At 38.9% G+C, this 72,089-nt stretch overlaps 1 long non-coding RNA gene and 1 pseudogene across 2 annotated transcripts; one reads left to right on the forward strand and one right to left on the reverse strand.

The window, feature by feature from the left end:
- Positions 1-3,111: 3,111 nt before the first annotated feature.
- On the reverse strand, positions 3,112-18,106 carry LOC119231751 (uncharacterized). Of its 2 annotated transcripts, none has more exons than XR_005121942.2 (4): positions 17,435-18,106; positions 16,160-16,503; positions 3,908-4,097; positions 3,112-3,211 (listed from the first exon to the last, which is right to left on the reverse strand). It is a non-coding gene; the product is annotated as an uncharacterized LOC119231751 (long non-coding RNA). The 2 variants fall into 2 exon arrangements; XR_008549651.1 differs by having other exon boundaries at positions 3,908-4,100.
- A 19,779-nt stretch (positions 18,107-37,885) lies between these two features.
- LOC119231434 (60S ribosomal protein L34-like) lies at positions 37,886-38,236 on the forward strand (annotated as a pseudogene).
- The last annotated feature ends 33,853 nt before the right edge of the window (positions 38,237-72,089 follow it).

Consider the following 72,089-nt stretch of genomic DNA (forward strand, 5'->3'; position numbering starts at 1 on the left):
TTGGGTTGAAGAAGGACTAGCTTCCTAAGAGGGTGGAATTTTTTTTTAAGATTTATTTATTTATGCCTACAAGAGCTGGGGTACAGGCCAGAAATGCGGGGAGGAGGGAATAAGATGATTCCCCAGAGATAGAGTGGGAAGTAGAACAGGCAGACAGACTGAAAACACTGCTGAAGGGAGCAGCGGGTGAGACAGGAGAGGTCTGCTGTGCCATGTGGGTATCTCCCTGGCCAGGGATCAAACTCATGCTGCAGAGGCTGCAGATTGCTTCATAGTACTATGCTTAACCCCTTGCGCCACCAGGGAGGCCCAAGGCTAGTATATTCTTTTTTTTTTTTTTTTTTTAATACAAGCACTGGGTACAGTCCTGGGAGGGTAAGAGAATTCACCATAGCCAGAGTGGGGAACAGAACAGGAAGACCGACGAAATGCACTGCTGAGGGGAGCAGCGGGCAGCAGGAGAGGTCTGTGCGCCATGTGGGACCCTCGCCGGTGGCCGGGGAGCGAACTGGCTCTGCAGAGGCTGCAGGCAGCTTCGCAGCCCAATGCTCAACCGCTGAGCCACCGGGGAGGCCCCCAAGGGTAGTATATTCTTTACTGAACATGGATCCTGGAGCATTTTTCTAATCATGTGGGCATTTGCCCACATCAAGGAATATACAGACCATTGATTCAGTTGTCTAGATTGAACCCACAGAACTATAGAGTGCACATTGCTCCAGCAGGAAAGTCACATTGAGTCTCTCTCATTCACCTGATTTTCTAGAACTAGGATGACCTCAGAAACTACCTCTAAAAAGAGGAAGCTTTTTTTAAGCAGTTTGCATTCTGTGAAATGCAGCCAAAGAGGAGATGGGATATCTCAGGTCTTTGAGAGCACAGGTCCCAGAGCATACGCACCTGACCTTAGGCAATCTGTGAATCACTTTAGGCAACAGCTATTCATCTCTAAAATGAAGGTAAACTTCTTCAACAGGAGGCATCAATAATATGTGAAATAAAAAAATGCTAATTAGACCTGTACCTAGCAAGAGTGAGTACTCAATAAATTAATATCAATACAATTGCTACTATTGGCAGTGGAGTTTAGAATTGGGATAGAAATTTGACAACCAGATATAAAGGGTGATCCTATGCTAGTGAAGGATGTCTCCATTCAATTCACTAAAATTTCTGAACTCTTAATATTGATGAGTCATTTACAGTGGTTAGAAAGATTATTGAGGCTTTTTTTTTAATATCAGATGTACAAAATTCATGAAATGAGAAGACAATTAACAGAAATGTCTATGAGACAAAATAAAGATAATTACACCCATTACTCTTAAGAACTGTTTTGGCTATTCAGAGGAGGAAATTATTTTACCTAATGGTGAAATTCATTAAGTCAGGACAGACTTAATGAAACAGGTTTTTTACATTCTTAGAAGGAAACATGGAGTTTAGAAAAACACAGATATGAAGAAGGATAGATATTTTAGTGAGGAAGAAGGAAGTGCAAAATACTCTAGTTTATGTGTGATAAAAATGTAAGCTGAAAATTCAGACTAAGCTTACAGGGCAGAAAGTCTTAGGAAATTCTTAATTGTATAGGCTATGGAGAAGCATTCCACATCTCTCTCGAGTGGACTGGTAATTCTCTAAGGACGGAATATTTAGTTGTGTATATGAATTTTTCATGATATAATATGGCACTGACAAATGGCACTCATAATTGTTTGAGTAAACAGTGATGGATGGATGGATGGATGGACAGATGGACAAATGGACAAATAGACAAGTTAATTAAATAGTGATTGTGGAAGATATGTATCCAGCCATATCTTGTACACATCTTATTGTTCATTTATTAATTCACTCATTCAGTTTTTAGTAAATATCAAAAATTAGTATTTTGGAAACTATACTGCACACTATTTGATAGGAATTTTTCTATCTTGCCTAGGAAATCCACAGAAGATCATTTTGCCCACCCTATGGAGAGATTAACTTTCTTTGTAGTACACTTTACTGCAGGGATTTTTTTCCTTAGTCATTTTTGTTGAATCTTTGAGTTGATTTAGATAAGAAGGATGGATCTTTTGAAATTTGGACCTCCCCAATGCCAATTTTTATGCTTCCACAAGCACTGCAATTGAGGCCACTCTGCCTGGCTATTAATACTCTAATGGAACGGCATGCCCTCATACAAAAGGGAAATCAGACATTGTGCTGAGCTGATTAGAAATGATGGCATGGAGCTTCTTCCTGAGAACGGAAGTCCTGTAACCTCAAGTACCAAGGACTATAAATCTCAGCAATATATAATGGTAATTGGTTTGAAAGGCCTAATCGACACAGAGAACGGAAGCCAAGTACAGAATGCTCAGGACTGTAAGCTCCAGGCCTCCGCCTTCTTCCAGAAGGAGATGTGTCATTTTCTCCCTCAGTGCTGGGAAAAGCAATAAAGAATTTCAAAAGGAAAACTTCACTAAATGTCTAGGCCAGAAGCCCTCCCTGATGACTGGTAGGGTTTAAAAGTGAAGTACACCTGCAGCACATTAATCTGGGAAGCTGGTAAAAACATGAATTCCTAGTTACCATTTTAGACACATTGAGTCAGAATTTCCAAATTTGGGTCCAGTAATTAGTAATTTTAGGAAGTTCCAGTCAATTCTCATTCACAGTGTTGTTTGTGGACCACAGCTCCAAATATCTATCCTTCTTCTCTATAAGACCATCCTCAGCCCTCTGCCTCAATTATAAAGAAAACACCTGTGACCTTGGTTTTAGACAACCCATGTTCAAAATTCAACTCTGAGTGTCTTTAGCAAATTCCACATTCTTTCTCCAAACCCCACAGGTTGTTGTTTACTCACACCTGAGACAAATACAAATTAGCCAGTTGGGAGATATTTTTTTTTCTCCATGCAGTCTCTCTAAGGCCAAGTATGTTTCCATCTATGACTTCATCTTCAACATGTTGCTTCCAAAGTCAATGCAGAAAAGCAGGACGGCCATGGAGACAATGTCAGACTCAAGTGCCTCAACCCAGAAGAGACACACAGAACTTTTGCTCATGTTTCATTGGCCAGAGCTCCTCACATTGACCCATTCAGGAACAAGGAGGGCTTCAAAAATCCCTGGGAAGGCAGCTGCTTCCTAACAACTTTGCACTGTTGAAGGAAAGCCCAAGTCTCTCTCTCAGTCACTCTACTAACTCATGCAGTTGCTGTGAAAATTAAAGGAGAAAATGCACAGCAAATGCTTAGCACAGAGCCTAGTACACAGTACATAATCAATAAATATTAACTGGAGTCACCATTCCTAAAACCACAAGGTTAATTACATTCTTTATAAACACGAGTGGAATGGCTTATTTAAATGCCAAATTGACTTTCACAATGACCCAGCCTGATTTCAGTCTCATTTTTATGAATTCATTCAACTCATGCTTATTAAGTACCCACTAAGGCAGTACACACACAGTAAATAAACTTCCTACTTGTAGACATTACATAGAGTGGTGGGAAGACTAGACATGGATATGATTTCATAAGTGATTGTTTAAATTACAAATGTGAGGGCCTCCCCTGGTGGTGCAGCCGTTGGGCGCTGGGCTGCGAAGCTGCCTGCAGCCTCTGCAGCGCCAGTTCAATGCCCGGCTGCCAGCGAGGGTCCCGCATGGCGCGCAGACCTCTCCTGCCGTGCCCGCTGCTCCCCTCAGCAGTGTGTTTTGTCAGTCTGCCTGTTCTGTTCCCCACTCTGGCCCTGGTGAATTCTCTCACCCTCCCGTGCTTCTGACTGTACCCAGTGCTTGTATAAATAAATAAATAAATCTTAAAAAAAATAAAATAAATTACAGATGTGATAAATTATGTGAGAGAGAAGTACAGAGTAATAAAAAATATATATCTTAAAGACTGACCCAGTCTGTAGTGTTCAAGAGAGGCTTCTTTAAGACCTGAAAAATGAATGGAAATTGGCCAAATGAAAAAAGTGGGGAACATATTTCAGGCAGAGGGAACAGACGTCAGCCTCTTCTTCCAGATCTCACTCAGACCTGGGGGGTCATTCAGCTTGCACATCAGACTTCATGGAATCTTCCAAAGCATCATCTGCTTAAAAATGCAAATAAATAAAAACATCCTGGTAAATATGTCTACAAGAATCATTAGAAACTTACAAAGAACACACAACATCCAAACACTTTAGCTCCTCCAAGGAACCTGCAGATGTTCTTATCCAATTGCAAACATTCCTTTTCTCTTCTTTGAAATCTTCAATAAATCTCTCTGTACATAACTTTTCTCAGCTTGATTCAAGTCACTAAAAGTGTTTCATATCAAAACATTTCTGTCATTTGTACTGCTCTTGGGTGACTATTTGGTCTTTAAGATGCAGAAATATGATTTTATGTTAAGTAGTATAAGAAAATAATAGTGATAATAAATTAGAGGGAGGAGACTTTTAGAGATGGTAGATAGGCTCGCGGCATAAATTGTCATATTGGTTTCATTGGTACAGTGACCGCCAAACTTATTGAGCTGTGTAGGCTAATTATGTACATCTTTTTGTATGTAAACAGAAATACTTTTTCAGAGTGAAAAAAGCAGAAATCGTGTGCACATTTGGTCTCCTAAGTACACACACAACCACATACACATGCATGTGCATATTGTGTATCTACACATGTGCATGTGCACCCATAGAGTAGAGGAGTATGACTGTGAGTGATAAGTACTAAGTAGATCTAAACAGTTCAAGCCCTGGCTCTACGATTTGCTGGTTGAGTGATCCCAACTCCTTAGCATGACACTCAAAGTCCCTCATGCTTTTGAACCTACCAAAACTTTCGACCATTCTTCCCTGAAGATGCCCTTGGATACAGCCAGAGCAAGCATGTGGGCCCCTGGATTGTCCCTCATGCATCCATTATCTCATACCTCATGTGAAAATCCACTATCTGAAACTCACAGGCCTCAGTCTCTACCCTCTGCTACACATACCACTTCTCAGCTCCTACTCAGTCTGAAAATGAATTTCAGTCTCTCTAAGCTTTTTGTGATATCTTGTTAGCCTCATACACACCACACCAAGCAGACTTAGGTGTCCATTCTCTGGGGTGCTATCCTCTGCTGAACACACTGGTAACATTTGTTGTACTATTTTCTAACTATTTATATGCCTTGCTAGCATACTATGTAAATTTTTCAGCATGAGCAGAGGAGATACATATATATATATATATATGTGTGTGTGTGTGTGTGTTTGTATGTGTGTATGTGTATGTGTGTGTATATATATATGTATGTATGTATGTATGCAAATAAATATATATATATATATGTAATCCCAGCACCTAGAACAGTGCCTGATACATAATGGGCATTGAATGCATGTATGTAAATCAAATGCCTGCTCTAATCATTTATTCTCTTTGAGGGTCAGTTTTTTTCTCACCTGTGGAAATGGAAATAATACTTGCTTTACTTATTTCATCTATCATCTTATTAAATGAGAAAGTGTATCTATATTGCTTAGCGGAGTCTGCCATATGGTAAGTGTGAAAGATTGATTAAGTTAATAAATACTTGAGTGAGTACCATGTCCTGGATTATGAATGTAAAAATATTTTCCAACAACTAAGTATTCTACACATATAGTCATATATTCAATAATCATAATGGGATTGTTGTACTATTAAGACAAATATGTGTGTACACTTCTGCTTATTTAATTATAATAATGGTAATAATATAAATAATAATATAAATAACCCTGTTCATGTGCTTGAAGAATAATAAGAGTAAGGAACACAGAGTTTGCAATCATTGGAGTTTTGAGCCAAATGATAGCACTTGATGCATAACCAGTTATGAATTCCAAGGTCAGTGAATTTAATACATTTTATATCATTGTAAATGTTTGCTCTACTCCCAGAGAAGATTAAAAAAATTCCCCTGTTTGGCTCAGGAGCTTGCTTCTCTCCTGGCAGTGTGCATCAGACTAAATGTCACAAGAATATTTCAGCATATGTGGGTAAATATTTACACTCATTTTAAACAGATATTCCAAATTCCTTGTTGTTTTTCAGCAGAGGTCTAGCCCTGGTGGTAAAAGTCATGAATAGGACTTTTTTATTCTCACTAAGTGAAAAGGGGCTTCTCAAGGATTCTTGCCTCCAGGGTGCTCTATTTTTCTCCTTCCATTCTCTTTGGGTTGAGCTGTTGGAAGGGAGAACTGGCCCTCTGCCATGAACTCTCTTCTGGGCTACTTCAAGTTATTGCTCCATGGTCTCTGAAACCCAGTAGAAGATTCAGCTGTGGTCTCAGGGAAGAAAAACATATAAAGCCAAGAAAAGGGAAGAAATATAGAAGATATAATATGAAGAAATAACTCTTGTAAAAATGTGTGATGTTATGGCTTTAGGATGCAAATGGGCAGGCAGAAAGATTTACACTGAATTTCCAATTCTAAGAGCTATGGGGAATCATGGCCAGAGCAAATCAAAGGTTGTGTTTGTACGTTGGAGATAGAGGGAACACAAGGGTACAAACATGGAGAACATTGGCTGAGTCGATAGGCTGATAATACACAACACTTGGGTTATCGACATTTTTCTGTTTATCTGTCTGTATGTATTACCCTAGCAATTTCCCTACCTTTCTCTACCATCAATAGTAGAGCCCCTCCTTTGTGGAAAAGGCATAAAAACATCTGCTTATTGATGAGGGGAAGAAGCTAGCTTCAGCCTGTTCTAATGGGCTATTCTGAAGCTTCATTGATGCCACGGAGTAGCTACATCTGAAGGCAAGGGGGGGGGGCTCCAATTTTTATAACCCTATATCACTCAGTTATTGGCTGCAGGGTTGCCAAGTGGTTGGACAACAAAGGCCATCTCATGGACCTCTTGGGCTGTTTGAGTAAGGTAGCTCATCACAGAATAAGGGGGATTCTTAGACTATGAGTGCTATGAGCTGTTAACAGCCAAAAGTCACAACTGCAGTGGAAAAAAAGGGAATCTTTGTAGGTACAAAAAGAAAGTACTGAGTTGGGGGGCCTCCCCTGGTGGCGCAGCAGTTGAGTGCTGGGCTGCAATGCTGCCCACAGCCTCTACAGCGCCAGTTCCCTGGCTGCCGGTGAGGGGCCCACAAAAAAAAAAAAAAAAAAAAAAAAAAAAAAGAAATTACTGAGTTGGGGTTGTGTAGAGAGACAAGTGAGAATCATAGAGCATTATAAGTTCTAGCAGAGGAACTGATTTTTTTCATTCTGTGTTTACTGAACTTCCACTATGTTAGTAATACGACCAGGCACCAGGGAAGCAAAGACCAGAGGGAGTCTTCAGTATTCTGAATCCTAAAACGATCAAGACAAGAACTTGGTGTTAGGATCAATAAAGTGGGACAGTGAAGGCCATGGAAGACCCTGAGCACAACACGTCCATACTCTATACCTGCTAGGTGAGCAGTTCTGTGCTTTGCATTGTGAAGGCAACAAAGTTGTGTAAGCTTGTCTTCCACTTCTAGGAAGATAATGAGTGAAAAGAGTAAAGAAATAAAAATACAAGGCATGATGCAGTCTATGTCTCATAAGAAGTAGGAAGATTAAGTAGTAGGAGAGTGTCAGAAAGATCATTAAATGGAGAAAACATGGAAATGTGAGAATTGGCTTTGGTACCCACTTTTAAGGATTAGCAGAATAAGATACATCAGCAGGGAAAGGTTTCCCAAATAGAGGGAATGGCATAAGAAAAGGTAACAAGAAAAAAAAGTTTCATGTAAGTTGTCCTCCATTGTTTCCAAAAAGTGGGCTTTTACTGGCATAGCAGATGAACCCTGGAAAGCCATAAAACATGACCCTGGAGAGGAGGGCAATAGGTAGAGAAACTTCACATCTAGGAAAAAAAGGCTTTAGATGTCAAGTCGCAAAACAATGGGCAACCATGAATATATTCTGAACAGTAAAACTTCATAACTTGAGCAGTCCAGTGGGAGAGTAAATCTGGCAGTGCAGAATGCATACAAGGAAGCAAGAAAAGCTAGGCAAGACTGAAATAAGCTGCTTCACAATTCTGTGTAACATGCGAGTTACCCAACATGGAGGTTTTAAAATAGAACACACTAATGTGGGAGTGAACCCAAATATAAACTAGGGACTTTGACTAATAATAATCTATAAATATTGATTCATAAATTGCAACACATGTATAACAGAAATGCAAGATGTTGATAATAAGGGAAATTCTGAGAAGGGGGAATAAGGTGTGAAGGGGTATATTGGAACTTTCTGTTAAATTTTTGTACAGCCATAAAAACTACTCTAAAAATAATGTTTTAATCTAAAAAAATTAACATTTTCCTGCTATTTTACCTGACCTATTCCTACTCATTCTTTAGAATGTACTAAAAATAGAGCATTTCTTTCTGTTCCTCAAATGGAACCTCTTTGTTTTTAACTAACAAAAATATTTATTTATTTGTTTTATAAATTATTTTATTTTATATAATTCTTACATCATTTTTCATTTTTGCATAATGTATGCATTTTCGTTTTGGTTCTATTCCCCATACAATTCTATGGTTTTATACTACCCTGGACTTATCCTTGATTCCACTTTTACTATTGATGAGTAGGAATACTCTCATACTGTGATGTGACTGAAAAGTATTTTTTATTCCACTAAACTACTGAGATTATAGTGTTTGTTGTAAGAACTGTCACTTACCTTAATATGCATATGCATGAAATATGGAGCATCTGTGGTTCAGGATTGTGTTTGTCTTCTTCTTAATTCTCTACTACCTATAAAAAGCACCTGACTCTTAAGGAAATACTCACTAAATGTTTATTGACTGTATGTTTTCATTACAAATTATCTTATCATAGATATGTGATATTGGCCATGAATGGTGACTTGCTGGCAAGGATGTGGAGAAAGGGAACCCTTATATGTTGTTGGTAGGAATGACATTGGCGCAGCCGCTATGAAAACTGCCTGGAGGTTCCTTAAAAAATTAAATATAGCACTACCGTATGATCCAGCTACTCCACTGCTTGGAATATATCCAGAGGAAATGAAAACACTATGTTGGAGAGATATCCAAGACATGAAAACAACCTAAGTATCCATTGACAGATGAAGAGATAAAGAAGTTTGTATATATTTCAGCTCTAAAAAAAGAAGGAAATCCTGCCACTTGTGACAACAGGGATGGATGTTGAAGGCATTATGTTAGGTGAAATAAATCAGACAAAAAATAAAATACAGTTTGATTTCACATGTGAAATCTAAGAACAAACAAATAAACAAAAAAGTAACCTCATGGTGAGGGAGGGTGAATAAAACAAAGGAACTCAAAGGGTACAAACTTTCAGTTATAAGTAAATACTATGGATGTAATGTGCATGTCCCTCACCCTGCTATGTGGTGTTAATTGAAAGTTATTAGAAGAGTAGATATGAAGAGTTCTCATGATAAGGAAAACATTTTTTTTTCCATTTGGTATTTATTTGAGGTGATGAATATAAACTTACTGTGGTAATCATTTTACAATATATGTAAGTCAAATCATTATGCTTTACAAACTTAAACCAATATATTACTGTATATCAACTACCTTCCAATAAAACTTGAGTGGAAGTAGGGAGAAAATTGACTCGGAAAAAAGATAGTCCTCAGTTTAAGTTCTAACTATATCACTATGATATTATATAGTTTTTGCTTACATTTCCCAGAAATCAGAACATAGTGCAAGTACTAAATGTTAGTGGTTAATTTGGGAAGGTGCAATCCCAGCGTAGAAAGAATGTGGGAAAAGGAAAGTGAAACATGGGTGGGTGGGCAGCCATGTGGGGGAAGCAATGCTATGCTGGTCACTGCTTTAAGACCAACCTTGAACAGGAAATTTCTTAAGACTGCTTGAAAAGGGCAGAAGGCTCCCGGAGGAGACAGTGGCCAGCTGGGAAGTTAGCCCACGCCAGCCCCTTCCCACCAGCAGTCTGAGCCCACAGAGGGAACAGGCACCCACGGCCAGGGCAGACCGGCGCGCAGAAGAGTGTGCCTGAGACCGGAAGCGCAGGGACTGAGTCCCGCGTCGCCATTTTAGAACAGGGACATTTCTTCAGTAAAGACTGCCTGAAACCAGCAGAAAGCTCCCTCAGAAGCCAGAGATGGCTCCTGGAGGAGCCAGAGGGGAGCTGAGAAGTTCACCCAAGATGCCGGCCAGTCCGAGCAACACAGTGTCCCAATGCATACGACAAATTAGAAAACAGACAGTAGGGAGTAGAAGAACCACACGCAACCTAACAACTCCTCAGGAAAAAAGCACACCACAAAAAGAAAACCACCCTCCAGATTACAACGACAGTAACTTGGAAGAACTTCTGAGACTTCCAGAAAGAGAATTTAAAATTGCTGTGATTAAAAAACTGACAGAAGTCATAAAGGAAAACAATGATATGAGAAAAATAATCAACGATCAGAAGAATGAAATTGAGTCCGTAAAGAGGAAAGCAAAAGAAATACAGGAGATCAAAGAATTAATGGAGGAACTAAAGAACTCTGGGAAAAGCAATGAAAGCAGAATAGATGAAATGGAAGAACGAATAAGTACTCTTGAAGACACAGAAATAAAAAGAACCAAAACAGAAAAGGAAAGAGAAGTACAAAGGAAAAAGAACGAAGAAAGACTTCGGGAACTATCTGACTCCATGAGGAAAGGAAATATAAGAGTTATAGGAATTCCAGAAGGAGAGGAGAGAGATGTAGGAACAGAGAAAATATTCCAGGAGATAATTGAAGAGAACTTCCCAAATGTGAAGAAGGAGCTGAAAATTGATATACAAGAAGCAAGAAAAACACCAAACTTCCACAACGAAAGGAAAAATACAGCAAGACACATAATAGTAAAGCTCCCAAGAATCCAGGACAAGGAAAAAATAATGAAGCTGGCAAGAGGGAAGAAACAGATAACATTCAAAGGAAAACCAATCAGGCTGACATCAGACTTCTCTGAAGAAACACTACGGGCAAGGAGAGAGTGGAGGGACATAGTCAACAGACTCCAAGAAAACAGATGCCAACCAAGAATAATCTATCCTGCAAAGCTCTCCTTCCTCTATGAAGAAAGAATAAGGACCTTCCCAGACAAACAGAAACTCTGGAATTTCATTAAGACTAACCCCCCACTCCAAAAAATACTACAAGGAATCCTAAAGCCAGAACCTCAGAGGGACGAATAACAACAAAAGAAGGCCAAAAAAAAAAGTTATTAAAAGAATAAATAAATAAAATCAAAGGAAAGACAAACACAATGGCAAATACAGATGCTAACATATCAATATTAACTCTAAATGTAAATGGACTAAACTCTTCAATAAAAAGACACAGAGTTGCAGCCTGGATTAAGAAACAAAACCCAACCTTTTGCTGTCTCCAGGAAACACATTTAGCTACAAAAGATAAAAATAGGCTCAAAGTTAAAGGATGGAAAACAATCCTACAAGCAAATGGACCAAAAAAGAAAGGAGCAACAGCTATACTTATATCAGATAAAACAGACTTCAAACTCAAAAAAATAAAAAGAGACCCCAATGGTCATTACATTATGATCAAGGGGACAATATTTCAAGAAGAAATAACACTCATTAACATATACTCACCAAACAAAGGAGCACCAAAATATATCAGGCAACTGTTGTCCTCTCTGAAAACAGACATCAGAGAAAACACATACGTAGTGGGAGACTTCAACACACCACTATCAACAATGGATAGATCAATAAGACAAAAAATAAGTAAAGAAACTAAAGCTCTAAATAAGGACCTAGAGCATTTGGGCTTAACAGACATCTATAGAACACTAAACCCCCCAAAAAACGGAGTACACATTTTTCTCAAGTGCACACGGATCATTCTCCAGGATCGATCACATACTGGGGCACAAGACAAACATCAACAGATACACAAAGATTGAAATCATACCAACCATCTTTTCTGACAATGAAGGCATCAAACTAGAAATAAACCATAAAAGGAAGGCAAGAAACTTTCCTACCTCATGGAGATTAAAAACCACACTACTGGAAGACCACTGGACTAATGAGGAGATCAAAGAAGAAATTAAAAAATTCTTTGAATTGAATGACAAGGAGGAAACCAATATCCTAAATGTATGGGATGCAGCAAAAGCAGTAATAAGAGGAAAATATATAGCAATAGAAGCTCACATCAAGAAACAAGAAAGAACTCAAAGAAACAACCTAATCTCGAAGCTCAAAGATCTAGAAAAAGAACAACAAAAAACCCCAAAACCAGTAGAAGAAAAGAAATAATAAAAACCAAAGCAGAAATAAATGAAATTGAAACTAAAAATACAATCCAAAAGATCAATGAAACCAAGAGCTGGTTCTTTGAAAAAATCAATAAATAGACAAACCCCTAGCCAGGCTCACAAAGGAAAAAAGGGAGAAAGCACAAATAAACAGGATCACAAATGAAAGAGGAGAAATCACAACGGACACAGCAGAAATCAAAAGAATAATCAGTAACTACTATGAACAGTTATATGGAAACAAGTTCAACAATCTAGAGGAGATGGACAAATTCCTACAACTCTACAATCACCCAAAGCTAGATAAAGAAGAAATAGAACACCTAAACAGACCAATTACAAGCAGCGAAATTGAAATGTTAATCAAAAACCTCCCCAAAAACAAAAGCCCAGGACCTGATGGATTTACAAATGAATTCTACCAAACATTCAGAGACGAATTAGTGCCTATCCTTCACAAACTCTTCCAAAAAATTGAGAAGGAAGGGACAATACCAAACACGTTCTATGAAGCCAACATTACACTAATACCAAAACCGAACAAGGACAACACAAAAAAGGAAAACTACAGGCCAATCTCCCTAATGAACACTGATGCAAAAATCCTCAATAAAATTTTAGCTATCAGAATCCAACAATGTATCCATAAGATAATTCACCACGACCAAGTAGGATTCATTCCAGGGACACAAGGATGGTTTAACATCCGAAAATCAATCAACGTTATCCAACACATCAACAAAAAGAAATGTAAAAAACATATGATAAATCCAGTCAAAAAATGGGCAGAAGAGCTAAAAAGAAACTTCTCTGAAGAGGAAATGCAAATGGCCAACAGACATATGAAAAAATGTTCAACATCACTTGTAATCAGGGAAATGCAAATCAAAACTACCATGAGATACCATCTCACACCAGTGAGAATTGCACATATTAAAAAAACTAGCAACAACAAATGTTGGCGAGGTTGTGGAGAAAAAGGAACTCTTCTGCACTGTTGGTGGGAGTGCAAACTGGTCCAACCACTGTGGAGAGCTGTGTGGAGATTTCTGGACCTACTAAACATAGAGCTTCCATATGATCCAGCAATTCCACTCCTAGGTATTTACCCAAAGGACACAGAAACATCAATTCCAAAGAACACCTGCACCCCTATGTTTATAGCAGCACTGTTTACAATAGCTAAGCTTTGGAAACAACCCAAGTGCCCAAAAATAGATGACTGGATCAAGAAGATGTGGTACATATATACCATGGAATATTACTCAGCATTCAAAAAAGATAAACACATGCAATTTGCAGCAACATGGATGGCACTGGAAGGGATCATGCTCAGCGAAATAAGCCAAAAAGAAAAAGAAAAATACCGGATGGTCTCACTCATAGCAGGAATCTAGAAACTTAAATAAGGGACCAGGAAAACGAATAACTATAAGAAAGTGAAAATCTAAATCAACAAAAAACTATGAACCAGAGACACTTTTAGGGGGCGGGGGTGGGAGGGGAGGGATTGTGGTCAGAATGGGGGGGCTGCAATTGCATGGGGAATATAAAAATAAAATTTATTATTAAAAAAAATCATATGATAATATCAATAGATGCTGAGAATGCTTTTGACAAAGTGCAACACCCATTCATGATAAAAGCCCTTGAAATTCTTGGGATACAAGGAACATACCTCAACATCATAAAGGCCATCTATGACAAGCCAACAGCCAGTATCATTCTCAATGGTGAAAAGCTGAAAGCAATTCCATTAAGATCTGGAACAAGACAAGTATGTCCACTCTCACCACTGCTTTTCAATATAATACTGGAAGTCCTAGCCAGAGCAATAAGACAAGAGAAAGACATCCAAGGAATCCAAATAGGAAAAGAAGGAGTCAAACTATCACTATTTGCAGATGATATGATAATATATGTAGAGAACCCCAAAAATTCCACAGAAAAACTAATTCAACTCATCAATCAGTTCAGTAAAGTGGCAGGATACAAAATCAACACGCAAAAGTCAGTAGCCTTCCTATACACAAACAATAAATCTGAAGAAGAAGAAATCAAAAACCATCCCTTTTATTATTGAAACAAAAAAAATCAAATATTTGGGATTAAATCTAACAAAAGAGGTAAAGGACCTATACAAAGAAAACTATAAAACACTGTTAAAAGAAATAGAAGAAGACACAAAGAAATGGAAAGACATCCCCTGCTCATGGATTGGAAGAATAAACATTATTAAAATGGCCATCCTACCAAAAGCAATATACAGATTCAATGCTATTCCAATCAAAATTTCAATGTCATTCTTCAAAGAAATAGAACAATTATTGATGAAATTCATATGGAATCACAAAAAACCCCGAATAGTCGAAGCTCTCCTGAAAAAAAAAAAAGAAGGGAATGGAGGCATCACACTCCCAGACTTCAAACTCTACTACAAAGCCATAATCATCAAAACTGCATGGTATTGGAACAAGAACAGACATACAGACCAATGGAATCGAATAGAAAATCCAGAAATAAACCCACAGATCTATGGTCAACTAATCTTTGACAAAGGAGCAAAGACTATGCATTGGAGCAAAGAAAGTTTGTTCAATAAATGGTGCTGGGAAAACTGGGTCGCTACATGCAAAAGAATGAAGCTTGACCACTACCTCACACCATACACGAAAATCAACTCAAAATGGATTAAAGAACTAGACATAAGACCTGAAACCATAAAATATATAGAAGGAAATATAGGCAAAACACTACGTGATTTGCACATCAAAGACATCTTACAGACACATCACCCAAAGCAGTGATAGTGAAGGCAAAGATAAACAGCTGGGACTACATCAAATTAAAGAGATTCTGCACAGAAAAAGAGACAATAACAAAAACAAAGAGAAACCCCACCAACTGGGAGAACATTTTTGCACCCAACACTAATGATAAAGGACTGATCACAAAAATCTGCAAAGAGCTGATGAGACTCAAGAACAACAAAGAAAATAATCCAGTTAAAAAATGGGCAGAAGAGCTAAAAAGAAACTTCTCTGAAGAGGAAATGCAAATGGCCAACAGGCATATGAAAAAATGTTCAACATCACTTGTAATCAGGGAAATGCAAATCAAAACTACCATGAGATACCATCTTACACCAGTGAGAATGGCACATATTAAAAAAACTAGCAACAACAAATGTTGGCGAGGGTGTGGAGAAAAAGGAAATCTTCTGCACTGTTGGTGGGAGTGCAAACTGGTCCCACCACTATGGAGAGCTGTGTGGAGATTTCTGGACCTACTAAACATAGAGCTTCCATATGATCCAGCAATTCCACTCCTAGGTATCTACCCAAAGGACACAGAAACATCAATTCCAAAGACCACCTGCACCCCTATGTTTATAGCAGCACTGTTTACAATAGCTAAGCTTTGGAAACAACCCAAGTGCCCAAAAATAGATGACTGGATCAAGAAGATGTGGTACATATACACCATGGAATATTACTCAGCATTCAACAATGATAAACACATGCAATTTGCAGCAACATGGATGGCGCTGGAAGGGATCATGCTCAGCGAAATAAGCCAAAAAGAAAAAGAAAAATACCGGATGGTCTCACTCATAGAGGGAATCTAGGAAACTTAAATAAGGGACCAGGAAAATGAATAACTATAAGAAAGTGAAAATCAGAATCAACAAAAAACTATGAAACAGAGACACTTTTGGGGGGTGGGGGGCGGGAGGGGAGGGATTGGGATCAGAAAGGGGGGGTTGCAACTCTATGGGGAATATAAAAATAAAATTTATTATTAAAAAAAAATAAAAGCAAAAAAAAAAAAAAAAAAAGACCAACCTTGAAGAGGCATAGCTGTGCCAGGAAAGGTGTATCCACATGGATACAGCCAAGCAGCCAGCAGAGAGAATCCACACCTCAGGACAGTCCAGGTGACAGAGGAAGGAAGTGGGATTTCTTCTTCTGCCTTCGGTCATTCACAGTTAATACCCCACGCATCGGGATTGTTCCATCTGGCTCTTTCAGCAGCTGCTCAGAAAACCTGATCCCTGCTCTGTGTTGTGCTTTTCATCCAAAGAGTAAGGAAAGCCTGACATTCAGGTTGTGGAGCTGGTCAGTCTGACTTCTCATGAACGACCAGGGTGGTGGGAGGCTGAACCTTCTGAGGAAGTTGCTAGTCAGTTCTGTGAGGCAAGACCCATGCAGACCCAAGTAAAAGTGGTTAGCCAGAGAGACAAACTTGTGAACCATCCCTTGAAGAGGTACTGTGATAGCTGAGATAGTACCACCAGTTAAGGGAAAAGGGAACAAAGCACTAGAAAAATCCAATATGTTGCAGATGATATGTTTAATACAGCATGCAAAGAATTAAGCACAATGTTTACACACAGAACACAATAAATTATTGGTTATTCTTTTCTCTCACATTATTCAGCTAACATGGTTTAAAACTATCCCCTCTATGCCAGAGAAAATAGATTGAATAGAGAAGAGATAGATCCTCAGCAAAACCTTAAAAGATAAAGATAAATTTCTTTTTATTGTAAATTATATTACGATGCGTACTACTTGAGATAATCTATATCTATACTCTGTATTAGGATAGGTAGTCAGGGCTGAACACTAGCATAATAAACACTAGCAGATTGTATTTGAAATGTCTGTTGAATAAATGAATAAATAATCAAAGTTAATTTTTGGTAAGTCTAGAACTTTAAGGAGATTAGTGCTAGAAGAGATCTTAGCAAGTGGCTATTCCAAATTCCTCTTTTACAGAAAAACAATATTGAGTCTCATGAATGCAAAACTGTTTTCCTAAGGTTCAATAGTGAGCTAATGGGGAGGTTTTCAAGGATAATATATAATTATGTAATATCTGATCCCAATAACCATTGATCATCTCCTGTAGTGCAAAGGAATCTAATCTTGATAATAATACAAGCTGTCAACTTTTCTAGTACCCAGAATGTGTCAAGCTCTTTAACTTGCCTGAGGTGTTTACTCTCTATTAACACATAAGGAAACCAAGCTCTTAAGTGATGAAGTGCCTTACCCAGGAATTAAAAGGTAGAATCAGAAATCAAGCTTAAGTCTTGCCTTACCCAATGTTCTTACCTTCTATCACTGCACTACACTGCCTGCAGACCTTGGTGATGAATTTTCATTCTTTTCAGTCTTGCAAGATTCATGTAAAGGGAGGACATGGACGCCCCATCATGTATAACAAAATACATGGGCACCAGAGGGGATGCAAGAGGCGTGAGCTGTGGACCAGCAGAAAATTTAAAACCTAGATCCCCCTCCCTCCATCCTCTGAATTGGCCATTTTTTACAAGAAAAGGTCCCTTCTGGGAAAGACTCACTCAACTACAGATACTTTTCCAAGACATTCTTGGAGCCGAGACTAGCATATCCAATTTGGCAGCGCAAAGTGTGATTTTAATTAGGCCTTTTCCCTCTCAGGGCTGGGGCCTCTGTTGGCTGAACTTCATAAAGGAACCTGTGGGTGGCCAGTGCACAGGGAGCACAGAGGTGAGGAGCCTTCAGGACAAGCCTCCCAGAGGGGCCTGGCTGTCGTCTTGTGAAATTTCCCCTATTCCTTCTTCCTCCTAAAGTAATTGGAAATTGCTGCACCCAGGGAGAGACGTGGCCTCCCTCAGATAGGAGTGGGCTTTGGAGCTCTTGGAGCAGAGCCAGCTCATATCCAGGGCATTTGTTTTTCAGCCGCAGGGCCCCTGTGCGGATTAGTCACTCAGTCCAGACAGGTGTCCGTTTGGGGCCTGGAGAGACCGTTAGTGCCACTCCCCACACAAAACGTTCCTGTTCCCCCCACCCCCACCCCCGTTCATGTAACAATGTGGTCCTAACCTTGTCTCCAGGGGCCTGTCCAGTGATTTAAGGCTTTTGACTTCTGCACTGGAGAACAGTCCAGAGATATATCGTGGGCTGCCGACAATGTCTCTTCCATGCTGGAGAAAACCATGGCCGTGCAGCTGAGCTTGCGGGTGGGCCCAGCCACTCAGGAAGCTGGAGACTGGGAAGATGGAAACCAAGCTCCTCCCAAAAAACTGAGAGTGGAAAGAAAACTGCAGAGGTGACTCCTGCAAGTCCACCCTGGTTCATTATCCTCCTGAGAAAACTAGACCTTGACCTCGAGTTTCCAGAGAATATGAGTGCACTCTCTAAAATGCAAATCCACTTACATCATAGTTCTGCTTGAAAATACCCTAGTGGGCCCCAGTCCACGAAATGAACACCTTGGCCCTTCACTGAGCTCTCCTAGTGTTGTCCCCACTTTGCTTTCCTGCTCCCCTTGCTCTTGTAAGTACACCCCCCTACAGTTCCCAAACTAAATCATGCCCTTCAGGCTTGCATCCTTATTATTTCCTTGAGGCTTCTCCCTTCCTGTCAGCGCTTCCCCTCTCCCTCCATCCCAGGCCCCTTTTATACTTGGCTAAATTCTGTTCATGTTTCTTATGTCAAATGAAAAGTTACCTCCTCTGGAAAGACTGCCCTAAATATTCCTCCCCCACTCACTGGCAAGGCTGGGACATCCAATCATGTCCTTCCAGAACAAACTGCTTGGACATCTATGTTAACACTTACCATGCTTGTAATAACCTGTTTAATTTGCTCTCCCATATTAACTGTAAGTTCTGTGATGCTAAAGACCAGGTTTGGGTTTTGTTTATAATTATTTTCCAAGTTCAGTGTCAGGCATATTTTAAGCACTCAATAAATATTTGCCAAATTAATAAACGAGACCCCAGAGGGCATCCTGTTAAACCTTTAATGATCTTTGTCATTTCCTGGGGATTAAATACTTAAAACTTCGTTTGAAAACCTGTGGAATCTGGAGGGTTGCTGCAGCATTTCACCATTAATTTACAAACAGCCAGCCAGAACTATTGGTAGTAAAGACTGAGTTTTTGCTAGATTTTTAAGAAACACTGAGTTTTAATAAAACTTTCAAATACTAATTTGAAGTATGGCCAGAGAAAGTGTAGGCCTGCAGCACAGTCCTGCCTGTGCCATTGCTCGGAGGAAAAGACAGGAGCACATTACCCTGTTGGGTTAATTTGTGTTTGTGATATACAGTAAAGGCCTCAGGCATAGGGAAATTGGTAGAGAAGAACCTATGCATATCCAAGGGATCATGAGACTCTGGTAAGAGGGGGCAGCTACATTTCTGTGTTTTCCCAAGAGGGAGAGCACTACGCAGAGCCTAGCAGATGTTTCAGCAAAGGTTAAGAACCAGAGAATATAAAAAAAAAAAATTATTTGTCTATTGATGCATCAAAATTTCTTGTTCAATGAATCATCATCTATTATAAATATGTGTGGCCTATTTTGCATTGCCTCTGTTGTTATGAACAAAAAAATATTTTCTACTTTATCAGAGTAACTAGAAAATTAAACACCATTGATGTTTATATAATGACCTGTAAGGCTAGACTCTAAGTTATACGTTAATACAGGAAACAGAAAAAGTAATAATTATGTAAATAATAATGGCTCTTTTATTGAGCCTTTAAAAATGGATCAGGAACTATGCTGGCCACTTTCAAAACTGTTGTCTCATTTGATACTCTCAATACCTCTATGAAACCTATCTTATTATTGCCTCCATTTAACCAATAGAGAAACTGAAAGCCAGAGAATTTAAAATACCCAGTTATACAGCTAGTAAGTGGTATAGTCTGATTGCATAATTGGTACTCTTGATCCTGAAGACATTAGTCATCTCGATTGTAAAAGTGAAGGATTTACACATACCTGGTCTGATTTGTGTTGCTTCTGGTAAAGGGTGCATATTATTCTACTTACAATGAGGGCGGATTCCCCGCCCAGTCTAGCAAAGCTTTGAGTTACTTCCCAACCTTCAATTGAGCAGTAACATGTAAGAGTAGAAAACAACAGATGAGCCCAGGCTGGGACACTGGCTCCATGAATGAACATTCTCTGGTAGCACTCAAGAGAAAAATTCTTTGAATGTCAATGAATAAGCAAACAAGTCAAGTGGTTTTAGAGTCCCAAAATTAGAAGTTGGACTTTAGGTTGTAGTCGTGGGTCATGAATCATGTAAAATTATAATTAACCCCTTGAAATGCATATGAGAAAATGTATCAAAATCAAAGCAAGATTTTGCTTTGTCTCATGGGGTGTTCTGAAGCAAATGAAAGAAGATCCACAAGGGATGTGAGGGAAGCCCTTTTTCTGACTCATGGAAGCTCTCTGTAAAACATTCCAGCAGAGAACTGCCTTCTAAGAAGCATTTCTGGTTTGAAAGTCTACTGTGTGCCGACTCTAAGACAAACAGAAGAGATGAGACTCTTAGAATCTACATTCACCTTTCCCTTTCCACGCCAACAACCAGACTGTTGTTCTAAAACATGAAGATGATGACATCATGTCATCCCTTCCACAAAATACACTGTGGCTTCCCATTATACTCATTGTCACAAATCCCCATTTAAATTAAGAGAGCTTCCTTTACCTCTCCAACAACACCTACCATGGTATACCATGAAGAAACTTGTCAACATTAGAGAAACTGAACAAAGGGTCCGGAAAAAGACAAAACTTGCAAGCTGACCATAGATCGGAGGCATGCAGCTGGGAGGTGGGGGAGGAGAGGTGTCAAAACAGGGAAGGGAAGAGTACAAGGGATGGTGGAGGTGGGTCATGGGAGATACAGTGGTGGGAGAACTAGGGGACTACACCTGAGGGAAGAAATCTAATATTGTCCAAAAATTAACAACAATGTAAGAAAATAAATATATTAATCACAAAAACAGAAATTTTTTGAAACAGTAAGATGTTAGGCTATCCTTTTGAGAATGGATATATTTTCAGCTTTTAAAGTGAAGTGTTCTAATATTTGATCTACTTTATTTTTCTTTCATTTGTTCTGATTGCTGGCTTATGCAGATGCTTTATGTCATTTTTCTTTCATAAGCAATTTTTTCTATTTTTTTATTTTTTATGTTTTAATTTCTTTAGTTCACTTTCACCAGTTGCCTTCCTCGACTTGCATAGTAGCTCTATATATTTCCACCAGTAGAGATGGCACTTCTGATACAGGTCTAGGTGGTGATTGTTTTATTCCCCTTCATTTCATTCCTGACCTTGTTATTTAGATAATTTATCTTATAGTTGTTATTGTTCCTTGAATCCCTGAATCTCTCATCTCTTTTTTTTTTTAATTATTATTGAGTATTGTTTGTCCTTTTTTTTTTTTTGTAAGGTTCTTTTTACCCTTTCTTCTTACATATATTTTCTAGAAGTTATGCTAATTTTTCTTGTATTACCATCATCTTTATACCTTCTTGTGGAAAGTTGGTAGGGTGGGAAAGAAGAGCCACTAGTAAGAGGGCTCACCAACTCCCAGTAGAACCCTGGCTAATATATAATATGTAATGTGTATGTGTGTGTTCAGGGGGCATGCACAAATGAAAGAACCAATTGCAGAAACATAAGGCTTATGTTTCTCTTTCTTGTTTTCAGTGGGTACTGTTTATTTTAAAAGAATGGTACCAGAAATACCTTCTTAAAAATTAAAATGTTTTCAAAGACCATTGTGGTTATATTCAACAAGTAGAGGGAAAGCAAGAGATGAGGGGAGCAAGCAGAAGGAGACTATTATAAAAGTGCATATAAAATATGATGGCTGATGGCATTGAAGACAGAAGAGAATGGAGGTGGAATTGGTAGGACCCGGTGATTGTTCCAGGCTCTGCCCTTAATCACCAGTGACCTTTTCAAAGAGTGAAGGTATGTTTTTCCATTAATTCCCAAGCACCCAGACCAGACTAGTCACCAAGTGAATAACAATACACATTTTAAACACAAATACTTATACATTAAGAGCTCAACAATAATAAAAAAAGATGAGAGATTTAGGGACTCAAGGAACAGTAACAACTATAAGATAAATTATCTAAACAACAAAGTCAGGAATGAAATGAAGGGGAATAAAACAATCACCACCTAGACCTGTATCAGAAGTGCCATCTCAACTGGTGGAAATATATAGAGTTACTATGTAAGCCAAGGAAGGCAACTGGTGAAAGTGAACTAGGGAAATTAAAACATAAATAAAAAAATTAGAGAAAATTGCTTATGAAAGAAAAATGACATAAAGCATATGCATAAGCCAGCAATCAGAACAAATGAAAGAAAAATAAAGTAGATCAAATATCTGAACACTTCACTTTGAAAGCTTAAAATATATCCATTCAATAACTAAAATCTTGTCCTGAATGAAATATTGTCTATTTTTTTCTTATACACTGCACAGGTTACATACAATAGGGTGAAGGGGGGAGGGTTGTGTTTGACTTTTTTCTGGGGGACTTCAGTGGAATATTTTATGTAGCAGTTTTTCTAATTCTCTAATAGCCCTTTAATGCTTGTGAGTAATGAATGTGAATTAGTCACTTCACTCTAAACATCTGTTTTCATAATTAAATGACAGCAATAATAATAACAGTAATAATAAATAACCACTACTAATACTACTAATAATGCTAATACTTATTTGATGGTGATTTCTTAGAATTAGCAAGTACATGTTCAGTGTGCCTCCCACTGGCCTGACATGGTCTCATGACTCCCTAAGAGAGCTGCCTATTACTCCTTCTCACTCTTTCCTGCAGAGGCTCCTCATACTCTTAGACTCTCATTTAGTCACTATCATAGTCATGCACACAGTGCTTTACAGTTACCTGTTTATGTGGTTGCACCCCTATTCCACCAGGGACCATGATATGTTAGCCTCCTGTCTACTAGTACCTGAACGTGAAAGTCTTTGATACATTTTTAATCAATGTAATAAATGATTCCTAGTGGCAGATCATTCCTCTCTCTCATGGCTAGGGATGCAAATAACCCTTCATCCCTCCCCCCCTTTTTTAATAAACATAAAGATTAAAGAAAGGCCACCCACAGCCTTTGATCCTTGGGCTGATCAGTTACAGAAACAACTGAAATGTGTCCTATTTGGAAGAGCATGTTTCTCAGATATATGGGCTTCTATGAGCAAGAGGCCCAAGCTATCATGTTTTGGTGAGTCATAAATGGCTTCAGCATCAACCAGTTCCAGAAGAGCAGAGAAAATGCCTTTAATTGATGAAAGAATACATTTCATCAGAGAAGATACATATTTCTGAAACAGAACACACATCTTTGGAAAACAGTCTTTCTATAAATGTATAAAAGAAATCAGAATTGCATTATCATCTAACGGCTAGCATTTTTTTATTATTCTTTTGAAAGTGTAATGTGTTACTTACTTAGTAAACCCTTTATTTTTATTTGGGAAATTGAATAGTGTAACTAACCCAATGGAATTGTGCTTTGGAAAAATTGGCCTCCTACAAATCAATTTCACTTCCTTCTCTCTAGTGGTGCCATAGCTCATCCTAGCAATACAGACAGTTGGCAGTTGTTTTCTGAACTCCTGCAGGGTTCTCAGCAGCACATTAAATGATGGATGGTTGGAAAGTTGATGACTGGGGATGGGGAGGGGAGTGTCTACTGTTAGTCTAGTCATCATTTTATTGAAGCTGGCAGAATGATTGCCATTCCTGAAATCTAGCAGTTCATTTTTGAAAACACTTTTTATAAACTAATTTGTTTTTATAACCAAACAAAATGCTATTTACCAAACTAAAATTCCAACTTGAAATGTTAGCACTAGTTCATTATAATTATACTGAGGGAAGTAGAAATTAGTTATGTTTCAGTAAAGGCTTACTGTGCACTAGGTACTTTGCATGTTATATAATTTAATTTTTATTTAAAGTTTGATGGGAGGATTCATATTATCCAGGAAAAATCAAAATTATCTCATTTGACTGATGGATTTTATCTGTTATTCTTTATATTTTTCAATCATTAAAACAATATATTAATGCATTTTTGAAAAGACCACAACATTTCAGAAATTATTGTCATACCCTTGATTATCATTTTTGGAAAGATGACCACATTTTAACACTCTTTTTAAAAATATATGTTATATTACAATTGTACATATTTTCTTTTGACTTCTTACTTGCAAAAGATAAGAATTTATACATATATGTATTTAAGACATTTAAGACACAAGGTATACACACTTTAACACACATTCTCTAATTATGACCTTCTCAGTATAACTCTATCACAGCAATGCATCAGATACTCCGGTTGGCCTCTGGTTAAAGTTATTAAAGTTATTGCCACTGCACCAAACTTTCTTTATTCTATTGGCTAAAATTGTATTTATGCCTATGTAGTTTTATAACTCTGTAAACATGGTATACAACTGAGCCACCAGTCTTTACATATCTGCCTTTTATATATATTTCCTTGTTTTTATTAGTTAATAATTGCCTCTTTCTGTCATCTGCTCAGTTTTTAATATGCCTACCATTAATTTAGTCTGTATTTTCAGTAGAACTGCAAAATGTTTTATAGTGTGAACATAAACAGTACGTTTTTCAATCAGCTCTAGTTTTTAAATTTGAATGTGACTCCTCTAGAGTTCTCTGCCGGGTCCTACGTGGGATGGTTGTTCCTTATACCTTAACTTTATCTGTCATAGTGAGACTTTTCGTCTCCATCACCACAGTGGCTTCCTTTTCCTCTCTTTTCCTGCATTTGGTTTAACTTTTCTTGACATTTTGTCTTCTTCTTTCTTGATTTACTCTTTCATTTTTTTGGAGAACATCTTCACATAGAGTCTTGGGGAAAAAAGGATAAATAGGAGGTGATTTCCTGAACATCGTGTGTGTCTCAAAATGTTTTGTGTCAGACTACACTTATGGACAATTTTCATATAGAAAGTCATGTTGCAAGAAGAAATATCATAGACCACATGGCCAGAAAAGTGAAGAGAAGCCGATAATTTAGGATATTCGGGACCTTGGTAAAAAATTTGAAATTTGTTCTGAGTGAAATGGAAAGCCCTTGGACAGTATTGCATAGCAAAATTTCAAGATACAATTTTGATTATTTAAAATAGTCTTTTACCAACATATAAAGAGTGGACACTAAAGGGATTAGGGGCAAAGCAGACGGTATGTAAACATGATTGAAACAATCCAGGCTTGTGTCTTGAACTCAGTTGATAATAGAGAAGACAGTGGAATGGTATTACTATCTTGTAAATAATGATGTCATTTTCTGATATGAAGAAGATTGGAAAAGAAAATAGGTGGAGAGGCGAATAAATGGATAAAAGAGATTTCTGTCAGAGCTTGTTACTTTTTTTTTTAAAGATTTATTTATTTATTATTTATATAAGCACTGGGTACAGTCAGAAGCATGGGAGGGTGAGAGAATTCAACAGAGCCAGAGAGGGGAACAGAACAGACAGACTGAGGAAATACACTGCTGAGGGGAGCAGCGGGCGGTGCAGGAGAGGTCTGCACGCCATGTGGGACCCTTGCTGGTGTCTGGGGATCAAACCAGAGCAGAGGCTATGGGCAGCTTCGAAGCCCAGCGCTCAACCACTGCACCACCAGGGGAGGCCCAGAGCTTGTTACTTTTGACAGGAGATGTGAGAACTCAGTTTTCTCAATCTGGAATTTAGGGAAAACATAATATTAAAAGAAAGAATTGCGGGACTAGATGAATTTACCTAGAATAGGGCTTAGCAACTTACAACCTGTGGGTCAAATCGGGCCACTATCTGTAAATAACATTTTTTTGTAAATAACATTTTATTGGAATATAACCAACTTCTTTTTTAATGCAGTGTCTGTGAACTAAGATAAGGATTGAGATTTGGTCACTCAAGTTGGCAAGATAAATTCTAGGGATCTGGACAAGTATGGTTTGTATGGAGTATTAGACTGTTAGCAACAAAGTCTAATTAGAAAAAGCTCAAATAAGAATGGAAGGTGAAGAGGTGAAAATAGTGTAAATGGGTGGTTAGAACAGTTAAAATCAGACCTATGTTCTTACTACATTTTTTTAAAGATGTATTTTTTTTTTATTTATACAATAGCTGGGATACAGACCAGTGGTGCGGGAGGGTGAGAGGATTTACCAGAGAAAGAATGGGAACAGAACAGGCAGACAGACCAAAAGCACTGCTGAGGCAAGCAGTGGGCACGATAGGAGAGGTCTGCTGCACCATGTGGGACTCTCCCTGGCTTTCCAGGAATCAAACCTGCATTGCAGAGGCTGCAGACAGCTCCACAGTGCTGTGCTCAACCTGCTGCGCCACCAGGGAGACCTTGTTCTTAATACATTTTTAAGTGTACACTGCACTGTTGTTCATTATAAGCACACAGTTGGTGTAAAACAGTGAGGCCACTATAAGAAACTGCATGGAGATTCCTCAAAGAATTAAAAGTGCAAATACTATCTGATCCAGTAATCCCACTCCTGGGTATTTATCCAAAAGATTGCAATCAGAATCTCCAAGAGATATTTCTACTTTGTGTTCGTTGCAGTACTGTTCACAACAGGCAGGATGTGGAAACAATATAAATGTCCATTGTCGGCTCAATGGTAAAGAATATACCATTGAATATTACTGTAAATGAGCGCAAAAGGGGTGATAGCTGAAAGGAGGCAAGGGGTCAGGGAAGGCGGAAGAGGTTGGCTTGCCAGGAAGCAGACTTTGCGATGGAGATTGGCAGGGACAAAGTTTCCTAGGTCCTGCTTTCAGAACCAGCATCTCCAGATGGGAAGGCAGGATGGAATAGAGGGAGAAGCTGACTGAGATAAAGTCCAGCAAAATCTCCACCCTACCCCAGGGAAAGTTTTGAAGCTGAGATGGTCCTTCAGGGGTATCTCCGGGTAAGGGAAAGAGGCAGAAGCCCATTTTCTCCCTCACTGGTCAGTCATTGGCTGAAGGCTGCCACAGGCAGGGGATACTGGTGGCCAAGGGGGCCGCGCTCTACCAGGGCAGTTCCGCCAGGGCAGTTCTGTAAGAGGCATGACAACTGAGAGCAGGCCCAGCAGTTGGAGGAATAAGTTGTTCCTATCCAAAGAGTGTTCTGAAAGGGGTCTAGAATTCACTTCAGATCGAGCTTTAACACAGGGGACCCCTGCTCAATGTCCCTTCCAGAAAAAGTTCAAGATTGTCCTTCACAGTTCTGAACAATATGAATTTCATCTGTTAACACAACAGCTGTTGGTCTCGATTTTATGTCTTATCTAAAAAGGGTGGGGAGTAAAATCCATTTTACTAGCTTGGATTGGCTCACCTGCTGAAGGATATTAACATGACCATTAGCTTTTACTTAAAGAATCAAGGACCATTTTGATACAATGGTGCTTCTCACAGACTGCCTGTCCTCCTCCATAAAAATCCAACATAAAAGAGATTAAGTATAATATGAAATCAATGGCTAGTACCTTTGACCCCTGGAAATAGGGTTTGGTTTAAAACCAAATTACAGAGGGAGGAATTTTGATTACTTAATATCTTTTTTCTTAAATAGTTGGTATTATGTTCCTCTCATCTAATAAAGGAAGCTTTTTTATAGCCTCTTAATCAATTTGGAATCATAGGTGGGAAGACACTCATCAAGCCTTTAATCCAGCCATCTTCCCTGTACAGAGACACTTTCTGTAATGATTTGGCTGGTGCTACTTCAGACATGAATGAGAAAGGACACCAGCCAATGTCTTCTAGTGTTTGACACAAATGGTTCTCCTATCATTTCCACTATATTTGAAGGATAGTTATAATTTATCTTCTGAAGAAGATCCTTTCAGAGATTTATAGGTAATTTCAGAACTCTTTCCCTACCTACCAACTTTCAATATTAATCTTCTGCTGGTCAGTGTGGCCTCCATATTTTCGATTTAGTCAGCAAACATATCCCGCAGCACCTACCTGAGGCCAAACACAGGACTAAAATCTTGGACATATATGCACCTTGAACAACAGAAATAATTCCAGTAGATTTCCCTTGCTTTTGGAATGGATTCTCAAATGTTCACTATGGTGCTATGGACATCTGAGATTTCCATCTGTCTGGTGTCCTTTCCTCAACACCGATGCTATAATCCACACTCCCTATGTTTGCCTTAGGAAAGCCCCTCTACGCCAAATATGTCAGGAGATTTGGTAATGATATCAGTTATGGGACTTCGCTTTCTAGGCCACTGGGGTTAGCCTATCACAAAGAAGGGATCAGTCATTTCACCCCACTTCCATGACTCAATGACATGTCTTAAACGGTTTTCAAACTACAGTGTACCCTGCAGTAAGTGGCAAGTGTGTGGCAATCTGCCAGCATCTGTGAAAATCCACCATGGAAAGAAAATGCAGGCTGATCCTCAGCTGGCATTAGTGAGCCCGATCTGAGAATTTCTTAGAAATCCCACAAGTTTCCAGCTGAGGAGGAGACCATGGTCAAGATACATCCTAGGAGAGGAGAAAAATGTACTCAGAATGGGTCAGATAGCTCCTTTTTCATTAAAGTGATGAAAATCATGTGAAGCATCTTACAGATGCCTAATAGACTGGTCTAATCAAAATGATGCAGTAAAAACAAACTTATGTGTGCATCCAAATCACCTGGAAGACCTGTTGAAGTGCACATTGCTGGACCTCACATCATCTGGATTTCTGAATCAGTTGGCTTAGGGTGGAGCCTAAGAATTTGCGTTCACAACTCGTTCCAAGGTGATGCTGCTGCTGACATTGATGCCGAAGGTCAAGAATAGGTCGGAGACATGCCAAAGGAAGTTGTATGTACTCACTAGGAAGGTTTCTCCCTTTTTTGGAATCTGTTGCAAGGAAGCTATATGGAGTCATCAGTGGCTAAAATCTTTGAACCCCTAATACCTATGAAGATTCTGTTAACTGTAGAAAATGTAGCCAAGATAAAGAGGGGAATAGACTTGAGAGTTAAGGAGCATCTAAGCAACATGATTTAGTGTCAAGATCTAATTATCACCAAAGTTAGTATTGTTCCCAGTTTTCCTTTTTGATATAAGCCATTACAGCCTTTTGATACATACTCCCACCCCTTACCCCTGTGCCATGCACACTTTTTAATTCAAATAAAAGTCATTTGTAACATACTGACCCTGATTATAAATACATGACCTTCTGGTCTCCTCTGCTCTGCTCTGACTACATTTGGTGATCGTTATGCTTTCTTTACCTCCTTCAGGGCCTCCACACATCTGTGTGTGTGTCCTGGAAGGTTCCCTCTAATACTTCTAATATTCCTGCCTACCTACCTCCTGTTTATCCCATCTTCAGGTTCTTAGGAATTCTTCTCTACCAGACAACCTAGGTAAATTTGGCTTATGCCTTTAACATTAGCTTTAATTACCTACAGTAATGTTTTTATGTCTCCCTCACTAAAATGCAAATCCCATAAAAGCATAGACTGACATCTTATTTAAAATTCAATCAGGAAAAAAAGATATATTGGATTTCATCAATTTTTTTAATGGTACCTCAATGGACACTATCAACAGAATGGAAGTTCATCCAGAGACTGGAAGAAAATAATTATAAAACTATATCTGGTAAAGGATTAGTGTCCAAAAAATATAAGGAACTCATACAATTCAAGCAAAAAATAACCTGATTAAGACATGAGCAAAGGATTTGAATAGACAAGTGTCCAAAGGTTTACAAATGGCCAATAAGCACAAGAGAAGACAGTCAAAAATCCCTAATAATTAGGAAAATGTAAATCAAAACCATGATGAGATGCTACTTTTGATTCATTAGGATGTTTATTATCAAAATATGCAGTAAGTTTGGACAAGAATGAGGAGAAATTGAAACTCTTTGTATACTGCTGGTGGGAATATAACATAGTATAACTGCTGTGGATAATAGTATGCTAGTTCCTAAAAAATTAAATTAGGAACTGCCTTATGACTTAGCAATTCCACTTCTCGGCATGTCTTGACAAAAGTCGAAAGCAGAGAGCCATAAGATATTTGTACAGTCAAGTTCATAACAGCATTATTCCCAGCAGCCACATGGTGGAAGCAACCCCAGTGTTCATCAGCTAATGAATGGATAAAAAATGTGGTTTATCCATAAAATGGACTATTATTCATCCTCAAAAAGGAAAGAGATTCTGACAACATGAGTGAATCTTGAAGGCATTATGCTAAGAGAAATAAATCAGACTCAAAAAGACAAATATGTGAGTTCATCTACATGAGGTACCTGTAGTCAGACTCATGGAGATGGAAAGTAGAATGATGGTTGCCAAAGACCAGAAAGAAAGAGAATGAGGAGTTATTGCTTAATGGATACAGTTTAACATGAAAAATTTCCAAAGATGTATAGCTGTGATAGTTACACAATAATGTAAATGTACTTCATACAATTACATTATAAAATTAAAATAATCAGTAACACTGATAAATCTTATATAGATTATATGACAGTAAAAACTCAATCTCAATCAGCAACTCTATAATAATGCTTGATACATTAGGTGCTCAGTAAATATTATTAGAAAATAAAGAATTACTGAATGAATCAGCAAGAGATAAACCAAAGAATATTAGAAAAGAAAAAGTAAATTTATAAATACTGATATAGAAGGAAAATCTTAACCTGTTTAAAACCAAAAATAGTTTACAAAACATTATGTATCTACTAAAATGATTTCATTTTCCTATGGATAATACTCTCTCTGAGGAAAATGTCTCAGGGACACCTCATCCTTTTTCTGTGCATCATAAATCAAAGGAAAAAAACAATGCAGTCAAACATACAGAAAAAGCCTGTGAGTTCAATCCATTAATTGTGGTTATTTCTGGAGTAGAATTATAGGTAATGGACTCTGAGTTTCTACTTTATATACTTCACTTCTCCTTGAATGTCTTAAAATAAGCAAATATTACTTCTTATATTAAGAAGCAATCAATAAATACACTTTCATTTTGAAAAATAAATACAGAGTTCGAAATGAAATGCAACAATTCAATGTGCTCAGACCAGAAGAGGTTGAAGTTAACTATCAGTGGTGAGGTTTGAATTTAGGAGACTGGACATCTAATTTAAGAAGGAGATATCATATGTCAGGCCCCAAAAAGGTGTTTCTGACCTCAGGTTAATTCTGGAAAGTTAATTACTCCTACAACCTAATATCCCACTCTCAGGAGATCTGTCTGGACAGGGCATAGTTTTCAATACAAATGAATGAGATCAGAACTCAGGAGACTAAGCTTGGAAGTAACCTTTGTGGCCAGGCTATTTTAACCCTCCCCCATCCAGCCCACACATTACACACAAGTTTGTCTAACCAGGAAACCCTTCCCAAGAAAATCAGGCTTGAGATGGAAAATGAGAGGTGGCACTGGGCCTGGAAGGAAGGATGTTATTGTTGGTGAATCATGTCCGGTGGGAACCTAAGTGACAGCTGAGCCACCTCCCTACCTTGATTTTGTCACCAGTGATCCTTGTCATTTACACTGAAGCAGTGGCTGAAAATTCATGGGGTTGTATGGGGGGATATGACTATGTAGAGAAAGAAAGGAATTCTTCAATCATGCCTTGACTTTTAGTAAACAGAAGAGCCTACGCAGAGCAAGATGGGGTGTGGGTTCATTTTGGAAAGAACATGGCAGTGGGGGTGTGGCTGAGGGGGTAGATGGAAAGAACCCTGGTCTGTAAGTCAGACACACCTGGTACTAGTTTCAGGTCTGTCATTAGTCAGCTCTGTGGAAAAACCATTTCATCTCGTTGATCTTATGTTTCCTCTGTAGAGCAAGAAGTGAGAAATTTTGCCAGGTGGCTTCCAAGGGGTATCTTCGTGCAGAGACAGCAGCTTGATTGGGCTTCATCTCCCAGTCGTGCCACTTATTAGACCTTGTGTTAGTCTTCCTGCCTGTCAAGGTAGCCCAAGTGTGTAGCGAGTTTCACTGCATAAGTACTCAAAACAGTGCCCTTCATACAACCATGAAAGAGATTGTGCCCTCCCCACAATGGTTTTTGGTGGCAATAATAGTCATGCGTGTTTGCATATATGGACCACTGAGAATGTGACTAGTCATGGATCTGGCCTGGCCATATGAACCTTCCAGGATGTGCACACACCTTTAGGGGACATTTTCACTCGTCAGCTAGTGGAGAAACGTTATTAAACTTGCTCAAAGTCACACACTTTAACTGTCATGACTGATTTGAACCCAAGTTGTGTATTTCCAATCCCTTGCTCTTGACGTCCTTGCTACATGGTCCCTCTTGAGTAAAATGTCTCAGAAGAAGCTCATTCTGTTTTCATGCACATCACAAGCCAAAAGCACTTTCACTTTGCAAATCACTTTTCATTTGCCAAGACATTTGCACTACTCCTGGCCTTCTTGGAAAGTGTTCACACTCCAGCTACTCTTGAATAATCTTAATGTGGGGTTTGCATTTAAGAAGGATCTGCTTGAACTACGGCACATTTTGATGTGAATTTCTCAAAGTGTGGGAGTTCTCAAACTATTCTACATCAGTTCCCTAAGAAAAGTCAACAGAGGAAACGAACAAGTCATGCTGATTAATATTTGAACATAAACAATTATTAGGAAAACCTGCAGAGACTGTGGGCTGGGAGAATTCCTTTGCTCATGTACAGTGTGGTAAATCATGGGGATCTGCTTCCTCCATATTTCCTGTGTACCCTCCGCTCAGTTCCCCTGCTGCTTCAGCCACAGACCTAGTTCAGACCTCATCACAGCTCTGATTGGTTTCTCCTTCCCTTACTAGACCTAAGTTGGTTGCTATTGATTGCTTCTGATTTAGCAAAACCTCCCACTGTTCTTCTTTCCCAACTGATACTTGAGCTTTATACTCAATCTGGGTTACCTGGTCTCAAGACAGTCTACACATAACATCTACCTATTTTTCTCCTTTACCTATCCTTTGCTGCAGCAAAACTCACCAGTGCCATGTTCCTTGAACATGTTCTGTCCTTAATGCTTCTGTGTGTCCTGTTCCTTTCCCCTGGAATATCCCTCTCTTCATCTATATTTTCAGTTCCCACTTTTCCTCCAAAGTTTACACCCATTGCTGACTCTTAGGTCAGCGTGGGCCTACTGTTACTGTCACTGATTCCATCTGTCAGTCCTCTGAACCCCAGTCTGCTTAGCTACTTCCTCTATCATAGCTACTATAATGCAAACTTGAGGTCTGTGTGCATCTTAATACTCCATCTAACTGCAGCCCCCTCACCTAACCAGTGTAGAAATAGGTCATACCTATTACTGGGGAACTGGGTATAGAACCGAGATAATGAGACTACTATGCCTGCATCAGGAATATAAATCAAAATTCATTCAACACTTCATTTTTTTTTTAGTATCAAGAACTGTGTTTTGATTAGGAGATCTCATTCAGAGTGAAGGTCCAATATTTCCAGTGGCCTGCAAGCCCCATGTGATCTGAGTCCCCTTCTCTAGAGGTGCTATGCACTTGTTCTTACTTCTGCCCAGAATGGTCTACCAACCTGTCTCTTCCTTTATCTACTTCAAATTCAAGCATTTTTGAGGGGAAGGGGAGCTTAAATGTTCCTTCCTCCATCTGACCTTCTCTGACTACGTAATGTAAAATTTCAGCCACTACACCCCCCACCCCATGCTCAGTCTTCCTATCATTTGCTTGATTTCCTTTCCTCTAAAATGCCCTATTATCCTCTGACTCATTCTGTCGTTTTTCTATTCAAATATTGTCTGATTTTGTCACTAGAATATGTGTTTTTCTGTTCATTTCTGAGTACTTTATGCCTACAAAAGTGCCTTACACATAGGAGGAGACCTATCACTATCTGTGCACAAATGAAAGAATATAAAGTTGAGTAGGACTTGTTTAGTCTTTACCCTTTTGTTTCTCATAGAGCACTGGGAGAATATGATTGATTTAACACTCTATCTTAGAAGTGAGTTAGGAAACAGATGCAGGCAACTAGACTGGGACAGCCAGGGAAAACAAGCAAGTCACTGTCCCTACCCTAAAACAGTTATAGCTTTCCAGAGGAACAAAGAGACAAATAATTATCAAACAACGTGAAAATGACTTTGCCAAAGAACAAAGTAAACTCTCTCTTTGTGTACATCTTACCCCTCCCACTTGTCTATAAGTTCTTTGAATAATTGGTCCAGAGATAGCTCATCATTTTGTCTCCATACTCATACCTTCACCTCCCCCCATATACATACAATACCTGGAAAGAGGGAATCTACAAAAAGATGCTTGATGGGTGAATGAATGGAACCAGAAACAATATGCAAACACATGGCCCCTCTCCCTCTTGAGCAATGTAAATGCCAGTGGTAATTTGGCTGTGAGATCATTGTATTTTCCTGTTTATCCATTTGGCTGGTACAGTAAGGCAGGGATTTCATGGTCATTCACTTGCTGATATATGGCATGATAAAAGCAGGCATCTGCCTATGAGGAGCAGTTCTTCTTAAAGCTCTTCTGAGAAAAACAGGTCCAGTAAGCTGAGCTCACACCCATTACTGGAGATAATTCCAAATTTATTACTGGAAGTGGTATTAGGAGGAAAGTTGACGCAGCCTTCTCCTGGTCAATTTCATCAATGGTGGTTTGGATGCATGAGATCATCTTAGCAATGGAAACATTGTTGCCCCCATCCACCTACTGGAAAGTTAATGTAGGCTGTTGAAATCTGAGGGGGGACACAGCTTCTCTTAAAATGACTCCTTGTCTTCAGATTAATAAAGAAAACTGGGGCTCAAAGGGAAAGTAATTTTTCTAAATTCATATAGCTATATCATCAAAGATCCTGGACTAGAATTGCATTCTCAGAGTCTAATGTTTTGCTTTATTAGCAGGCCTCTAGTTGTAAACTGTTCAAAATAGTTCTATGCCCAAAGCAGCAAAAACTCAAAACACATATTTGGTCATATTTTATGGGACTGTCTTACTTAGCAGAGGATGTAACTCTTTATAGAATGTTTTCAGTTACATGATGCTTGGGGTAAATTTCCTCCCCAAAATAAAGGTGATGATGATCTTGGTTTTTATCTGTATGTTTTTACCTCCTTCCTAAATTGAAACCCTAGCCTGCAATGGGATAGATTTGGAAGTAGGACCTTTGGTAACTAGGTTTAGATGAGTTCATGAAGGTAGAGTCTCCATGGCGGTGAGCACAAGGGACTATGGTGACGGTGCACAGGTGAATTGATGGTGGGAATTTTACAGGGACTGCACCTGAGAGGAGAAAGCATAAATTGTACAAAAATGAAGAATAATGTAAAATATGTACAAGTAAAATAAATAAAGAGACTAGAGGTAGCTCTTCCTTTGCCATGTGAAAGTACATCAAGAATATGTCCATCTGCAAACCAGAAGAGGGGAACATAACTGATTGGCACCTGGAGTTTAGATTTCTTCTTCCAGGACACTAAGAAATACTTTTATGTTTAAGCCACCATGTCTATGGAATTTTTGCTATAGGAACCCTAACTAAAACAATCTTCCTATCAATAAACAAAATGCCACTGTTTTCCTGCCACTGTCGCTGTCTCTGTCACACACACACACACACACACACACACACAGATGATATTGTACGAAATCACACAGGAGACAAAAGTTAGGCTACAATGAAAGGAACTCAGAATCACAGAATCTCATCTTTACAAGGGACAAAGGACACAATCATAAAGTCTGCTTGCATTTCTCTAATGACAGGAACCCACTTGGCGCTCCCAGTTTTTCTGCTGATGTGACTAATAGAGCAATTTCCCAATATTTGGTTGAAAGTAGTCTCTAATGCAAGTCTACAACAAAAGTAATAAAAGTCCAGGAAAAAACAAATTAATCCATGGGAAGATTTAGTGGCAGTATTAGCTTCCAATCAGTACATTGAAATGTCTCTTCAGCATGTATTATGTGTCTCCCAATGACCTGTTTGGGGATGCAGACTTAAACAAGACCCGACCTATGTTTCTGTCAGGTGGTTTGGAAATATGTTTCCAAGGGTGTTAGTAGCTAAAGTAAATAAGGAGGTTGACTCAGCATCCACTGTTTCTATTAGGACCAGAGAGTTGTGAGGAGGGAGGGGACAGTGATTCAGGGCAAGAAAGATGTCCAGGGGTCATGACTGGCTCCTCAAATACCCAATCTGGACACCTAATTTTAAACTTTCCAGAAGTGTGTTTGAGATTGTTTGATTTCCCAGGGTCAAGAATTAGAGGATACGTTTGCCCAAATCTAGGCATATACATGGTCCATTTGTATCTTTGCAGTCAGTAGATACTAAGATGATAATTAGTACATATATCCCTGAATTATTGAATTCAGCAAGTGAAGAATTAAAGGAAGCATCAGAGAACTAACTGCCAAACATTGTAAATTGTTTGCCATCAACTTTACTATCCTTGTGCATCCAGCCTGGTCAGTGTATCTCCAGCATGCCTCCCATAAATAAGTGGAGTTTATTTCTCCACCCTTTGAATTTGGGCTTGGCCATATGATCTGCTGTGGCCAACAAAGCATTAGCAAATGTGACAGAGGCTTGAAAAGTGCTAATGCATCAGAGCATATATTCTTTTCTCTCTGTTGTGTTCTGAAACCACATAGGTAAGAGTTGAAGCTTGCCTGCCAGGGAAGCACCCCAACTGATAGCTTGCCGGCCACCAGACCTGAGAGTGGGACCCTCTGAAACCCTCCAGCTCTAATCCAATCACCTGTTAATTTCAGTCATTGTAAGTGATCCCAAGTGAGACCTGCAGAAGAAATACCCAATAAGATCATAACCTGCATGTTGTAAACAGTGAGGCAGTGAACATAGGAGTGTCTCTATCTCTTCAAATTAGTGTTTTTGCATTCTTTGGGTAAATACCTAGAAGTGGGATTGCTGGTGTGTGTGATGTGATAACATACATCTAAAGAGATGTGAACCTGTACTTCTGAATTATATATATAGCAACATTGTGTTAACATTATGTAAAAAATATACAATTTAAAAAACCCAAAAACATAGCCCAACTTGCTGACCTTAGCAATTGTGAGTGAAATCATATCCTAAGTCCCTAAACTTTGGTGGTTTGTACCGAAGTGGTAGTTGTTGCAGAGGATATCATTAAAACATTAAGTAATTAATATATAGAAACCTCTTGGATTCCTTATGCCATGAATGTGAATGGAAGGAAAACAAAATTATCTAATTTTGTTATTAGGAGGAAAGGCAATTAGTTTTGTTTTTTTTTGTTTTTTTTTTTTGTTTGTTTTTGTTTTTTTATGAAACAAAACAACCTGGTAAATTACTCAGTGTTTATAGCCAGAAAAAGAAGGTGAGTTAATTTGGGATGACACCCCAGCTCTGCTCAAAAGAGGTCTCCACAGAAAGTTATTTGTGTAGGACTGTTGTAGCCAGTACCCACCGAGATTCTCATTCCAGAGACCCGGATCATCCAAGGAATCTCCAACTATAAGTCTCTGTAGCAGTGGGATGGCAGGCAACATCCAGAATCAATGTGGGGGGCAACAAATTTCATTATATCCACAATTATTAAAAGCAGAGTGACTGTAAATACATCTGGCCTTAAGATACAACCTACGATATTTGACCTATGATCTCTTTCCTCTTCTGGGGATGGTGTCTGGAGGCCTTCAGGATGGTCCAGCGTTTGACTTAACCGCAGTAGGCTCTCCTACAATACAGCCTCAAACAAAACTAGGCTGTCCCGCACCCACAGCAATAGAATTGTTTACCTTTATACCAAGAAGGTTGGGAAAGCACCAAAATCTGCATGCGGTGTGTGCCCAGGCCGACTTCGAGGGGTTCGTGCTGTGAGACCTAAAGTCCTCATGAGACTGTCTAAAACAAAAAAAAACATGTCAGCCCGGCCTATGGTGGATCCATGTGTGCTAAATGTGTCCGGGACAGGATCAAGCGGGCTTTTCTTATTGAGGAGCAGAAAATCGTTGTGAAAGTGTTGAAGGCACAGAGTCAGAAAGCTAAATAAAAATGAAGCTTTTTTGAATTAAAAAAAAAAAAAGATACAACCTACGCCTGGTCAAAGAGCAAGAAAAAAGGAAACAGAGGCTTTAAAGGAAATACCCACATAATTCATATTGCTCACTGAGATACCCAAGGCACACTAAAAGTATTAAAAGCAATTATATAACTCTCTTGATGTAAATAGCATATTCATAATATGTACGTAAGTTTATATATAATTGTAGAAATTTTGTGGCATATATACACAGTGGAATATTACTCAGCAATCAAAAAAGATAAACACATGCAATTTGCAGCAACATGGTTGGAGCTGGAAGGGATCATACTCAGCAAAATAAGCCAGAAAGAAAAAGAAAAATACGGGGTGGTCTCACTCATAGCAGGAATTTAGAAAACCTAAATAAGAGACCAGGAAAAAGACTAATTATAATAAAGAAAAAATCAAAATCAACAAGCAACTATAGACCAGAGACACACTACCGGGGAGGGGGGAAGGGTGGACGTGGGAAGAGAAGAGGGATTAGGGTCAAAATAAGGGGGTGGGAATTGTGTGGGGAATATAACCAAAATGAAATTGCATACATTGTGCAAAAATGAAAAATGATGTAAGAATTACATAAAATAAAATGTATTTTAAGAAGAAATTTCGAAATATGTTTTTTGCCTGACAAATTTTTTTTTTTAAATATTTATTTATTTATTTATTTATTTATTTATTTATACAAGCACTGGGTATAGTCAGAGGCACGGGTGGGTAAGAGAATTCACCAGAGCCGACTGTGGAACAGAACAGGTAGAGTGAGGAAGTACACTGCTGAGGGGAGCAGCGGGCGGCAGGAGAGGTCTGCGCGCCATGTGGGACCCTCGCCCTGTGGCCGGGGATCAAACTGGCACTGCAGAGGCTGCGGGCAGCTTCACAGCCCAGCGCACAACCGCTGCGCCACCGGGGAGGCCCCTGACAAATTATTTTTATCATACTGACGGACTTATGCAATCGTTCTATACAAAAGCTATTTTCAGAAATTAAATTATCTTTATCATAAATTCACATGCACTTTCGTGTTTTTTGATTTCTTATATCATCTCAAAAAAGGAAGCAGTATTTTTATAAGTAGATATTTAGATCATGTCAAAGCTACATCTAATTTGGCATCACCACTGATGTCTCCTGACGAATGTTTTTGCTTTCAGAATGGTTGTTTCAGTTAACTAAATTGTCTGCAATTTTTTCATTGTTGTGATTAAGAAATTTTAAATTGTTGGCACCTTCAATTGACTGTCTTCCATAGACCATAATACTCCAGCAGATACTGAGGTAACTAGGATACTTGGAGCAGTGTCTACTAGGCAGACAAAATTATCAACTCTATTTTTTTTTAATATTAAAATGTGTAAATACTTCAGCCCAAATATTTTTTACAGGTACTGTTCCCCCCCTCTATCCAGATGGTTTTTTCAATAAATATTTTATTTTGTATAACATTTTTTAAAGATTTATTTATTTATGCATACAAGAGCTGGGGTACAGGCCAGAGGTGTGGGGGGTGAGAGGATTCACCAGAAACAGAGTAGGGAACAGAACAGGCAGATTGACTGACATACAGTGCTGAGGGGAGCAGAGGGTGAGTCAGAAGTCTGCTGTGCCATGTGGGTAGCTCCCTGGCCAGCTGGGGATTGAACTCAAGCTGCAGTGGCTGCGGACAGCTTCATCGGTTGCATCTTAACCCCTTGCACCACTAGAGAGGCTCCTCAATAAATATTTTATAAGACAAAAACTTATCATATAAGTACTTCAACTTACAGTAATGAATTTAGATGCAAAAAAAAATTGTACATTTCTCAGCTTCCTCCCTATATAGTAAATAATTTAAACTTATCTAATTAGCAGTTGGAGGTCCTTCCAAAGATTCTTCCTGCAGATCTAGATATTCCATAACGACATTAAGTACACCTTCCACTTCTGTCCATGTCCAGTTTTTCATCATATGGGAATGATCTCCAAAGAACCTCCAAAAATATTTTGAAAGAGATTTAGAATGTCAGAACTGAATTCTTGTTTTAGTAAATATGAACATTGCTTTTTTTTTGTCTTAGTGATGCCGAAAGGATTTGTTGCAAAATCTAAAAGGATCACCAAACAATTAAAGCAATGTACAGTTGTATATTTACCCTATACAATAAATAAATTCCCTGTAGCATGTGAATTCTATGGGATCGCTCCATCTTTATTTTCCACACACATTTCATGTGCACCTCATCTCCTTTTCACTCGCCTGCCTGGCCATTTCTTTATGTCATAGCCTTCATCTCATAGCCGGCTATAGCATTACTGTTTGGTATACATGGTGACCAAAAGGGGCAGTGCTGTTGAAATTGTTTTGGCACCTCTGGACATAGGAAGGCTGTTGCTTTTCTTAGACATGCCCGTCGGTGTGCTGAGTCTGAAGGGGAGATGTTGGTTACTGTAAGGGTAGAAAAAGTCCAAAAAGAAAAATAGCCTATGGATATTGTCATTCAGACTCAGTAAGTTAAAGGAAGACTTCGTGTATCTCATACTATGAGATGATGTCATTATGAACTCTATGAAACAATGTGGAAGTCTTTCACACTACCTTAGCTAATTTAAAGGCAACTGGTCATAATAATACTTGCCTAAATATGGAAAACTTTGGACAAATGGCAAACCAAATGGGACAACTGGACAGCTTGTGACAGGCAAGTTGAGTTGTATGTCCACCTTAGCTTAAGGTGTTTCCTTTCTGGCAGGTATATTTAAACAAATGGTATTTAAATTAAAATCCTGTTGGAAAATAATCTTAGTTGATTGACCTTGACTAGGTAAGGGGAAAAAATTAAAATGAGTATAAGTATTAGGAACTATAAAACATTTGTGCCCAAAACTAAAATCAGACCATCTTTTATGCACATTCTGCAAATATGAAAAAAATATTCAGACAGAAGGGTGACACCCCTCACTTTGCATAAGTGTGCCACAGAGGGAGACTGAAACTCAGATAATGTGACTTCTTCATGTTTCTGCTTATTGTTTCGTGAGGTGTTATTTTTTAGACTGTTAATCCTTCAATAGATGCATCATAAGTTTGAGGTCAACCTTCAAAATCCTAAGCTAGGGACTTGAGCCCCATTATGATCTGGTCATCTTGATCACTATGATCTCATCTCACTGTACAGTTATCTTCCTAGAGCATCTCCAGATGTCCTTTCTTCCAGTCAAGTGTGTTAATTTTCATTTCATATGACATGTTTCATGCTTCTGTGACTTTGAATATGCTGCTGTCTTTGCTTGAAACATCCTTTAATTCGTGTCATTCATTCACTTGATAAACATTTATCCACTGTCAAATGTTTCACATTCTGGGTTAGGTATGTTTTAAATGATTAGATAAATAAACCAATGAATGCATGAGGCACCCTTATCAATTGGAAAAATGGGCAGGAACTACGATGGGATGAGGCACAATATTTTGGAAGAAAAGGATACATGAGCAAAGAGCAAATAAGTTAACCCAAAGGTTCTGTCCTCCCTTCCCTGAGCTATTTGTTTTATCACAGAAACAATGGCTAAAAATAAGAGTTGCAAAGTGGTCCACCATCTACATCCCAGTATATTACACCAGGTACCTCAACAGAAAGTGAAAGAGCAGACAATGCTATGATTACAAATGGCAACAGCACAGGTGGGAATTGACCTACCTTCCAGGTTATGCTTGGATGCCACCGCCTCTAGGAAGCTTTCCTAAATATTCAAATAGACATATAGTTGCTACTGTAAAAGGTGTCATCTCTCCCCTTTTTTTTTTTTTTTTGTCCACCACAATACTTTATATCCACCTCCTTTTTTTTTAGTCCTTTTAAATCTTTTTCTAATCTTGTATATACAGTAATTTATGGCTCCTTCTTGTGTCCTTACATCCTCTAACATACTGGGAGCTATCTGAGGACAAGGCGCCAGGACTCATTCATTTGTGCAGCGTCTGGCATCATGCCCTTACTGTTCGGTAATTTGATTTGAAAATTTAATCAAATATTTGGATGCATTTTAACTTAACTCTTTTCACTCAGCTTGCAAAATGTAGAATTATTATTTTTTTAAATAATAAATTTTATTTTTATATTCCCCACACAATTGCAACCCCCCCATTCTGACCCCAAACCCTCCCCTCCCGCCCCCCACCCCCCAAAAAGTGTCTCTGGTTCATAGTTTTTTGTTGATTTTGATTTTCATTTTCTTATAGTTATAGAATTATTATTTCTTATATGTGAGTAACCTTTCCCAACCTCTTCCTCACTGGCTTCCAGTCACATCAGTCTCCATCTGGCTGCAAAATAAGCACCAAACTCTGGTGTGGGCGTCTTTATTTGAGCAGCTAGTTATGTATTTATGTATTTAATTGTATTATTTTTTATTGTGGTATTATTTACAGTACTGTATATGGTTTGGAGGTATAGTTATGTTATCACTCCCCACCCACCACCAAAACACCCATAATCCTCTACCATAGTCCATTGGGCCCCCTCCTTCCTTTCAGAGTGTCTTCCTGGAGCACTCTGTATGGACATCCCATCCCCACAATATATTATTCCAAGCTGTGGTGTACCCTGCCTCTCCTTTCATTGCATTTTCAGTTTGTATCTCTGTACTTGTGTGCTTATTTGTTCATTGTCTGTCTCCCCAATTATACGATAAACCCACAGTGACTCATTGTAACCCAGTGCTTTGCACAGTGTTTGACATAAAGTTGCTACTCAGCATATACTTGTGGAATAGATGAGCTTCAAATACTTTTACAAAACTTCTTCCAAGTCTATCTACAGTCCTAGAACTTGGAAATGGGAGACAGGAGCATCCCTGTTTCACACAGAAGGGTGCTGAGCCATAAAGGGCTTAATAGCCTACAATGACTATGAAGAAACTACTCTAACTTCCTGGCTTGTAGCCCGTTATCTACAACTCCAGGCCAGCTCTCCCACTCTTTCCAACTGGAATCAAAGTTACAAGTGCCTTTAGCGTGACTTTGACTGAGGACTTCTCAGGAGACACATTGAGGGATCTCAAATGCTCACTTGGGCAAGCAGCCTTCAATCAGAAACAGGCACGTGTTTTGGGCCCTGGAAGAGGAAACCTCTGTCTCACAACTGCAAGCTGCACTGTGGATATTTAATAAAACAAGCCCTCTTTTGAAATATGAATGACCTGAAAGGGGAGAGAAGCAGTGACCTATATAATGCAGAAAAGAGAGCTGGATGACCACAGCCCTGATCCCTCTCTAGATGATGTCATCATCAGCCTAGATAATAAATTTATAACAAACTGGTTGAAAGAGATGGGACACAATTTCAATATAAGTCAGAGGAGCTGGTGGCAGCAGAATCTAAAGAGTGGAATTTTTAAAAATCTGGCTGGCATACAGTGTTCTATTCCCTGGGTAATTAGATTATCCAGAGAGAAAAGCAGAAACCACAGGGAGTGCTGGCTCCAGGAACCTGGATGCCCCCAGCCCATCACCACAGGCAAGTGGGCCCCTTTCTGTTATGCATCTCTGGGCAGGATCTTCTAGTTTGAAAGAGGAGAAAGGGGAGAATGCTTTATTTCTTCCCTCTCCCACCCTGATACTCATTTAACATGTTTCATAAGAAATGATGCCGGAGAGGAGTTTCCCTGAACATGTAGAATGATAATGCCATTTTTCTCGCTCCTCCCAGGGTCTGCTACAGGTCAGTGCTCTCTGGAACTGGTCTAGAGTTTGCCATTCTTACCATGTTGGCTATTTCACAGAGGCTCTGAATTACTCAAACGTGTTCTACGTTTCATCTACAGTGTTTTGAAATGGGACAGAGCTCCGTTATGATGATAAATCTAGCCTCAGGGTCTTATATATCATCTAAGGGCTCTCATTGGTCCTCATAACTACAAATGTTGAATAAAAGATTGAATGGATGAATGAATGAAAGAATGCACAGAGTTGCAACAAGTGAGATGATTTAATTAATTGTGAAGCCCTTATCACCACATCTTTCATGCCATCTCTGATGCTTTCCCAGTCCTAAAGATGGACTGACAGTGTTCCCATATGTCTATGATTCTGGCATAGACACTTATTAAAGGTAGACTGGCAAGATCCACTTCTCTCTGTTATCATCTTTATCCAAGCCACCGTCACTTTCCTTACAACCATACTTCCTTCTCTCCAATACATTTTACATAGACAGTTTGGGGTTTAAAACTATAATTGCTTCTTTTTAAAGATTTATTTATTTATGCATACAAGAGCTGGGGTACAGGCCAGAGGTGTGGGAGGTGAGAGGATTCACCAGATACAGAGTGGGGAACAGGCAGATTAACCAAAGTACGCTGCTGAAGGGAGTAGCAGGAGAGTCAGGAGAGGTCTGCTGCACCATGTGGGTTGCTCCCTGCCTGGCCAGGAATCGAACTAGTGCTGCAGTGGCTGTGGATTGCTTCATAGGTTATGCCTTAACCCTTGTGCCACCAGGAAGGCCCCAGAAAATATAATTGCTTTTTTTTATATATAATTGTTTTTTTATACTTCCTTTCCTGAACACTTAAGTGGTTCCCCACTTCTCCTTGGATAAAGACCAAAATCCACACATAAATGACTACCAAGCCTGTGTGCTGTGATGTCCACTCACCATGCCCACCTCACCTTGGAGGCCCAGGACTTCCTTGTTCATTTTCTTTAGTCAAACCGTTTTTGGTGGTGGTCGTTGTTGTTGTTTTAAACATGCCATGATCCTTTCTGTCTCTGAGCCTTCACATTGACTGTGCTTTCCATCTGGATTGTCCATCTCCTCACTCATGGATTAATTCTAATCCATGCTGTACCAAATCACTGAAGTCTTCTCTTACCCACCTCCCTCAGAATCCGTGTGTGCGTGCACACACCGGTTCACACCAGCCTTTCTCATAATAACTTATCATCCCTGTCCCCTGAAAATACTGTATTTACATCTTTGTTAGTTTGTATGACTAATTCCTAATTGAGTGTAAGGTGTGGAGGGGCAATGTTTTCTTTATGTGCGCTGCTTATTCCCAGAGAGTAGGGAATAACATATGATCAATAAACATCTGTCAAATGAATGAGGGAAAAAAAGGTTTTTCTTAGGATTCATGATCCTGGGAAGTCAAAGACATGAGTTCAATTCTGGGGAGCCTCTTACCTCAGGCCACACCCTTATAAGATGATGATGATGGTGGTAGTGATGATGATGATGATGGAGAAGAAGAAGAACCCCTACTAGACATTAGACATTGAGCTAAGAGGTTTCTATACCCCCCAAATGGCTGGAAATACTAATGCTCAGAGGGGCTAAGTGCCTTGTCAAAGGTCACACTGCTAGAAAATGCCAGAGCTTGCATGGAAAGCCAGGTCTGCTCAACTCGATCATCTGTTCTTTCATGGCTCAGCTAAAAGTCGAAAGTCCGTTTGACTTTTAGTATTATTTTTCCTATGGACTGGGATGTCAATAATTCAGAGGACACACTCCATGGGTGCAGAAAAGGGGTGGGCTTCTGTGGACAAAGGGAAGAAGATCATGAAGAAGGACATTTCACATTAGAAAGGGGGTACTGTTCAGTGGAATGCAGGAAAGTGGTTCTCCCCAGGCTGAGGTATAAAATGGAGCTCACTGATCTTTCTTCAAAGTAAAACCTGAGTTATGATGGTATGTTAATATGCAGAAATATTAGAAATTGGGTGTAAGCTGTAAGAAAAAGCAAGAGATCTGTCTTTTTGAGGCTCTTGCCAAAGGACTGGTAGAGAAGAGACTAACTGCAATCAAACATCTGGTGAAACTTTCTCCACATCTGTAGTTTTCCCCACACACCCCCACCCCAGCCTCTAAAGTTCTTCCTATAGAAACATGTAAAATTGGTAAGAAGTCAAATATAAAAAAAAAAAAGTCTTCCTTTTTTAAACCTGGTTTTAGTCTTCTAATGGAAACCTCTTGAGTGTAGTTTCTTAATTTTTTACGTATTTGAAAAATTGTACAGAAATTATATGAATAATAAACATGTGTGAATGAATAAAGCTTATCACTATTTTGAGAAAAAGGATTTGCTTAGCAAATAAATAACTTCAATATCAATGGAAAGAATGTTTAAACACCATAAGAGAATGAGCTATTTTCAAGCACTTTACATGCCAACTACTGATAAGCTTATTACAAATCACTCCTCTTTAATTTACTGAGATATGTTCCTAAAGACACCTACTTGGCAACTCTTGCTTAAGTTAATATATCATCTTTAAAAGATAATCTGCATTTATTTGAAAACATTGGGTAACTCAAAGCATCACAGTCATATACTAATAGGTGTGTATTACAGTCAGGAAAACCTCAGAGTGTTTAAAAATAATGCCTTCTATTTGGAAGCCTTCTCAAGAGTCACAGAATCTCCAGTTTCTTTTCCTTTTCATCTATCTCTTTTTCCTATGCCCCAGTTTCCAGTGCTTGTCTCTGTGTGTCTCCTCTGAGTCTTCTCTTCAAGTCCTCTCCCCTGTCCTTTCTAGTCTCTTCCTCTTGCCCCCAGCTCCAGTTCCACCCTTTATTGGGTGGAATAAGGAACATGGAAATTCTCCTGTTAAGATGACACTGTTAAGTATATTAAAAATTATTTCCTACATTGAATAATGCATTAATTTAGAAATATACTTTTCTCACCTCACCTGTATTTATAATTTCATGCAAACATTTTACAAGCATTTTTCAATATCGCTTGGTCCTTAGTGGATTGCCTTTTTAAATGTCTTCCATTTAAGTTGTTTCAGACATAGTAGTTTTTGAAACCATAAAATATTATTTACAAGACTTGTTTATTTACAGATCTTGCCATTATGAAGACATGTTCCCTCTCATCCCATTCTTCCACTCCTGCCCTCCACCACTTTACTCCCAGAATGGGACAATTGCTTAGCCTGTGTTACTTTTAATTGACTTTCTTGGTGACTGCTTTTCTTAGGTTATTTCTATAAGTACCCAACCCTAGAACTGATCCAGATTGTTATAGATAATCTAGATTGTTGGGAAACTAATGCCTTCCCCAAACAAAATTTCTATTAAAATTACAATAAATGAACATCAAAACCTTCAAATGTAAGCTACTCTATTCAATAAGACACACATTGAGGGGGAAACCCTTATCTAATATTGAGGCAGACATAGTATAGTTTCTCTTTGAATCCTAAGGATAACACTTTCACCCTTATGTAAAGGCTTTCACCCTTAGGGAAAAGCCCTTAGAGTGGCTGTTTGCATCTGAACCTTTTGAAGCTCAGTGTGGGATGGAGCAGAGCCAAGGTAATATAGCTAATAGGAACTTGAATATAACCTATACTCAAGTCTCTCAGGCTATAGATATCAGCCTACTTATCATTTACTCACCAAGTTTTCATGAATGAAAACCAGCTTTAAAGGCATTGCAGCAGGAGGTAAAAATATAAGCAAAAGCGAAGAAGCAAAAATGTCCACAAGACTGCCTTTCCCAACTTTAATTTCCTTTCCAACAATGTCTCAGGTACTTGCTGAAATGAAAAATAGTTTTCTGATTTTGTATGCCAGACTTGATTCATTTAATGGTCCTTAGAAGTTAAGAAAGTTTCATAAAACTTGTTAAATAATGTCTATATATTGAATGCCAACAACTCCCAGGATCAAAGTTAGGTAAAAATATTTAAGGTTTTAATTTTAAAATAAGACACAAATATATGTAGTTTTAAAACAAATCCACAAGACTAAAATATTCCTTTGAGAAATGTTCTTTTTCCAACAAGAAACCTATTTGATACAGCCTTCCTGAATGTTATTGGATTTTTGGTTTCCTCATCAGTAAAATTCCTAAACTATAGTACTAGTGTAAGGTTAGAAGAGATAAAATATTTGAAACATGGGTCTATTTTACAGAAAGCATTCAATTAATATTAGCTCCTTTGCCTTTGTTCTATTAGTTTCTGTTCAGTCTTTAGACAAATAGTGATACCAGTGGGAGAGTCACAGGAGATAAGACTGAGGGTGTAATGATTCTAAATTAAAAAAAAAAAAAAGTTTACATGAGTATATCGTACTTTGTGATCTGCAACATTTGCATGAATGCTAATTATCATTTGAAGATGAAAAAAGGTTCTTCAGTACTTATCACAAAGGGAACACAAATCAAAACCACAAAATAACACCTTACTCCTATGAGACTGGCCCATATCAAAAAAACCAGACACAACAGGCATTGGCAAGGATGTGGAGAAAAAGGAACTTCTATACACTGTTTATGGAAAATAGTATGGAGGCTTCTAAAAATATCAAAAATATATCCACCATATGATCCAGATGTTCCAATCCTAGCTATCTACCCAAAGAATGCAAAAACAACCTAAGTGCCCAACAACAGGTGAGTCATTAGGAAGATGGACATACATACATATAGGACTACAACGCAGCTATTTAAAAAAAAAAGGTGGAAATCTTGCCATTTGCCACAACATGAGAAGAAGACCAATACTATATGATTTCTCTCATTCATGGAATATAAAGAAACAAAATAAAGGAACAGAAAAAAACAAGCCAAGCAAACCATAGACATCTGACTGTAGAATTGAGGCTACCAGTGGGGGAGATGTAGGAATGGGGACAAAGTATGGAGGGATACCAGGGGACTGTGATAGAGGGCTAAGGGTGCCTTAGTGGTGGGTGTGGTGTGATGACTTACACCTGAAGATAGATAGATAGATAGATAGATAGATAGATAGATAGATAGATAGATAGATAGATAGATTCTTGATCCCAAAGTTGTATAAGGTGTGTTCCTAAATTCTGAATCATTTACAGTGTTATAAACTAATCTCTCAATATAAAATATACAAAATATAAACAAGTGAGATTTTAAAAAAGAGAAAATTTTAGAGGCTGGTCCCAAAGTCACAATTTACAGGCTCAGAGATTGGAAGTAACTTCCCTAGTGGTCACCAGTAATTAAGTGGTAAAGCTAAAGGGAACCTATCTCAAAGAGATCAGTAGCACTATGATGTTTTGAAATTATCAATAAATTCAAGGTCTAAAATGTCCAAAAACTAATTCCAATCTAGGCTCTGGAATTTAATTACGAGCTTCGCCATTTTCGTTTTACCCATTGGATTCTGGTTTGCAATTCCACACAGCTTAAACCTGGCCATAGTCAACCAGCAGAAGGCAACCCAGCTTCCTTTCTAAATCCCTCTACAGTTTGGCAAGAGTGTTGAACTTTGATGAATTTCAGACCTGTCTGAGGCAATAGTAATAAAAGACAAAACAAGACCATTGAGTTGCTAGCAAAATGTCATCAGAAGTATACATTAAGTCCTTAAAGGCAAAATAAATCCTGCCATTGGCCTGTAATGATTGACAAAGGCATTGAAAGTGGTCTTATATATTACCTTTCCAACACAGTAGTGCTGCAGGTGGAAGAATAGAGGTCCAGAAAATAGAGTCACTTGCCCTGGGTTCCACAGATAATCATCACAGAGCAAGAGCTGAAATACGTGATTCCTGGGTATCTAGTAACTAACTGGATATGAATACATAGATATATAACTACATATCACATCCTTATAATCTGTCTTTGACAACTTCACACAAACTCTGTGGTAGAATTATGGTAGAATTATGATTGGAAAAGAAAGAAAATGACATCAGTTCTAGGACATCTGCCCCTAGTGGGTAGCATCTAAGACCCTGTCCAAGGACAGCCCCAATCTCCTTGGACATGCTGGTTCAGCTACTTGCTTGGCTGACATCAGGTTGACTCACAGCTTCAGAAATTGCAAGATGTGCACAGTAAGAAGTGAAACCAGTGTGTGCCCAAGCGAGTTTAGATTTGCCAAAATCATCCCCAAGCCCCTTTAGCTAATTGGAAATTGCTGCGGAGGGCCTACCTTCATTCTGCAGCTGAGCAACAAAAGTGCCTCCATTGGAGAATTAACCCCCCAGAGATGAGCTGAGATCATTTCTGGCAGCAGAATAGTCCCTGTTTATTTTTAGAGCACTAGAATGGAGCTCATTGGTTGATAGCTGGGCACACACAAATCATTTGGAAGCTATAGCTCTGAAAAGATGTCTTTCAAATAAGTATACCTTAGTTTGTTTCTGCCTCCACTAATAAGAGGTTGATTAAGATGTCCACCAAGCTCCACTTTAGTATATTTTTCATCCTTTAAACCTGTGTTGAGATGGCCTGTGTAGAATAGAGACTGGCCTATAGACAGTAACTGACTCTTCACTTTCATTCGTTTGTACATTTAATCAGGAATAGTTCATAAATAACTTGTGTATATTTTACTACATGAGGTTATCATGAACTGTTGACTAATAAAATGAGCAACAGAATCATTTTCATCATTAATCAAACCAATATTTGCTGAATGATTTTTATATGGCAGGCATTATACTAAATGTTAAGGTTAGAATGCTAAAAAAATTAGTCTCAGCAATGGCATAGGATATAATCTGATGAAGGAGGTAGCTGCATATAGAACACAATAATTATTGTAAGTGCTAGAATTGATGGTACATAAAATACATGTGAGCAGAGACAAGTGAGTAGTTACCTACACTCAGGGAAAGTAGGGGAGACTTCCAGAAGCAGATGATAACTGATCTGGGATTTCCCTCATGGTTAGGAGGAACAAAGGGATAACAAAAGAGTTTTTCACGCCTAGGAAACAAACCTCTCATCCTTTTACTGGAAGATTGAAGTCTCTTGGGAAAAGAAACTCTGAAAAAGCCCCTGAAAATGCCCATGGCCTGACCCAAAAGAGAAGCTCTATGTCTCCAGCTCTCTTGGTTTGGGTATCTCACAGTGGTCCACAATTTACTGCTACAAGAAAAAACAGAAAAAAAAAAAAAAAAGAAATCCATGTGGGTTTGGAAGGTGCTTTTCTCTGAATCACTACTCCAAGCAGAAACTCAGGAAGGACAGAGTGAATATCCCTAACCCCAGCCATTATAAGACCTGGTTCAAACCCAAGTTTTAGAGGAGAAAAATGTAGACTTTGTGTGTCTGGTGCTGGAATAATCAACTTCACCATTCTCAATTCAATAGTGTTATTAGCACATAGATTCACCCTCCGCAAAGGACTTGTAACACTAAGCTTTTGGGGTAATCAGGAAGAGGATTCCAGAATTAAGAAAGTTGTAGGTTGATGCCAGGGCAAATATTTTGAAGACTTTTGTTCTGTGATCATCTCTACCATTAGCTGTATGGTCTTGGAAAAATGGCATCCGCTTCTCTGGGCCTCATTTTTCCCTATTAGAAATGGTAACTGGATTATACTTCCTCATGTGAACCCTACATTTAAGATTTTATGAGTCTGTTTAGACAGACTTTTAGCTTAATGTAACTCTGTAAATTTGAAGCATTTATCAGGAAACCCCAATCATTTTGGCCATGCCAATGTGGAACCTATCTGTGCAAGGGACTGGTGAGCCCAAAATTTCACAGACATTGACACCCCTCTATACTGGAGCCAGTTATACTAATTGTCTATGATTCTTCCTTCCCTGCTTGCTCTTGCTATGCATCTTTGGAGCAGGCTGTTCTTCCTTGTTGTAATGACCTGAGCTGAATTTTATGACATACTTGGGACAATAGAATGTAGACAGAAGTGACAGCATGTCTACTGAGTCCTTAATTTTATCAATTTGGAACATATTAATCTGCCAGGAGGACATCATGTCCCAGAGAGCCAATGCGTCACTAATGGGTCCTACCTAGAAAGAAAATGTTGAACCTAACCTAAGCCCATCCTTAATCTTAGAGACCAGTACATCTCAATAAAGCCAAATTATTTGATAATATATGATTTTGTGTGTGTGTGTAAACTGAATTGCATCGATCTATTTATGTGGTACCTGGACTATGTTTTTATTGTTTTGACCCACAGAGACTTGGGGTTGTTTGTTCTGTAGCATTATTATTTCAGCTGAAAGTTGACTGTTATGGTGGTCCCCTTGGATTAGACTCTGTAGATAGCCCTGCAAGAAGACACTTGACAATTGTTTCATATAGTTGCTATAACAATTTTCCACAAATGTGTGTGGCTTAACAACACACATTTATTCTCATAGTTCTGGAAGTCAGAAGTTTGAAGTGATTCTCACTAGGATAAATCAAGATGTTGGTGGGACTGTGTCCCTTTGGGGATGGGCTCCAAGGAAGAGTCCATTTCCTTGTCTTTAGTAGTTTCTAGAAGCTCCCTGCATTACTTGGCTTATGATCCCACTTCATTCATCTTCATGGACAGCAATGTGCTTGTCATATTGCCATCTCTCTGACTCTCTTCTTCTGCTTCCATTTTGCAGATATAAGGCAGTTTGGGATTATATTGTGCACATCCAGATATTCCTGTATAATCTTCCTATCTCAAGATCTGCTTATTGGCAACCTTAATTCCAACTTCAGAATTAATTTCTCCTTGCTATATACCTAACATATATACAGGTTGCAAGAATTAGGAGATGGGAGGGAGCCATAGGAACAAAAGTCTTCATCCTGTACTCAATCGTAAGACCACCTTAGTGGAAGAAGCATTTGTTATAGAGCTTATGATGATTGCTCCAGAACCCATTCATAAATCAAACAAAATCAATGACTAGGTATAACAGGTGTTTTGGGTGCTTTATGTTGTATATTTTCCATCCATCTCTAGTAGTGCAACAGTGATGGACAGCTCTGTGTATTTTGATGGCAACTATCTGAAGGATATACTACCAATTTCTCCACATTTCTTCCTCATGATCTTTACTGGAACTACAGAAGCTTGCTAAGATCCTAGGACAGGACAACCCTCACTGTTTGGTTGGTTATGTGGTTCCTGTTGTCTCAGAAGGAATACAGTAATTATCAACACAATTATCCACTATGGACTAGCTTTCCTTTTATTCCCCATCTCTCTGTCTCTTCTCTCACTCCTGCTTCCTGCAATCACCTTCTAAATACATTGCCTAATGCCCAGACCTCATCTCAGATTCTGCCATTGGAAGACACCAACCTGAGGCTTAGAAACTTAGCTCTGACTTAACAACCAGGTCTTAAGTTTACAAGAGCAGACCTACCTCAACTTCATCTGGTCCAACTTATATAAAAATACTTAGTCTAGCTCTTGTGATTCAGGAAGACCCTCTAATCTAAACCATCTCTTACCAAAACTTTTCCAGTCTCTTGCATATATGTTTTCAGGGATAGGGAAGCTACTATCTTATGAGGAAAGTTGTCTTAATGCAGATAGCTCTCCATGAAAGTTTGGTTCTTTGGGAAGTACTCTCATTGCTCCTACTTTAATCTTTTGAATCCTTTCATAATGATATATGTTCTTCTTTGTAAAAAAAAAAAATTAGATGTTTAGAGACCAAAAAATCAATGGAAACTTAAACTTTCTTTCATTATGCTAATGTCCCAGTGCCCACACCATACCACACATACTCAAATGTCTTTACTAGTGATAGACTGAACATAATGTTTCATAAGTAAGCAATGTAAACAAGCAGAAAAGACTGGTCCAGTTATATCACTTGTGAACTCTGTGTCCTTGAAGAAGTCAGCTTCACTGACCAAGCCTCAGTAACTCCATCTGTCAAATGGAGATAATGGTTCTCTCAGAGGATTGTCATGAAGAGAAAATCTATTAACATGTGAACCACCTGGAAAAGACTAAAATAGTTTTATTAATAGTTCAAGTGAATGATTCCTTTCTTCAATTTTAATTCAAGTTCTAACCAAGGAATGGGCCATCTTCACAATGCACATGGAAATGGAGCCAAATTTACAATAAATTATGTCTTCACTTTAAAATAAGATTTTCTCTACTAAAATGACAATGACCAATTATAGTGCTAAATTTCTAATGTGTCTTTAGTGTTATTTGGTTGCTGATCATATAAATCAATCATTTTATGGAACCAAAATGTAGTTCCATGAGATGACAGTTTTGCAGTCTATAAATCTGGCCTTCTCCACACTTGTCACATAGCACTTCCCTTATAAAATAACAATACAGCAAACTTCCTTTGAGATCGCCTTACAAAAGGTAGAAATGGAGTTCTACCTGGTCCACTGAGGATCTGAGCAGGGTAATATTGGCCTCTAGTGCAGCAAATGCAAAGGCTCTGAGGCCTGTTCAGAGTAGCATAACACTAGTGTGTCTATAGGGAAGGGAGACAGTGGTAACAGATGAAGTCAGAGATGTACACAAGTGTCAGATTATATAGTGCTTTTTAGACATGGGGAAAAGTTTATAGTCTGTTTTTAGAAAGATGAGATATTTTCAGAGTTTTTTTTGAGGAGAGGAGAAACATGATCTGATTTCTGTTTTTTAAATCATGCAGTGTTGATAATTGACTGTGGAGAGTGAGAGTGGTCCAGGGAGACTGGTTAGCAGGTGATCCCAGTAGTCTATGTGAAAGACGATAACTTAGAATAGCATGGTAGCAATAACAGCAGTCAGATTCATGGCATATTTGTAGGATTTGTAGGATAATACAGCTAAGATATGAGGTTAACTTAAGCATAGATTATTATGGAATGAGAGGAATCAAGAATAACTCCTACGTTTTGGACCTGGGAAATGGAGAAGACTCTGATGCCATTCATTGACATCAGAAAGCAATGCAGAAACCAAGGACTTATTCCCTTTCCGGGTCCCCAGCCAGCCTTCCCAGAGGAGGACAGAGGGGGTCTTCTACTCACTCTTTCTCAAAAAGAAGAATACCCTTGGTGAGCCTGTGGAGCCCTGGTCTTCAGGGTGCAGAGGCAGGACTAGAAATCAGTCCATTTGGGGCATATTACATGGGAAATGTCTATTAGATATTCAAGTGTGCATGTCATTTATGTAAATAAAGGTATGTCTCTGAAGATAACTGGTGAGATCATGGTAAGAACAAAGAACACATGGAGTCGACCACATATGCATGGTACAGAAAGCCCTTGAAGTCAACACAACCACCCAGCTCTGTTGTGTTGCTAACATAGGGGGAACCTGATACTGAGGACCAGTATTTTTAGGTATGGAAGAGAAACTCTGTAAAAGATGCTGTGAAATAGAGGCCAGTGGTCTAGGTGGAATCTGAGGGAGGGTGACAACTTGAATATGAACTGAAGAAAGTTTTTCAAAGATAGAGTGGGCAGTGGTATTAAAATAAGGAACTTGGTGACTGAGAGCCTATACATTTATGTATCAATGTGCTCTGTAGGAAAAAAGACCTCTAAAAATGCAGGTTGTGGCGCGCAGATCTCTCCTGCCGCCCGCTGCTCCTCTCAGCAGTGTACTTCGGTCCTTCTGCCTGTTCTGTTCCCTGCTCTGGCTCTGGTGAATTCTCTCACCCTCCCGCGCTTCTGACTGTACCCAGTGCATGTATAAACAAAAGAAACAAACAAATAAATAAATAAAAACAAAAACAGGAAAAAAAAATGCAGGTTGTGTCCAAACATCACTTTCTCTTGAATATCAATTTACCATGCCTAGAGTACTCAGTTGATTAAATGATGGTTTAGACATAAGGAAATGAGAAGTGATCACCTTCTTTCTCCCATTTCTACCTCATTCTTCCCCTACTCTTCAGAGCATTGCATGAAAATTGTAAAGAAGGGCAAGATGGCATGCATTCTTGCAAATGTGTGTGGCCTTTCTGTCTGATTTCGATTAGGCAAGGCCTGGTTTCTTGGGTATGAGAAGACCTCACATATGAAAATTAAGCCACAAGCAAAATCCAAACCACAGCATTCAGAGGTTTTCTTGTCACCAGCCAGGTCTGAACTTTGGCACTAGTGCTCCAGGGAACATTATGTAGTGTGGGCAAGACCTTGCCCGGCCTCAGTGCCCCCTCCCTTTCCAGAGTCCCGAGTTCCACTGTTACTTAAAGAGAAGTGTCAGGAAAGATTTTTCTTTTCCAGATCATTGGCAAATGTTTGCTCAGATCTATTTTGGGGACATTAGCTCAACTCTGCTGTCTTTTCTTCCCAAAGAATTAGAAAAGTATTTCAAAAACACATTTACACACCCCGCCCCGCGACGCCCACCCCCCCGCTTTGATCCTTCTGCCCCTGTTTTCTCTCCTTATTTTCCCTGTCCCTCTTCTTCCCTGATCTAGTGGGATGCAACATGGATTTACTGGTGCTGGCATGGGGAGCCTGTGTAGACAGGCACAGGACAGATTGGGCCTGCTCTCTGCGACACTGCCTCTTGGCTTTCTCAGCCTCCATTTGCATGCAAACTGGAGCAGCTGCAACTGATGTAGAAACTTTTGTTAACCAAGCCAGAGTCAGGGTCTTTTGCTCAATGCAAATCTCATGTTTACCAATCACCTTCTATATATGAGACAGGATCTTTTTTGAAGACCAGAAAAAAGAGGGATGGACAATGATTGAAAATAGGAGGTGTGTATTTCCATGTAGGTTACTGTCAAAACATTCTCATATCCTGACAGCCATGATAGAATGAACATCCTTTCTCCCATTTTACAGTTTGGGACACTGAGGCAAAGAGACTTTCCCAAAACTAGTCTCACACAGGCCTTTCGTTCTCTATGGCCCACAGTCTGTACTCATACTGACTGAAGGAATCAAAAAAGTGAAAAATAAAAATATTTAGAAAGGGATATTTAAGAAAAGCAATTAAGAATATGAAATAATATAAGAAGCTGAACCTATGCCTTTTAAGTCAAAATGTTCATTCCCTTGTTTTTTTTTTTTCTGTTTTCTGCCTGGCCCCTACCTCCCAGGCACTGAACTGCATCCTTCACATGGTCCAGATACCTTTCCCTATAGTCCTTTTACATAGATAGAAAACATCTCTTTTCTTCCTGTCTTCTTCTTTCCTTTTGTTGAAATTCTCTTCTATTGTCAGTTTTATAGAATATCTCCATGGTCAAGTTGGCCACACACACACATATCCTAGAAGAGCAGTCAGCATCTACACCTAAGTTCTTTCCCCAAAATTGGAAAAACTTACCCCTGTCCAAGTTAGACACTTTAAAAAAATGACACACACTGAGAGTGGCATAAAAAAAGCCTTTCTCATCATCTTAAAACAACTCCAATCTCCCCCCCATTTCTGGGTGATAAGTTCTCCAGGATTTGGCATCACAAAATAAAAAGGAATGGAGGAGGAAGCTTTTATTTTTCCTAGAAAATTATGATCTACTTCTGTTTTGAATCACCTTCCAAAAACTAGACATTTGGTCCTACAAAGCCATGTTTCAACTGCAAAATATGGGGACGTTGACGTCTGAGAGAACTGCAGTAAATATTAGATTCTTTCGGCCAGCTGGCTTCTCAGCTCCCACCAGCAGCCTCGGTACTGGGCCAGCCCATATTTTAATCTGACGCAGCTAGGCCTTATTCCCTTTCTGGGTCCCCAGTCAGCCTCCCCAGAGGACGACAGAGGGGGTCTTCTACTCACTCTGTCTCACAAAGGAGAATACACTTGGTGAGTCTGTGGAGCCCTGGTCTTCTACACATTCTCTTCTGGCTTTAGAAATAAGAAAGGGAGATCAACAGTGACTGTGGAATGAAACCTGAGGTAGCCCAAAAACAGGAATATCAACGGTCCAGTTTCTGGTAGTGGTTTATAGCATAGTCATTTATCAAGACATCCATTGTGCGTACAGCTGGACAATGAAAGTCATGAGCTTATTCCTTCAAGAGCTTAATCCTTCTTTAATGGTTGATGCAAGGATTTGTTCATTTGTTCCTCTCCCTTCAGTATTGAGCTCTGAAAGGCACTCACGTGATCTCCTAAATTATACCGGATGTATCAAATTAATTCTATTAACCAGCTTATCCTCTAAATCTTTAACCAGGCCCTGATGCATATGCATTCACTGGTGTAAATGACTTCAAGCAATTTCAGAGATTGCTGGTTGGAGCTGTAGCTACATTGAAAGGTGAGCCAGTCTCTGACCTTACTGCATTCCACACTGTTAAATAATCGGCTAAATGGTTACAGCCCTTTTTGAAAAAGGGGTACTGCATTCTCCTCTTACCCCCTCCCATTCCCTTGCTAGCTTGGAATTTGCCTTCAAACCAATTGCAGGACCCATGAACTGTAATGAGCAAAAGCAAGGGATATGAGAGGCACTGTCTCCACTAAACACTGAGCGTAAAGCAAATCTAAGAATGCTCTTTCTAAATGCTACCTTGCCCTCGCTGTCCCCTACCTCTTTTACCTGAAACATACTGTCCTTCATACAGTTTCCTAGGAAGCTTTTCCTGCTGACCCAACATGGTAGTTAAGTGCCTTTTTGTTTTATTACAGCATCTTATGTTTGCCTCTATCAAAAAACTCACAGTAATAGTAGTAGCTAATATTGAATCTTTGCTATACGCCAGGCACTTTTCTAATTGCTTATCAATATCAATTTACTCAATGTTTATTAAATTTACTCAATGTTTATTCCCAACTTTCATGTGGGAAAACTATAGGCACAGAGTGGTTCTGTAATTTGCTCAGAGACACAAAACCTTTAGGTGGTAGGTAGACCTAGGACTAGACTAGGCAGGTGGTCTGATTCAGTCATAACAGCTAACACTCTTGAGTGCTAGTAATGTCACTACTATGCCAATACCAAGTCACTCCTAGGCTTTATCCCATTTCATTCTCCTGGAAGTTGTGTGCACTAGGGAGGACATAGTATTTGTATCGTACAGACTGTAAAAGTAAAGGGCTTTGCTTGCATCCATATACTCAGGAAGCTTAGAATCAGAACTCAAAAACAGGAATCTTTGTTTCCAAGGCCTCGGTTCTCCATCACTATGAGTTTTATAGTTGTGTGTTTCTTCATGAGCTTTCCTTTCTGTGTGATCTCCACATGATTTCATCTTCCTCTGTTCACCCCCTTATACCCAACCTACAATGTACCACCTTTTACGAGTGTTTGCTCTGCCCACCTGAATTAAAAATAATTGGAGGTTTAGCCCAGTAGACTAGCCTCATGGGGGGAAATGGTCTTCAAGGGATGGGAGATAGTGAACCTGGCTTAACACTGTCCATGTATGTGTTTGCTCTGCTCTGCTTGTCTGAAAATGGGTGGACATGTAGCAACCTCCATCCCCTGCACTCCTATGAAAGAGAACCGTGTTGGAGGTGGGGAGAGGCAGGGAGTCCCATCCTGTGGTCAAGCCTATGCTGGTGTGGTTAGGTGCGGCTATCTCCCAGCATCAGGGGTGATTCCTTGCATGTCTGCACCAAGCAGTCTTGGATACTTAAGATACTCACAGTAGATTCCCCAAGAGAAAATTGTAGAAAGTCCTATACTTGCGTCTACTTTTGGATGTCTTAGCTCTACTTTTTGAATGTCTTAAGTCTGGATAAATTACAAGTTAAGTGTGCTTTTGTTGCTTGTATGAAATATAGGGAGTGTTTAGCCACCCATGGCTATTAAAGTAGGTAGTAGTCATGAAGCATTTGGCGCAATGCCAGGCATGTAATATGCTCTCAATAAGAGGTAACAATTATAATAATTATGCTAAGTACTGTTTTAATTTTCTCCTGCTCTCCTGGACACTTTCTTCTTTGCCATCTGCCCAAAGATATTCAATGTGCTGTTCTAACAGAACATGTTATGAGTGAGAAGCAAGAAATGGTGTCAGTAATAACTTTATATTTGAGTTCTTGATCTATGCCTGGCACTATGCTGAATATTTAAGTGTACTTCCAGTGGATTAACACATTTAATCCTCATCACATCCTGTGACGTAGGCACAGCTATGTCCCCAACTTTACAGATGAGGAAACAAAGGCTTCAGGGGGATAAACAGCTTGCCCCAGGCGATGCAGCCAGAAAGCAGCAGGAATGGAATTCCAGCCAAGACTGTCTACCTCTACAGCCAGGTCCTTTCACCAACCTGGCTTGCTAAAATTTCCTCCATGTAATTCCAGGTTGGGTCTCTTGTTTTTAAAATGGGTGACAAAGAAGAGCAAACACTTGGAAGGTCAAATTTACCCAGCTGTAAGCAACATTTGGGACTTGGCATGCCAACAAGAAAATCTGTTTGTTTGCAAACTTTTATGGGTAGCGTTGTTGAGTCCCTTCACTGTCTGTCTTCTGTGTATTCTTTACAGATGATCTTCAGTGAACTTTTGGGTTCTGGGAAGCAGCTGGATGGTTTGCATAACTGCCTTTGCACTTTTCTGGCACAGATGTCAAATGCTCTTAAAATCGACACAGATAAAACTTAGCAGCTATCGATTAGACTCTTGACACAACACTCTCAGGTTTTCCCTCTCTCGTATTTTACTACGTCCCCCAGCAGTGTTGGTGACCTTCAGAGCTTTCTTTAAAATCTTATTGATCATGCAATTAAATGGTTTCTCAATGTGTGTCAGAAGTCCAATTTGGATGAAACTGTCCTTACGGTTTCTTTTTTTTTTTTTTTAAAGATTTATTTATTTATGCATATAAGAACTGGGGTACAGTCCAGAAGTGTAGGTGGTGAGAGGATTCACCAGAGACAGAGTGGGGAACAGAAGGGCAGACTGACTGAAATACACTGCTGAGGGGATACGTGGGAGAGACGGAGAGGTCTGCAGCACTATGTGGGTTTCTCCCTGGCCGGCCAGGGATTGAACTCATGCTCCAGAGGCTGCAGATTGCTTCCAAGTGCTGTGCTTACCCCCTTGCACCACCAGGGAGGTCCCCTGTCCTTACAGTTTCAATCCACATTTCTAAATATCTGTCCTTCTCAGATAGTCATCCATCATGTTTTAAATGCATGCTGGGTTTTAAAGGCTAACTACAGCACAGGACAGACTCTGGATTACAAGAAACACGACTATCATGCATGTTCTTATATGTCTTTCCCATTTCCAGGAAAGCAGTATTCTGATTTTTAATAGTTCCATGTTCAGAAGGCAGTCCAACTGGAACAAGGAACACACATTCCAAAGCAGACTTACAAAGCCTTAAAGGCATTTGTATTTTTTCTATATGGCAACACAGATTGGCACACACATCTCGGTGAGGGAGACAGAGTTCACAAGAACACCACAATTTGCAAAGTAGCGATGTTCTCCCTGTGACTGATTGGATGTGATGTATGCTACTGAGACTGGTGCCACATTTAGGAGGTGGTATGGTCAGTCCAGCCCTAGACGACCCACCACGGCAATCAGAGATATTCATAAATGAGATCTAGTACAGTAAAGAAGAAACTACTGCAACCTAAGATTCTGGAGCTAGGAGTTGCAGTTTTCCACAACTCTGGTATGACCTCAAAAAGTCCTGCCTCTTCTCTGGGACTCGACTATCCGTAAATCACAGGCTTGGGTCCCGAGCCCCCCTTATGAATGAGCAGGCTTCTCATTCCATGTAAAGACTGCATGAGACAGCAGGCACTCCCTCTCTCAGAGTAGTCCTCAGGATGAAAAGTCTGTGGCAAGTAGGAATAAGGAAGAGAGCTATGACTTTAGCTCTGTTCTCAAGGAGAAAAATCTCACCACGCATAGGCCCAAAGGGAGCAGCCAATGTTTCCAGAAGTCTGGTGTTAACTGATCTCAAATCTGAACCCTTGTGAATTATAAGGCCAATTTTCCAATCAATTCCGGCTGAAATTCAGAACGCTTGTTGAGATTTAGGGGCTGGTGAGAGGACTGAGGTACAGAATTGCCAGAGATAATTCCTGTTGCCATGTTCTGGACACAGAACAAGTCCCAGTAATAAAAAAAGAAAATACTGGCAGTATTGCAGAGTAAAAGTAAGAGTAATCCAATCTGGATTTAAGGAATGTATTCAAGCCCATTTCCAAATCAGCAACAGGCAGGATTTAATTCTTGATGTATTTTTAACATCTTATAATAAGCTTTTGCACTTGATATTTTATTTGTTCTTTAAGGAGGGAATACACACTCGATAACAATGGCAACACTTTTTTCCAACCTGAAAATTGGTTACAGAGAGCTCTATGTTAGTCTATCCACTAGAAGTCAGTGGTTTTGCATTTATTCTACTATTTTAGGTTGGATTTTACAAATTAGGCCTGGCCCGATTTCATGTTGGTTAGGACTATTCAATAGTTTCCTGAAAGAGTTTTAAAATTCAGTAATCATCCTCAAGACCATCAATAGCTAAGTACCTACTGTGTACCTGAAGCAGTGCTTACGTCAGCACACAGCTGTGATGTCTTGGGACACCATAAGGGAAGGTTATAATCCTGCTTTATAGAGAAGGAAACTGAGAGTCTGAGTAGTTAAGAAATGTATCCAAAGGCCTGTAACTGAGAGCTTTGAGATTTGAACTCAGGACTGTCTGGATCTAGAACGCACACTACTTCTGGAATTCTGTGCTAGCAGTTAGGGTGCCCATGAATAGTTTTTTCCATTACCATGGATTTGACAACCTGTACTCTGGGAGACGTCTCCCAGGAAGCTCACCATTCACCCAGGCACAGTGCAAAAGGAAAGAAATGAATATTAATATGTTTGCTTCATTTTAAATAACTTAATGCACAGTGTATAGATAATAATGTTTTTCTAGTTAGGAAAGCAATCATTCATTGTTAAAATTTGGGAAAATCCATAAAGTCACAAACAAAAAGTAAAAGTTTTCCCTCAACTTTCAAATATGAGAAAACATGACTAACACTCCTTTTCCTGAAGTACATAATGTTAGGTGCTCAAAATTTAGATCCAGGCAAGGGTAGGTTCAAATCACAGTTTAAGCATTATTAGCCAAATGGATTTGCACAGATGTGATTCCTCTTTTTGTTTATTTATTTGAAGTTATTAACTTTTAAAAAGTTGTGAATTACCTCACTTAAAAAAAATGAAAAAAGTCGCCAACATGTCTACAAGATTTATTCTATATCAAGTACTTCATATGTAAATGTAAACTTAATCTTCACAAAATCCTCATGAAATGAGTACAAATGTTGTCTCCATCTAAGTGGTGAGGAAATAGTGGCAGAGAGAGTTACAGGAACTTCCCAAATCACATGGCAAGGAAGTATTAGAGCTAGAATTCCAACCCAGGTGTCCTAACCCCACTGACTATGTTCTCAGCCATTAATGATACTACTTCTGGCCTTATTTAATATCGTTTCCTTTATAATTTTTTTTTATTTTACAAAATTAGAAACATACCAAGCATATTGTTTTGTTATCTGCTTTCTTCATTTAACAATATGCCTTGAACATGTTCCCAAGTCATTAAGTACTTTTAGGGAACACAATTTTTTGAAGTCTGCATGGTATTCAATTGAACATCTGAAATGTAATTAACTTAGCCAAATCTCTATTGTTAAGCATTTCAGATGTTTCTAATTTTTCACTGTAATAAACAATGCTGAGATGAACATCATTGTACATGCATTCTCTGGTTATTTCCTTTGAATAAATTCCTAGAAATAGAATTGCACCGTCAAAAGGGTATGACGCGTTTCATGTGGATATTGCTGTTTTTGTTTGAGTTTTGAGAAATTGCGGAGCTCTCTGTAACCTCACCACATCAGGCATACTACTGTGACAAGGGAACTATTAAAAGTCACAAAACTAGAGTTGGGACACACACATTACACATAACCCATTATTTATTACATATAAAACCAGTGGTTCATCCGACCAGAATTCCTGCTAATTCATGGTTGGAAAATGTAATAACTACTTAACCCTACACATTGGGGCAACCCTGCTCTAGAGTCCGGAAACAATTTGGTTCATAGCCTGGTGAGGGGAATAGTACTTTATTGAGCAATTACTATGTGTCAGCAATGAATTAGCTCCTGTAATGACCCTGCATTGGGCAATGGAAAAATGTACTTCATAGATAGGAAAATGAAAGGCTATGTGACTTGCCTAATGTCGTGGAGATAGTAGAGACAGAAGCAGTGAGAGTTAAGATTCAGGCCTGTCTGTCTTTACTTTGCCTCTTCCATAATCCCATCACATCACCCCAAAGTTGAACAATTCCTTATCAGGATTTATCAGAGGAACCTTGTTCCTGCATCTAGTCTTCAGTCTTGGTCCTTTGCCTGATAAATAGTTCTGTGTTCCTGCCTGTTAAACTTTACCTGTGATCTGGCCTAATCTGAAGGGTGGATCTTCTGATATTTGCTCTGTCAATTTCAAGAAGTTGGTTGTGTGTAGGATGCCCAGCTTATAGCTGGTTGTATGGAACTTTTCCAGTTGTAGGAGCAAGAGTCCCTTATTCCAGAACCCTCCATCCCAGGCAAAGCAGGACAGTTGACCACCCTAGTGGTTACACATAATGAATCTTGGCTCATACGAAGATGTATTGTCTTACGAATAAACTAATTCATTTGATCACATTCATTCACTCACTCCTTCATCCATGTCTGGTCACTGACCACCATCTCCTACCAGCTATATCCTCCAGCTAGGATTCATATAGAGATAAAATGTATTTTTGTTCTCTTACTTGACTAGTTCCATGAGAAAAATGGCAGGAAAGCATACTTTCATTGTGAGATAAATGCTACAATACAAATAAGGGACAACACCATAGGAGCACCGGGAGATACTGGCATTTAGAAAGATGAGAAAAGGCTTCCCTGGGAAAAGGGTGTTTGTGATGAGCACAGCAGGTGCTGTGGGATCTGTTCCATGGAAAGGATGGAGCAGCTGCTCAGAGGCCAGGATGACCCAGGGACCAACAGGAGAAAGGCTCTAAGAGAATGGGGTGGTTGTTACATTTGGGGGAACTATAAGGAGTCAGGTATTTCTGGGAAATGGGATAAGAGAAGCATGGCAATACCAGGACCTACTGAAAGACAGATGGAAAATCAAATTGCTGCCCATTATAGAAGAGGCTGAGATTGGAGGAGGTGTAGAGAGAGAAGACTGTGCAAAAAATGCCTAGTGCAGAAAACAATTTTAAAAAGTTGTGGCTCTTGAATTGAGATGTATCTTCATAGTGGCAGTCAAGCACTTTAATTCTCTCTCTTGTTCTCTAAATAGATACCTATTAAACATCTCCTATATGCCCATCATTGTTCTAGATACTGAGAATGCAGCAGTGACTAATAAATAGATGTAGTTCTTGCTCTCATGGCCCTAGCATTTTCATAGAGATCTGGCAGACATCAAATACATAAGCAAAGGAGTTTTTTTCAGGTAGGAAAAACTATAATGACAAAGTACAATAATTCAGTGCCTGGTACATGGAGAAAAGTCCAATAAATGTTGGGTACTTTGCCCTCTCATATTAAGCCATCAATCATGAGGCCAGATCAAGGTCTTTTGTATTCTTGGCCAGTGCTGTCTTTCCTGAACTTCTCAATAACGGGTCTCCCGCTTGGCAAAATGATACATCCAGAATTTATTATTCTCACCACTCTCTTACCCTTCCAAGTGTTATTAATTCATTCCAAACCCCAGTCCTGATTATCCTAATTTTTTTTTCTTTTTTTAAAGACTCCATTTCAAATTTAGAAGATAGTAAGGATGACCAAAATGAGCGTGTCACTTTGATGGCCAAAGACAGTGGAGCACAAGTATGTTCAGAGCAGAAATTGAGGCTGAGCCAGATGCCCGATGGCGAAACTCTTTGGCTGTTAATTTTTGTTTATGTAGCATCTACTTACTTCACTCACTGGAACAGGAATTATGCAGGATCATGTACTGTACACTAACCATGGGGAAAGGTTACTTATTGCCAGCTCATGTGTGACTAGAGGCATGTCATTTCCGAAAGAAGCCATCAGAAAGCTTTTCCTGCACTCACTTTCCCATGTTTAAGAATCCTTAGAAAAAGTGAATGATTGCTGATGTATTTCACAATTTCTTCTACTTGAGCAAACTCCAGAGGCATTTAGAAGTTCCTCCAGCCATACTGGCTCCCAGATTTAGAAATCTATGATCATGAAGCAACCAACCACTTCTAAACCCTACTATGTGCCAGAGGTCACTTGCCAGGAAGTGGTTCACAAAAATGATATGAACTAGAATTTTGTCCTCAACTCATTTATATTCCACTAAGCATGGCTTCCCACTGGCTTCAAGTTACAGCTTAAACTTTAAATGAGACCCAAGGGACCCTGGGAGGCTGCCTCTGCTCCACTTTTATAGGTCCTCTGGCCAAATGGAGTTCTCCTCCCCAGCCCCTCTTGTCCTTTACAGCCACTGCATCATGCCTCTCTTTGAGTTTGTCCAGATGATTTCCCCAAATAATTTGATGTAGTGAAAGAACACATTAACAAAACCATTCCTTTGAGCACCTCTCTAAAGAAGACATTTAGATGGCATATAGATACATGAAAAAACATTCAATGTTACTTATTATAAGTGAAATGCAAATCAAAGTGCACATGCAAAATTCTCACACCCTGTGAAAAAGGCATATTTCAAAAATACTGGAAGCAACAAATGTTGGCCAGGGCATGGAGAAAAAGGAACACAATAGTGGATGTTGGGAATGCAGTTTGGTGCCGATTCTATGGAAAAGGGTGTGGAGATACCTTAGCAAAACAAAAATGAAAATACCTATGGTTCAACAATATCGCTGCTAGGAATTTATGAAAACTCTAATACAAAATGATTTATATGTTACTATATTTATAGTAGCATTATTCACAATAGCCAAGTTATGGAACCAACCTAAATGGCAATGACAGTTGACTGGATAAAGAAATTTTAGAATATAAACTCAATGGTATATACTCTCTAACTTTCAAACATGATGAAATGAGTTTGGGGACAAAATACATAGATATTAGAGGAGACTATGCTAAGTGAAATAAGTCAGAAAGTGAAAGGCAGAAACCTAATGGTTTCAGTTATTTGTGGCCTATAAATAAACAAATAAAACAAACTGGCCAAGCACAGCAAATATAAACATTCATAAACTGTGACAATATTCTGGTTATCAGAAGAATAAGAGGGTCAGGGAAGGAAGGAGACAGGACAGGACATTCACATGGAAGTTTTGATGGGGGGGTGAGTGAAGCATGTAAGCATACGGAGGTGTGAAAATGTGTCCCCCAAAAATACAGTTATGCAAACAACTGACAAATCAATAAAATTTAAGGGGAAAATAAAGTCCAGGCTCTGCAACTCGCTTTCTGTGTGTCTTCAGAAGGTCAGCTTCCCTCTTCAAACCTCAGTCTCCCTAGCTGTTGAATAATTGGGAATGACTATATCATCTCTATTCTTATTTCTATCACTAATATTCTGGGGTTCCGGAGGTAAATTTAGAATAAACAGGATATCTCAAGAAATGTTAAGGATGTCTTCTCAAAACAACAAAAATAAAACATCTTCCTCTGCTCATTCAGTTCTGTTTGCCCAGAGTGGTAAAGAGAAGATCAATGGGATTGGTCCAGCGTGTTCTATGTGCCACTTACCTGGTGGATCTCTAGCAGCACTGACTGAGGATGCCCTTAAGGTCATTCATCAGATCTCACATTCTTACACCAATCCTGAGAAGAATAGATTGTTATTTCCACGTTACATGTGGATACAAGTAAGTTCAGGCAGGACATTTGACTGAAGTTGTACAGTAAGGCCATGGGGTCAGGATACAAACCATAGTTGCAGCATCCTTCTGAAATAGTGCAAAGCCTCCCTTATTCTTCCCTGGTCCTGCCTTATGTCTGGGCCTGGGCCTCCATGCAGAAGTGGCTGCATAAGGAGGAGGGTCTTTGCAACTGAGTGTTGTGCCAGCTCACGTTTGCACTGACTGGCTCCCCTCTCCACGGGTGGGAGGGTGGTGGTGGGGAGGCTAGCTCTGTATGTGATATAGGGAAACCACAACAAGGCAATCCCTGGAACTATAAAATCAAATTAAATCAGGGATTCTGGCTGGGGATTTAAACGTTTTAGCCGCTCTGATTTCTCTAGAGAAGCTGGGAGACCGAGCCAACTCCCGTCATGCACTTGCTCTAGTCATAGTGTGTTTTTGCCCCGGGTTTTCAATCTGGTTTAAGTTGGCCATTTGGAGAGGAGTGAACTTCCTGGACTCAAAGAAAAGAGCTTTCTGGGCTTGGGAGGGACTTTTGCCTGCCAGCCTGCTCTGCTAACCTTGCTGGAAAAGCTGGTATGCTGGTAGGCTGGAAAGGTGAACAAGGAGTGTGGCTCCAAGTTATGGAGCCTCGGTTGCTCTCCCAGCACTTCGCACCTGCTAATGCCCACAAGGATGCTATTGTAGCAAATACAAATACGGTGGGGATTGTTCTCACCCCCAACGTAAAGACAAGGAAACTGAGGTGCATAGAGATGAAGTAACTAGTCTAAGGTCATGCAGCTGGCCAAGGTGAAGTCATGTTTCAAATTCTGGGTCACATGTAGTGACCATCTTACCTTTTAAACTGTATGCTAGAACCCCTCATCCCTACCAGCCCCTACTCAAAGAATACAGTCTGGATCTTTGGAGAGAAAGTGAAGAATAGTCCTACCTGCCCCAAAGGAAACATTAGTCTTCAGCAACCCAGACTTTTTTAGGAGGGGGACAAAACACATTGGTATTTATGATAAGTTTTCAGGATGACACCTACAAGCACTTAAAAAAAAGAAAAAAAAAAAAGGAATTCTCCCACCACAAATCAGTGGCAAGAGGAAGTAAGCAGCCAAAGCAGAATGGAAGAGGGGAGCAAGGGAGAAACAAAGAATTGTTATGTAAAGTTTGTAACTGATAAGATGTGATATAGTAATATGCACAGAGATTCTGCGGAAGTCTGTTGAGATTGGAACCTCAGCCCCACCCCTTCTTGCTTAATCTTAGGTAAATTATCTAACCTGTTATTCTTTATCTTTATTTTTTTTTAAGATTTATTTTTTTATTTATTTATACAAGCACTGGGTACAGTCAGAAGCACGGGAGGGTGAGAGAATTCACCAGAGCCAGAGCGGGGAGCAGAGCAGGCAGAGGGACCAAAGTACACTGCTGAGGGGAGCAGCGGGCGGCAGGAGAGGTCTGCGCGCCATGTGGGACCCTCCTCCGGTGGCCGGGGAGCAGCCAGGGATCGAACCGGCGCCTCAGAGGCTGCGGGCAGCTTCGCAACCTAGAGCTCAACCGCTGTACCACCGGGGAGGCCCTATTCTTTATCTTTAAAGAGAAAATGACAGTATTGCTACCTAACAGGGTGGTTCTAAAGGTTAAATGAGTGGCTATAGTTTAGAGGGTACCTGACACATAATAAATGATATACCTCTTTGCTGGTATTATATTTAACAGGTTTATTGGTATATAATTCACTATGCAATTCACCCATTTATAGTGAAAAATTTAATGAATTTTGGTATATTCACTGTTGTTGTACCATCATCACAATCAATTTTAGAACATTTTTATCATCCTTAAAAACCTTGGGCCCATAAGCAGTTACTGCCTATTTTCCCCCAATTCCCTTGCCCTGGCCACTCCCCAGTTAGTTTCTGTCTCTATGACTGGTTTGTTCTGGAGATTTCATTAGAGTCTTTCATTTAGCCTAATGTTTTCACCATCCATCCATGTTGTAGCATTTGTCAGTACTTTATTCTTTTTGGTGACTGGATAATGTTCCATTGTGTAGATGTAATATAACTTAATTACCCCCTCGGCAGTTGGTGCATACTTGAGTTATTTCTACTTTTTGGCTACTATGAATAATGCTGCTATGAACATTTACATTTAAGTTATTTTGTAGTCAGTTATTTTCATTTTTGTTGCATGTTTACTCAGGAAGGGGATCACTTAATCACACCCTATTGCTGTTTAACTCCCTGAGGAGTGCTATACTGTTTTTGAAAGGAGTTCCACCATTTTGTTTACCTACCTGTAATGTATGCAAGTACCATTTTCTCTACTGCCTGTGACCACTTGTTATTGTCTCTCTTTTATTTTAGCTATTTTAGTGGGAGTAAAGTGGTAATTTTGATTTACTTTTCCCTAGTGACTAATTATGTTAACAATCTTTTCATCTGCTTACTTATTTGTGTGTCTTCTTTGGAGATATATATACTCAGATCATTTTTTAAATTTGAATTGTCTTTTTGCTATTGAGTTGTAAGAACTCTGTATGTTTATGCATAAAATTCTGTATCATGTGTTTTATTTGCAAATATTTTCTTTCATTTTTTTAGCATGTGCTTTGTAATTTTTTATGCCTTTTGTATATCAGAATATTTTGATGAGTTTCAATTTATTTGCTTTTTTCTTTTGTCATGTGTGCTTTTGGTGTCACAGCTAAAATTTTTTGCAACCCAAAGTCATGATGCTTTACCTCTATTTTCCTAACCTTGCAATTTTAGCTCTTCCATTAGATCTGCAATTATTTTTGAATTAATTTTTGTGTATGCTATGAAGAAAGAGTTCAACTTCATTCTATTCTTATGTATATCTAATTATTCCAGCACCATCTCTTAAAAAGACTTTTCATCCCCCATTGCATTGTTCTGGCACTCCTGTCCAAAAAAAAAAAAAAAGTGACATGTGAGGATTTCTTTTTCTAGACTTTACCTCTGTCTGTTTGTCCTATACCACAACCATACTGTCTTGATTACTGTAACTCTATAGTACATTTTGATGTAAGGGAGTATGATTATTCCACCTTTTATTGTTGGTTTTTTATTTATTTGTTTTAAGATTGTTTTACCATACTGGGTCCTTTTCACTTCCATATGAATTTTTGAATCAATTTGTTAACTTTTGAAAAAATAACATGGATTTTTAATAAGAATTAAATTGAATTTATAAATCATTTTGGAGAATATTGCCATCCTGACAATATCAAGCCTCCTGATCCATCAGTATGTGATGTCTTTATGTTTATTTAGGTCATGTTTAATTTTTTAAATAACGTTTTTTAGTTGTCTGTAAGTTTTCTATTTTTTCGTAAGTTGATTCCTAAATACAATATTTTTTTATGGCATTATAAATCAAATTTTCTTAATTTTATATTTAGATTATATTATGATTACTATAAGAATATAACTGCATTCATTATAATAAATTTTAAAGTACTGCTAATAAGAAGAAACATGAAGACAAAAAAATCCATCACACATATATAATATTAGGTTGGTCCATGTGAAATGGCTAACATTGCTCTTTAAATGAGTGATATTCCATTGCTCATATTCCACTGGTTTTGACCTTTTAAAATGGAAATTTCATGTGACCAACCAAGTAAGTGGCATTCATTAAGATTTGTTGATTCTATTACAGATAATATACTTAGTGTTAATTGTCTTATTTCATTTCATTTTCACAAATGAAAGTAACTTGCAAGGTTACAAAGTAACCCTGTTAGGTCTTTGATATTATACCATTTATAATTTCTTATCTTTAGGCTCAAGGAGGCTTCATAGCTTTCCCAGACATACATAATTGCTAAATATAGAATTATGATCCAAACAGGAATGTCCATCTCCAAAGTTATGCATTTAGTTTTTCTATGTGAAGAATATCATTTTTATTACCTAGATCATGAATTCCTGAAACTAATAGGGTATTCTGACCTTGTATCATGAACTTTGGTGTCTTTTGTGACTTGGAATACCTAAGATCAGCAATTACTATCTGTTTGGCCTTAAATTAGTTACTTAACTTTGCTTCAGCAAAATGAGACTACTAATTCTGAAGCTATAGGTTTTGAGAATATAAAGAAATCATATGTCCATTACATATGACATAGTACTAAATATGATGTGCATAGCAATCAGGACCTGTAATTTTTATTGAATGCATCAAATATTTTGGTTATAATTGACTTACTTTGTTTTTGAAACCAAGAGGATATATGAAAGCATATTTTTTTTCAGGAGGTTAAGTAATAAACCCAAGAGTAATTGCCATTCTGTGATAGTTTCAGAATTCAATCTGCTTCCTTCTGATTTGAAGTTCATGATGTTATTCAAGGGACTTTGGATGCC

Source organism: Talpa occidentalis, unplaced genomic scaffold (assembly GCF_014898055.3).
Source record: "Talpa occidentalis isolate TD23 unplaced genomic scaffold, MPIMG_talOcc4v2.1 talOcc4.7, whole genome shotgun sequence".
Classification (NCBI taxonomy): Eukaryota; Metazoa; Chordata; class Mammalia; order Eulipotyphla; family Talpidae; genus Talpa; species Talpa occidentalis.